Here is a 72089-nt window from a genome sequence, read left to right as displayed (position 1 = left end):
GAAATTCATGCATAAAGTGATATGGGCAGGCAACGCATAGCATGAAATATTAAACGGACAAAAAAAACCTATTTTATCATTTACCTCCAAAGCTTCAACAACATTCTTTTGGCTTCCCTTGAATGCCAGACCCAGTTCTTTCTTCACAGGAGCTATAACCAGTTTCTGCGTATATGAACAATGTGTCAATTTATTTATGACTTCACACAATAGCACTTTAAGGATCTTTTGTTGCATTATAAATCTATAAGTCATGTGATCTTAATATTAGCCTAATATGTGACAATGATAAGGTTAATCAACAAAAATACCTCCACTTCTCTTGGTTCTGAAAACTTCTCAGCAGCCACAAGCGGGACACCACTTTTATCCTGTCATAAACAATAAGATGATGCCGCTTGAGTAAATCCATTTAGTGTACTATATTTGCAATTTTGCATAAAAAAAGAAAGTATAACATTAGTCATCCTTTTTGTGTTTCATCTAGCTTTTGATAGCATGGTTGGGGATTAGATTAATCATAAATATAGCTAATAAGTCGCAACATTAAGATGGATAAAAACCAGATTTGTTTCTATAAAATCAATGTTACCCTCTCCTGTTCCTCACCGAACACATTCTTAACATGGTGCTCCTAAACATAACCAAGATGAATAAAAACTTACCCTCATAAATTATGATATTAAGATAATTTACAAATGAAAACCTCAACAAAGGAAAGAAAGAAAGATGAAGACATAGAACAAGATATTACCGAGTGAGCGCACAAGTCATAAGCAGATCTGTCTGCAATACCAACACATTCAATCCAACCATACGAACATTCAATCTCAGCATCCCAACAATCTGCAGCATAATGGGCCATTTCATTTGCAAGATGCTGCCTGAACCGTAAGCGGTCTTTGTCTATACCAAGGCGAGTTAGGAAGAGATAAACTCTGCCAATAAAGTAGCCAAGGGTTTCATTGTTGACAGTTCCCTGCAAGTAGCACAGTGTCATCACAAAAGGGTAGGAAGAGAGAAGTTAACAGGAGAAGAAGTTAAATGGTCAAGCTTCGGCCAACCTTTGAAACAGCATCACCAAGACGAATTTTCTTTGCGGATTGACCAGACATTTGCTCGTCCCTTGGGAACATCAGGAACTCCAAGTCCACAACTTGAGAGTATTTTGGATGAGATTTGTCTTCAGGATCAACAAAGTGCTCAATTTCAGCTAGGGTGAATTCTCGAACCCTCAAAAGCCCTTGGCGGGGGGATATCTGTACGTATGGAAATTTTATCAATATATTTTATCTCTCTGCCGTTACATGATAAAATGTGCATTAATGAGAACAAGCATCTTAACAGCCAAAAAAGCAATAATCTGAGAAACACCAGCTTGTAACAGGAGACACCCACACCCAACAAAAAGAAAAACTCAACAAGAGACTAATTTGAAACTTTTCCAGATTCAAAGACAGATTTTAAGACCTCATTGCGGAAAGCCTGACCAATTTGCGCAGCAGCAAAGGGAAGCTTGTTCCCGTTGTAATAGTACAAATCTTTAAAATTGACAAATATTCCTTGTGCAGTTTCAGGACGCATATACCTACAGTAGAGAAAAATACACATGATTCTTTAGATATAACTACATTTATGATGAATAATTACAGCAAACAAATAAATTATGGAATCAGCTAACTCTAGCACCAGCAAAATAAGTAAACTACATGCCAAAAACATACTAAATCAAAAGCACTTACCCAGGGCTCAAACCAGATGGACCAATTGATGTTTGGAACATTAAGTTGAATGGATAAGGATCGGAGAGAGGATTCTTTGTATCTGGAGCAGTAATACCATACTCTTTGATCTTTGCACCTAGTGCTTCAGCTGATAGATCATCCAATGTAGCAAGTACATGCTTAAGCTCAGCAGCCTTCTCTGCACTTATGGTGAGGTCTTTTTGAAGCTTCTCGTTGCAGAAATCCTTCAGCAAGTGATCAGCTCGATAGCAGGTTCCAGTTTTCTCATCCTTAACCATAAGGTCAGTAAATTTATCCACATGACCAGATGCCTTAAGGACAACCTCAGGTGTCACACAGGGACAGTCAACCTCCAACATGTTCTCTTCGAGGACAAAATGCTGGGGGAAAAAAAGGCAATTTAAACAAGCTAAATTGAACTGTTTTTAGTTCATTATACAATTCTCTACCATGAACTTCCATCAACACGACTAAGCAAACATATATGTTCAAAGTGGATCTAATTTACTTTCGGATAATCGAAATTGAAACAGCTTCGATTTTAATGAAGTTCTCAATAAACATCTGCATGCGTCCTAATTCTTCAGAATTGCTGTCAAAAGTAAATAAAAATCTGTATAATTGCAAGAGCAAATGGTATGCCATACCTGACGCCAGAAAGCAAGAACGTTGGATTTAACGGCGCAACCGGGCGGCCCATAGTCATAAAGCCCAGCAACGCCACGATAAATCTTGAAAGACGGGATGTAAAACAAACGCCGTTCCAAAGTATTCACAGCAGCTTGACGGAAGGCTTCCCTACTAAGGGCGCCATCACCATCGCTACCACTAACAGCAGCCTGGAGCTGCTTCTCGATCGACGATTTCTCCAACTTCAAGCTGTTCAAGGCTTCGATTGCAGCGTCGATTTCCTGCTTGGTGGCCTTGGCAGCTTTGAGAGCTCTCACGGCGTTCCCATGAGCTTCGACAGCTGACTGCTTTTCGGCCAGAGCTTTCCGGAGAGATTCCTCGGATGCGGCCATCGATGGCGGTTGGTAATTGAAAAAGGGATGTAGGGTTGAGAGTTGGGGTTTGGTTAAGTGGGCGCTTAAGAGGCGTGAAGTGATGCGATAGTGACCAGAGGTAATGGATGAGGAAATGAGAGGTATGAGAAAGCGCATGCGAATCAAGAGACGGCCAGTCAAGAATGCGCCTGTATGCAACTAAAATACCTCTAGGGTTTTAAAAGGTTACGTTAGTTATAGCTTCGATTAATAATGGGTAATATTTTCTATTAATCCCTGCATTATACAAAATTATGGATATAGTCCTTTTATTTTAATTAAATCCTTATACTTTTTAATTTTGGAATTTCAATCTCACCGTTCAAGTTATGCTATTTTTATAGTCTTTATCTAATAACATATTTTTATTATTTTTATTAATTATTTACAGAAGAGACAGTTGATCATTTTAATATTTTTTAATTATGTCAAACTTAAATTTTAAATTTCAAATTTCAAAATGTAATACAAACTAGAAATGATTAAATTAAAAAATATCGACTAAATCTATAAATTTTTACAAATTATACTAATACCATAATTTAATTACTATCTTTTGGTCAAAACTATTATTTTAATATTAAAAAATTATAGATATTCAATTTAAAAAGTAAAAAATTTAAAGATGATAGAATTAAAATATAAATACTAAATTCATATTTTTCACTTAATTTATACTAATAAAAAAATTGGACTTTGGAGAAACAAATTATTCGTTTCAAAATATTTTCTAAAATATTCAATTTTCTTTTTAATTTTAGAAGTATAAAAATATATTTTCAAAATCCGGGGATTTTGCTTTGGGATGAGGATGTAGTAATAATGGTAGTACGCGGTTTCAACCGTCTATTATGCGAGACTTGACCAAGGCATTCTAGGGGTGAGTTCTAAAATACAAAAATTCAGAGTTGATCTCACCCTTCGAATTTCTATAGTTGCTATAACTTCATAAGATGATTGAACGTGTCATCAGGCACATGACTAGAAAGGTAGAAAAAGAAAAAGAAATTCAAAAATTTTTCTGAAAATTTTGATGATATTTATTATTATTGTTAAATAGATGAAATATTTATTTTAGGTATGATATTATAAAGTAAAAAATATGTATTTAAATTTATTTATATTATGGTTAATGAAATTAGAGACTATAGGTAATATCTCAGCTTTGTTTTTTTACAGATGGTTTCAAAAATATTATTACAATATGACATCTATGATTATGGATGAAGAAGTGATTAAAAAGCAAACAAAAAAGTTGTTACGGTAAATCGATAATGATGTTAATAAAATAATATTATATTCAATAAATTTGATATCTCAATCAATTCATCAATTACCATAATTTACTCGCAATTACACAAAATTATTGTCAAACAATAAATTACTATAAAATTAACTTCCCTAAGAAAAGTATTATGAGGATATATCCTAGATACAACTAACTACTATATCAAACATATATTAAATCTACTAACTAATTAACACTGTCATTAAGAAATAGAAATGAACAACTAATTTATTCTAATTAAAATAACTATCAAAATGAAGAAAATATAAAAATAAAAATTAATCTCTACTAGTTAAAAAAACTATCATCCTTGTGTTGTACAAGGTTTTCCAAGATTAAGACTTGATTTACGTGAGAAAAAACCAAATCGGCCTACATTAAAAATGAATGCGCACATAAGGCATTTGGAGAACCCTTCTGTGCAGCAACTCTCTCGGGATGGGTATCGCGACTTGTCACCCTTACACTAGCCAATTTTTTGTTTCTTTACTCCACTTTACAGCATCCATGTATCGGCATTTTGGAGCAACATGAACTTCATAAAAACCATGCAAATACTTATTCAAAAAACTATTTTTTTAAAAAAAGAAGAAGATAAGAAACATAAAATGCAAATATGAAGTTTATGCATCTGAAATGCAAAACTAACTAAAAATTTATGTACAACATAAAATTACTTAAAAAAAAAAAGAAAGCAAGTTGAACGTAAGAAAAATAGGCTTAAAATATGAATTCATGATGAGAATTCGTAAGTGAATAGGGGGAGGTACACTTATTTGCAATGATTGATGTATAACTTGGAAAAGTTTTAGACTTCTTCCATTCCTCCATTACAAGTATGGATTCCAACTTATCGACAACAAGAGAAGAGAGTAGAAATGGTAAAGGGCTGTGTAGACATTTTAACTCTTACGAAGTGGAGGCAATTCGGTACATCTTTATTATACTTAACGATAATGCGCTAGTATAACACTACACCATGGATGGGTAATTCATTGTATAATTAAGAAAATTAGGGAGGTGAATAATTGGAGGGGTAGAAATATAAAGATAGGAAATATATTTTTTCTTTCTATAGTTGTGCTTGATAGAAAAAGTAAGGTAAGTGTTTTGTTTTTCTTGTATCCTTTTTGTTAACAGTGGGTTTGGATGGGCGGTGGGGTGCGATACTGTAACACCCCTAACCCGTATCCGTCACCAGAATAAGGTTACGGAGCATTATCGGTGTTTACATTTCAAAACAAACAAAAAATTTAAAACATTTTAATTCATATCATTAATCATAGCAAAACCAATCAATAACATGCATATTGTCCCTTATACGAGCCCTCGAGGCCCTAAAAACACATTAGAAATAAGTCGGGACTAAGTTGGAAACATATAACATTTTTCAGAAAAAGATGAAAATTTACAAATTGCAGGGGTCACACGGCCGTGTGGCTAGGCCGTGTGGTAGGCCGTGTAACAGTCTAACTTGCAACCCTTTAAAAGCTACAGGGGACACACAGCCGTGTCGCCTAGTGGTGTATCACACACGACTGAGACACACGTCTGTATCTTTTTCTGTGTGGACAAAAATAGGCCATTTCCAAGTCATTTTTCTCACCCAACCTAGCATATACCTACTAGCACTTTTGCACATATTACAAGCCTTCAAAATGCACCAAAACCATGCATAATCAAACCATTCAAATAAGGTATAACAACATATAACCAATATGCCCAATGGCACCTCAAACTCATCATCTAAACATGTACCATTACATATTCAAATTAGCCAAAATATTCCACCAACTTTTGATTAAGCTTGCAACAACAACAAACCATTTACTTTACCTAACAAAACATACCAAATATACCATTCAACAATTTGCACCAAAGATCACATATGTCATTTATAGCAAATGTACCAAATTACCACATTCTTACCAACCACAAGACATTTATAATATGCATACTTAATCATTCTAACTTAAACATTTTTAGCATAATAAGCTATGATATCAACCAATTTAAGGTCATTTATATACATTGCCAAAAACCAAACCTTCGTCAACATTCAAAATACCATAATCACAACCAAGATACCATAACATAAGCCAAACCATATGGCTATTTCAACAACCAAAACACATAGGCCAAACATTAGCCAAAAATGCCTATACATGCCATTATAACCAAAATCAAAACATCCGAAACTACCGATAGAGCCGATGGATAATGTGATGGATCTCTGACTAGCTTTCAACCCGATTGAGCTTCTGATAATCTGTAAAGTAAAGAAAAACAACTACGTAAGCAATGAATGCTTAGTACGCTTGTATAAACTTTAATCATATCAATCCATTTCAAATATGAAATGCATACATATTAAGAGTAATCCAATATCGATACTGTAAGATTTATGAAACCATATTCAACAACTCACAAAGTGAATAAATCTACAACATCACTTATTCATATCATCCTTAGCATAGTAGGATTTTAAATAACTTTAAACCCTTTCATCATTCTACACTTCAGGTATGAACTTACTATTTCAGACGCGGTATCTACTGGTAGTGTAAAAGGTCTACCCTGGGATGTAGAAATTCCAGAATGTGGATATTGCAGGAAGAAACATTTGGGTGCTTGTTGGAAAGTAACTAGAGGCTATTTTCGTGGTGGGTCGACAGAGCATTTTGTTAAAGATTATCCGAAGAATAAAAATGTTACTCCTGCCGCATCACAGAGATCAGTGTCTACTGCTTGAGGTAGAGGTTCGAGCTGAGGTGGTTCGGTATCCAGAGGAGGAGGTGTTCGAAGGAGCAGTGACATTATTACCCAACAGTCTGAGGCCAGAGTACCAGCCAGAGTCTATGTGGTCAGAACTCGTGAAGAAGGCGATGCCCACGACGTAGTAATAGGTATATTTTTATTGTATTCTGGGCCTGTTTAGGCTTTGATTGATCTAAGATCTTCACATTCCTATATAAATTCAAAACTAGTTGAATTGGGGAAATTAAAATCTAAGATGTCTAGAGTGTCTATAGAGGTGTCGAGTCCATTAGGGTAAACAGTGTTAGTAAATCAAGTATGTTCGAGATGCCCGTTGATACAAAACAAAACTTTCCCTGTTGACTTGTTGATTATGCCGTTTGGCGATTTTGATATAATACTGGGGATAGATTGATTATCTGAATATGAAGTGATTTTGGATTGCTATAAAAAGAAATTCAGTATTCAAACAGAAGGTGGAGGTCGGATTAAAGTAAATGGTATCCGTACTAATGGGCCAGCACGTATTATTTCAGTAATAAAGGCTAATAAATTACTTCAACAGGGTTGTTCAGTATATTTGGCATATGTTATTAATTCAGATTTATTGGAAGCCAGTGCAGTAAAATTCTGACAGTTTGCGAGTTTCTTGATGTATTTCCTGAAGAATTACCAAGTTTACCACCTGATAGAGAGGTTGAATTTGCAATAGAGATTTATCCGGGTACAACTTCAATATCCATACCCCTATATCGAATGTCACCTATAGAGTTAAATGAGCTGAAGATACAGTTGAAAGACTTATTAGATCGTGGTTTTCAACTGAGCATATCACTGTGGGAGCTCCAGTATTATTTGTTAAGAAGAAAGATGCCTCAATGCGACTTTGTATTGACTACCAACAGTTGAATAAGGTAACAATTAAGAATAAATATTCATTACCTTGCATTGACGATTTGTTTGATCAGTTGAGAGAAGCTTCTGTATTCTCTAAGATTGACTTAAGGTCAGGTTACTATCAGTTGAAGGTAAAAGAAAGTGATGTACCGAAAACAGCTTTCCGTATTAGGTATGGCCACTATGAGTTCTTAGTAATGCCATTTGGGTTGACAAATGCCCCAGCTGCTTTTATGGATCTCATGAATCGTATCTTTCAGCCATATTTAGACCAGTTTGTAGTAGTTTTTATTGATGATATTTTGGTTTATTCGAAATCAGAGTCAGAGTATGATCAGCATCTCAAGATTGTACTACAGATATTACAGGAGAAGCAGTCGTATGGAAAGCTCAGCAAATATGAGTTTTGGTTATCAAAAGTTGTATTTTTGGGACATGTGGTGTCGATAGATAGAATCAGAGTTGATCCGAAAAAGATTGAAGCAATTGTTCAGTGGAAAGCACCGAAGAATGTATCTGAGGTATGCAATTTTCTTGGTTTAGCTGGGTATTACAGAAGATTTGTAAATGGATTTTCGAAGATAGCTTTGCCGATGACCAAGCTACTACAAAAGAATGTTCCTTTTATTTGGGATAGTCAGTGTCAGAGAAGTTTTAAAATGTTGAAACAAATGTTGACAGAGGCATCAGTTCTGACATTACCAGAGTCAGAGAAAGATTTTAAAATGTACAGTGATGCTTCTTTGAGTAGTCTGGTTTTTGTACTGATGCAGGATGGAAAGGTAATAGCTTATGCATCTCATCAATTGAAACCATACGAGAAGAATTATCTGACTCATGATCTTGAGCTAACAGCTGTGATTTTTGCTTTAAAAATTTAGAGACATCATCTTTATGGTGAAAAATGCTACATCTATACTGATATAAAAGTTTAAAGTATCTTCTTTCTCAGAAAGAATTGAATTTGAGACAAAGACGGTGGATAGAGGTTCTAAAGGATTATGACTATGTTATAGACTACCATCCGGGAAAAGCTAATATTTTAGCTGAAGCACTAAGTAGAAAAATTGTAATTGAATTGAGAGCAATGTTTGAAGGGCTCAGTATCACTAATGATGGAAGTCTTTTGGCCGAGTTGAGAGTAAAGCCGATAATTTTTTATCAGATCAGATCAGCACAGTTGAAAGACGACAAATTGTTGAAGAAAAGAGAGATGATACAGAATGGTACAACAGAGATTCTTAGTGTTGATGATCATGGTTGTTTAAGATATCGTGATCGAATTTGTGTTCCAACTAATTCTGAATTAAAAGATTCGATTCTTCGATAAGCTCACGACAGTCCATTCACTTTGCACCACGAAGGCACGAAGATGTACCAGAATTTACGAGAACTATATTGGTGCTAGGAATGAAAAGAGATATAGTAGAATTTGTGAGTAAATGTTTGACTTGTCAGCGGGTAAAGGCAGAACATCAGGCTCCTACTGGATTACTTCAGCCTATTAATATTTCCTAATGGAAATAGGATCGAATCACGATGGATTTTGTTACGAGATTACCGTTTTCAGCAAGCAAAAAGAATGCTATTTGGGTTATAGTTGATCGGCTTGCCAAATCTGCTTACTTTATAGCAGTCAGGACCGATTGGTCGTTGCAGAAACTTGCCGAGGTGTACATTCGAGAAATTTTTAGATTGCATGGAATTTCGATATCAATAATTTCAGATCGGGATCTTCGATTGGCATCGAGATTTTGGAGGCAGCTATATGAATCATTGGGTACTCGACTTAGTTTCAGTACAGCTTTCCATCCGCAAACTGACGGACAATCTGAACGGGTAATTTAGATATTAGAAGACATGCTTCGAGCTTGCATCATTGATTTTGAATCAGGTTGGGAACGTTATTTTCCATTAGTTGAATTTGTCTACAATAATTAGTTTCCAATCTAGTATTCAAATGGCCCCATATGAAGCTTTCTATGGTCGAAGGTGTAGATCGCCGATATGTTGGACAAAATTGAATGAAAGAAAAGTGATTAGGCCGGAATTAATTTAAGAGATAGAGGAAACGGTTAAAAAGATCAAAGATAGATTTAAGGCAGCTTTTGACAGACAAAAGTCTTATGCTGATTTAAAACGTCGAGACATTGAATATTCAGTCGGGGACAAGGTATTTCTTAAAGTTTCTCCGTGGAAGAAAGTCTTGAGATTTGGTTGGAAATGTAGATTGAGTCCATGTTTTATTGGGCCGTATGAAATAGTGGAAAGAATTGGACCGGTTGCCTACCGATTAGCTTTGCCTTGAGAGTTACAGAAGATTCACGATGTTTTCCATGTTTCGATGCTTCGAAGATATAGATCGAATCCTTACCATGTTATTCCCACTGAAGACATTCAAATTCGATCTGATTTGACTTATGAAGAAGAGCCAGTTCAGATATTAGCACGAGAAGTGAAAAAATTAAGAAATAAAAAGGTTCCTCTAGTGAAAATTTTATGGAGAAATCATAATGTAGAAGAAGCGAATTGGGAATTGGAAGAAACGATGAGAGTACAGTATCCTCATCTTTTCTCAGGTAAATTTCGAAGACGAAATTTATTAAGGGGGAGAAATGTAATGATCCAAAATTCACGGGCATCAGAAAAGTACAATATCGAGCCTCCGTCTTAGTAAACTGAGTTCGTAAATAATTATTAAGAATATTTGTGAGTCTAGTAGTGTGTTTAATTAGGCTTTAATTAAGTGAAATTAGCTCAATTTAGAGAAAATAATAAAAATGACTAAATTGAATAATGGGTAAAAATTGAATTATAGATTAAAAGAAAATATAAAGGACCAAAATGATAAATATGCCATTAAGTAATAGTTGTGGCAGCAAAACAATGAGAAAAATCTAAAGATTTTTAATGCTTTAAGTTATTATTAATTAATATTAGAATATAATAGTATAAATTATTATTTACTTGATATTAAATTATTAAATTAATGAAATATATATAAATTAAAGCCAAATGTGTGGTAATAAAATATACATTTGTAATAAAAATAAGCATACAATTGTAATTTATGGATTTAAATTACTTATTATTTAAGTAAATAGATATTTATTATTTATTATTAAGTAAAAGATATTTATTAATTAAATAATTATATTATAAGATTTTTATGTGATAATAAATTAAAACATGACAAATGTATGATAATATAGTAAATGTGTAAATATAAGTAATATTACACTTGTAATAAATACATTGATTATTAAATAGATATTTATTAAGTTATTATATTATTATTAAACAAATAAAGCACAAAATAAAAGAAAATAAAACAAAGAAGGAAACCAAAACAGATCAGGGGAAGAAGAAGAAAAGAAAGAAAAAAGAAAAATTAGGGTTTGGATGCTTTAAGCTTTAATTGGTAAGTCAATTAAGTCCTTTTTACTTAAATTTGATGTTTTAGAAGCTTTAGAATAAAGTTTTGTTGAAATTAAGTTGAGGTTTTGGAAGTTTTTAGGTTTTTGAACATAGTTCATGTTGAACAAAATAATGAATTAGGGGTTTAGTTAAATGAATTTTAAGTTAGAATTGATTAAAGGATTAAATTGTAAACTAGGCTATAAGTTTTGTGTTGTAGGGATTAAATTGAAAGAAGTTTTAAATTAGGGTTTTATTATGAACATTAGATAGTTAAGTAGAATATGGAAGGAGATTGCATAGAAATAAAGTATGAATTGAGTTAGAAAAGTAAATGAATTAATTGGGATTAAATTGGAATTAGGGTATAAATTGGATAGAAATTCAATTATTATTATTAATTACCGCTGTAATTAGTAGTGTAAATTATTATTTTCGTAGCTAACAAGGAATTCGAGGCATCAGCACACAAAGGAAAGGAGAAAACTATCGAGGACTAAAACGAGAAATTTACGGTTTGTATTACTATAATTCAAACTACTATTTATTAAATGTTATATTTAAATTTATGTGTATGGTAGTAAAATTATAAGGTAAGTATCAATATTGAATTGAATGAAATTGAGATGAAGTATGATTATGTATGAATATTTGATAGTATATTATTGGAAAGTGGAAAATTGTATCGAACTGAATTGTACATTGAAAGTGAAATTGAAATTGAGAAATTATTTGCATACCCTATTAACTAGTCGGGCTGAGTCTGGTATAGTTGGCATGTCATAGGATTGGAAGAGTACAAGATTTATTGACTTTACCGATCAGGAACTTAATGTGTCGTATCAGACACCTCGTGTGTCATTTTAGGCACTTTATGTGTCGTATACTGCTTATGATATATTGATCAGGTACTAAGTACCGTTTTAGGCACAATGTGCCGTATTTGTGTGTTTGGATTGGAATCCGTGTATCTACCAAAGTCTGGGTTTGTTAATAGGGAGAACAATTGAAATGAGAAATTTAAAATAAATTGATTAATTATACTATTGAAAATATTGAAAGAAATGAGAAAGTTGAATTGTGAATTGAAATTGAGATTGGAAGTGAAAGGCATGAACAAAATGTTCATGTAGTGATTGAAATTGAGGCATATGATATGTGAATGAAATTGAAGAATAGCTAAAAAAAAAATTGTATTATTATTGTTCATAAATGAAAGTTTAAGAATGAATTGATATTTGAAAATTTTAATCGTTACATGCTTGATAATTATATTCTATTATTGTTATTCTAATTTGAATTATGGTAATACCACTTAGTATGAAATACTCAGCGTATGGTTGTTTCCATGCACAGGTTGATAGGAGTCCAAAGTCCCGGTCCAGCATCCAGAACGATCTCGACTCCAGCATCAAACTTTGGTGATGTATTCTTCTTTTGGTAAAAGTGGCACGTAATGTTTTATGATTTTAGTTGTAATAAATGATATTTGGTGTTTCGGTACTAAATTAAATGAAATGGTTTAACAAATTTGGTAAGTTTGGTATTAAACTTGGAAAGAAAAATGGAATAAAGCTAGCTAGTAAAATTTTGAAAGATATTATGAATGTTTATTTAATTAAAATATTAAGTTAATGTTTTAAGTATAATTTAGGTGTATTTAAAGGTGAATTGGATTGGTTGTGATTTTTGTTTGGATTGCTCTCTATTTGAGTTTACAGGGACTGTTAGATATTTATAAAGGGATTATATTGAGTTCGCACAAAAATAATAATAATAGTAATAATTTCCGGAGTACCCGAACAAGTCCCGATTCGATTTTAACGTGTGATTTGGACCTCGAGGGCCATTATAGGGACTTTATGATTAAATCAAGATATGTATGTCATTTATTTTGAATTAATTGTAAATTATCCGATAGGTTCGGTAATGCTCCGTAACCCTGTTTCGGCAATGGTTTGGGGTTAAGGGGTGTTACAGATATAGTTAATAGAGTTTAATTTCACTTTCCAAATACAACCAATATTCAATTATCATATTTGGACATATATATTCATTTCAATTCAAATAATCAATATATTCATATATATATATATATCAATTCAATCCATTCAATCAACTTTAATTCAATTCAATGTCAAAATGCCAAATAATCACCTCAACACTTACCATATGCATTAAATAAAAAATAACAATTAATAACTAGTTTCGGATTATAAAAATACAAACCAGAAATTCCAAGCTATTCGACGTCGATTTTATCTTTCCCTTTTTTAGTCTAGGATTCCGGTACAACGATGGCTACGGAATTAAAACAATTAAAATTTATCAATATAACACAATTCAATTTCATATTGAATATTTCGGTTTTTTACTCAATATTTGTCTAAATTTCAATTTAGTCCCTAAATCGAGACTAATTTTTATTCTTCACATTTAATTTTATATTTTCATACAAATTCCACTTTAACTAAATTTAACTCCTTATTTTCACTTAAACCCCTAAATTTTGAATTTTTCATAATTTAGTCCCTATTACTCAAATTTTACAATTTATTCTACAATTTAATCAAACTTTACAATTTATTCTACAATTTAATCCTTTTTCATTTCTAGCTTAAAAATCTATCAATTTAATCCCTAATACTAAAATTATTCAACATTAACAACATTTAAAAACTTAATCAATGCTAAAATTTCAACATGGGTCGGGTAATACTTAACACCGAAATTCTAAAAACATACAAATTACAAGAAAAATGGACTAATTTAACTAATCAATTTAACTTGAAAATTTTTGAAGCCCTTAGTCCGTGCGTCTGCTTCTTTCTCTTTTTCTTTCTTTCTTTTCTTTCTTGTTTTGATTTTGCTTTTATCTTTTTCTTTTACTTATTTTCCTATTGGTTTTTTTATTATAATATATATAATAATAAATTTACAAAGATCTCCCACTAAAGAAATAATGGTAAAATTTCTTCTTTAGTCCCTTTAATTATTTTTCAATTTATAATTCAACTTTCACCCTATATGCAATTTAGTCATTATACCTAATTACTTTTAATTTATGCAAATTCACTTAATTGAAATCTAATTAACTACACAACTAGCTTCGTAAATATTTATAATAAATATTTACAAGTCCGATTTACGGGAACGGAGTCCCGAGAATGCACTTTTTTCTTTCAATTTGGTCCTTTTTAATTAATTAACTATCAAAACGTTCAAATTTTTCAACGAAACTTTAATACCACCTTAATGACATTCCGTAAATACTTTTATAAATATTTACGGTTTAGTTAAAAATAAGGTCCCGATACCTCATTTTCTAAAACCACTTGAACTTAATAAATCACTTATATAACATAAATTATCAAATCAAATACCTTTTTAAAAATCACACTTATCTCGTAAATATTAAATAATAATATTTACGAATTTACTCGTCGGATTTAGTGGCCCCAAAACTACTATTTTCGACACTACTGAAAAACAGATTGCTATATAAAAAAACATAAAAATTATTAAAAATAAGCTAAAATGGACTTACATGCATGGTCTAAAGCTAGGCCGAAGCTTGAAGCTTCTCCATTTCTTTCTTTCCACGCCCATTCGATGTTAAAGAAGATGATGGCTTCTGTTTTAATTTTATTAACCTCTTATAATAATAACATATAAAACATTATAGTAAAAAGAAATTTAAGCATCCAACTGTCCCATTATCTTTAGGATGGATAATTTACTCAATAAAACCATCCAATTTCAAATTTTAATCAATTAACACCTTTAAACTAATAGCAATTGATTTTTTTAACTTTTACGATTTAGTCTTTTTCTCTTAATAACTATCGAAACATTAAAATTTTTCAACGAAAAACGAAAATTTAATACCACCTTAATTACACTCCATAAATGTTTATAAAATATTTACGGCTCGGTTTATAGAAACGAGTTCCCGATACCTTATTTTCTAAAACCACTTGACCTTAGGGTCTTACCACTTGAACTTAATAAATCGCTTATAAAACAAAAATCACTATATCAAAAATCTTTTCAAAGTCACAATTAACTCGTAAATACTAAATATAATATTTATGAACTTACTCGTCAGATTTGGTGGCCTCGAAATCACTGTTTCCAACACCACTGAAAAACGGCTGTTATAGGTATGATAATGCTTTAGAATAACGTATTTTTATGTATTAATCATGTGTTTATTCTGAGCTTGATCCTACTAATTTAAGCTATTTATGTCTTTTTATCTTTTAGGGACTGATTTGGAGGCAAAAGCAAAATTAAAGGACAAAAGTGCGAATTTAGAGACACATTAGGCTGATATGCGACACAAGGAAAAGATTGTGCCAAAAGTGCAAGCATGGGAGATATAAGGACTGAAAACGCAAAAAGACGAGATTTTATTTTATAAGATTCCATTTTATTTATATTAGGATAATTAAATATTAAGATAATTATTAGGATTATTTAAATTTTAGGATTTTATTTTAATTATCTTTATTTATCTTTAATTAAATGTATTTATCTTTTTAGAATTTAAGTTTAATTAGACTATCTTCCTAGCACTATACATAAAATCAAATTCACATATAAAATTCGTATATACAGCGGTGTTGAAAAAAGAAAAGCAAAAAGCAAAAGGCAAAACGTAAGACGCCAATATATTTTTGCATAGAAAAATAAAAATAAAAGCATTATGTACGGAGAGAAATTAATAGAGCCGGGATTGGGCTAAGTTTGCAGGCCTAAGCCCCTAATAAGGAATGGGCTTTGTTATGCTCTTATTTGTCTGATTCTAAAAATACAACAAAACCAAATGTTGAGAGTGGGATTTGAACCCACGCCCTTTCGGACCAGAACCTTAATCTGGCGCCTTAGACCAACTCGGCCATCTCAACCTTTCGCTACTGATTGCGCAATAATTTAATCTATCTATATAATCTAACTGAAAAATTGAGACCAAGTAACCATTTAAGTTATGCAGATTCATCCTTCTAACTAAATATGCATTTATTAATAGTAAAAATTGATGAATCAATGTTAAATAAGGTTAATAACTTGATCCATTGTGAAGGAATTGAATAGTAAATATTTTATAACTCTACATTTGTTGAGTATAGTTAAACACATATTGTCAAAGGTTTTTAGTTTCGGTATATATATAAATATTTTAATTATTTATTTGAAAGTTGTAACTTTGTTCTCGTTTTATTTATAGGAAATGATCTTACTTGTAGCATTATATTAATATATGCATATTTAGAATGATGATGAATCTGCATAACTTAAGTGCTTGGTTCAATAAGCTTTACGATAAGAATAAGTTAGTGTAACAGTAGCATCGAAGTGTTGAGATGGCCGAGTTGGTCTAAGGCGCCAGATTAAGGTTCTGGTCCGAAAGGGCGTGGGTTCAAATCCCACTCTCAACATCTGTATTTTGTGTTTACAGACAGACAAAGTCGGTTTAGAGCCCATTCCCTATGGGGCCTGCAAACTCAGACCACCTCCCTCTCTCTCTCTTTTCAGTATTTCAATTTTACATTTTACATTTACATGTGTGGTTTTACATGTATAACGTGCAACTTTATTTTTTTCTTCTTTAAATTTAAAAATAGTTCCAAAACGCCCATTAACGTCATAACATTACATTCGGTGAACCAAATATTTCATTAGCTATAAATAAATTTTCAAAAATATTAGTATTATGGTTAGAATTAATATAGTATTTTGTACTTAATTTTGATTACAATGTTCCAAAATAGTTTAAAACGGCCCATTACGGGTCGTAACATTTATTCGGTGAACCAAATGCCCCATTAGTTGTAAATAGATTTTCAAAAATGTTAGTATTATGGTTAGATTTAATATAATATTTTGTACTTGATTTTGATTTTAATGTTCAATTTGATTTTGATTTTGATTTTCAAAAATTTGGACATTAAAGACAAACTTAGGTAGTAAATTGGAATAAAAAAGGATTTAGATTTTAATGTTAAACATTAAAATCTAAATCCTTTTTTATTCCAATTTACTACCTAAGTTTGTCTTTAATGTCCAAACTTTTATTAAAAAAATACTATTTTAACAAAAATATATATATTTCAACCTCATATATTTAGTTATTAATAATTTATTTATTAATATATTAATTATGATTATAACTATAAGTATGGTTGGTGTTACAATAATTTTTCTTAAATTATTATAATTATGAATTATAAATTTATTTCAACCACATATATTTACTTATTAATATATAGAGGATAAGTTACACTATTAGTTACTAAACTATAGGTAAGTTTTTATTTTGGTCACTTAACTAAAAAAAGTTACGATTTGGTCACTAAATATTCTGAATTTGTTCTTTTTGGTCACTGACTATTAAGTGGCACTTTTTTATTTAGTATAGTAACATTTTTAGTCCTCTGTTTTTATATTTTTCATCAATTTGACCTTGATTCTATATAAAAAAATACTCAAAATTATTTAAAAAGAGAATCTATTTAAAAATCATAGAAAAATAAAATCTCAAAAATGTTGTTGTTGAAGAACTAATATGTATGAGAAATAAATAAAATTATCATTTAGCAAAATCCAATAACAATTTAGAAGCAGAAAAAAACCAAAAGAAAGTTCGATAATTACATTTTTTGTTAGTATTTCTCAAAACCAAATTAGTAATATCTTCAAGTCAGTTTCGTGCCCCTGAAGAGCATCCAGAACTAATATTACAAGGCTTGTGAATCGATTCCGATGCCTTTTTTTAGTAAATTAAAATATAAAATATATCACAAAATTTTTCCTTTTCAAACTCAATTAAAAACTTCAATTCATTTAAATTATTTTTTAAAATTTTATTTGTAAAAAAAATTATAGTTTAAATTTTTCTTATAACAAAAAAGCTATTATAGTTTGAATTTTTCTTATAACAAAAAAGCTATTTCAAGGATTAGAAGAGGTAAGAAACAAAGAACAAATAATTTTGTTTAATTATTTTCTATGTTTTTTTAAAGAATGGGTATTAAATATTTCTATACAGATAATTCAAAGAGAAATTTTGGAGGGTTTAAAAACAAGTTTCCCTCATTTTTTCTCACTTTATCTATTTTTGATTTTTGTTACTTTTATTTTAATTTTTAGAATTTTCTAAATTTTTAAAAAGAATTTCAATTTCTTATAATTTTATATATAACCAGGATCAATTTGACAATAAGTACGAAAACTTAGGACTAAAATTATTACTGTGCCAACTAAAAAAGTGCCACTTAAAAGTTAGGGGACCAAAAGGAATAATTGTAATGTTAGTGACCAAATTGTAACCTTTTTTAGTTAAGTGACCAAAATGAAAATCTACTCATAGTTTAGTGATTAATGGTTTTACCCATATATAAATTGTAATAAAAAGTAAGAATTGTAAAAAAATTATCATAATTTTATGAAAATTGATACTAAATAAATATTAAAGAAACTAAACTTGGACAACCATACTTCTAGGTTCATCCAGTAAAAAAATTAAAATTTCCTTTTAGTTATTTTATTTTAAAAAGAAATCAATTTTTTTACTGACATGGCAACGTTAGCCTAAGAGCCTATTTGACTAGTTTTGTTAGTTTAGGGGCTTAATTGGGTGCAAAATGGTTGTAGGAGCTTAATTGATTTTTTTCAAAAAAAATTTGAGGATCTTTCAAACCATCAAGCCTTTAAAATATTTGTATTTTAATAATCTCATTGTCAAATTTAATTATTTGAATTCACATAGATCATCCATATCAAATTTTTATTAAATTTAATCTAATAATTTGTGTGATGAAAAAAAATTTCAACCACTAGATAAATATATATTTAAAGAAATAATATTCATGGTTGGTAGAATTTAAATATCGGATCAACTTTGAATTTTACATGTTCGATGAAGACAATTATATTAATAAATCAATCGATTGATTTTTTTTAGCAAGTTTACAAAACAAATTTAGATTTCTACTAGAGAAAATGGATCTCAACTTATGTAACGACATGAAAGTCAATGGTGTCAGAAAAATGCGATTTTGAGATCCTGCTTTCATGAATCGAGCCTGTTAATATTTTTATTAAACATTTGCGGGGATATCATATAAGTGAATTTAATTTTGGATAGATAATTTTGTCGAATTAGTGATTAATTTAATTAGAGGGACTAAATTATAGAGATTCACTACTATGGAATTTTAGTTAGTAAAAGGGTTGGAGGACTTATTTAGTGATTTAACCAATAACCAAAATAGTGATTATATCACCTTAATAATAATGGACGGTGTGAGGAGGCATTAAAATTCCATTTCAACGTTTAATTTTTATTAGTTAAAATTTGTAATAAAATAAAACAAAGTAAAAAATAAAAGAAGAGAGTGGAAAGAAAAAAAAGCTATTCTCATAAGGGGCAAAGCCAAAAAAAAATTTTAGGGGCTGAATAAAATTTTAATTTTTTATAGTTTATATCTTTATAATTTTTAAAGGATTAAATCAAATTTTTATAATTTTAGGGGTCAAAGTGTAATTTTACCTTTTACTAATTTAAAATTTTTAAAATTTTTAAAAGGCCTAAATAATAATTTTTCGTTTTAGGAGGGGTCGGGGCCCCTCCAGCTCCTTAGCTTCGCCTCTGATTCTCATCTTCTCTACAAAACTCATTCTCCATAGCTAAGGAGAAGAAAACTTTGGCCAAAGGGGTTTGTGACTTTGAAGCTTGATTGGTTAGTGTAATTTAGTCCTTTTTTGTAACTTTTATATTTTTGAAATCTCAGGAGCTCAATCTAACTGACCCGTGTGTTAATTTTGAAACTTTTAAAGTGTTAGAAAGTTATCATTGATGGATTCTTGAAGTTTTAAGTATTAAATTGATAGATTTTAAGCTTAGATATGAAAAATGACTAATTTGTGAAGTTAATTTATAGTTTTGTACAATAGGGACTAAAATGCATAAACTATAAAATTTGATGTGGAAATGAGAAATAACTGGTCCCTAATGGACTACAGTGAAAATGGATTGAAATTTGGAGTTCTAATTTAAAAGTTATATTGATTTCGATTTTAGGGACTAAACTGAATAAATTGCAAAATTCATGTGACGTTGCGAATGACTGTGAATTGAGCTGGAATTTAATTTTATGCATTGTTGTATTAATATTTGTAGCTAAAGACGATGCGGGAACCTCAAAAGGAAAGGGGAAGCAAGAACTGACGACAAATAATTTAAGTTTTGATAAGTGTTCCTATGATTTAACATTTATTTAATTTCTATATTTCTATGATATTATACATTGCTCTGAACTACAATAAACTTTTTGTGGTGAGTTGAAAGGATTTGGAATATTTGAAATTGAATAACAAGACAGGTACATAAATGAATAGATTTGTAATTATAAGGTTGAATTATATTTGCTATTGGGTATGAAGTTGTACAGAAGCATTTTGAGTATATTAATTGAGAATAAGACGTATTACTTTTCGCCATACGATAAGATATGGAGGTGATCGATGTGCCAGTGGACTAGACTTGATAAACCATCATTGTCGGGCAATCCAGGATGGTAAGCCATCGTCGTCAGGCAATCCAGGCTAGCTAGTCATTGTTCCCGGGCAATCCAAGATGACAAATTAAAATGAGTTAAAAAGAGTTCATGAGTTTGGAATTCCAGTGGTAGCATAATATAGAATGATGTTCCTAAATATGGAAGTGAATAATTGGTGACAAAAGATTCATGTTGAAACTTAATAGCATGAATTTTAAACATTAATTCAAGTAAATGTGGATTAAGTTAATTTCTCTATACTTTCTTGATTTAAAAAAAAAAGTACATTGAATTACTTTCTCGTCGTGTAATTCAATTTCTGTATGCAGGATAGGTTTATAACTACGTTTGAGTTTTACTTCAGTATCTAACCGAGGTCCCAAAGTCCTTAAAGTTTGTGCTCCTTTTTCTATATAATTTGGCACATACTTAGGGATGTCATTTTGGAATCTATGTTGTCTATGTATGTTTGAATTTGTTAGTATGCGTTTTAGTGAGTGGTAAACATTTAGTTTATGTAGTATTATGTTTAGTTGAAAGAAGTAAATGAAATGCTGAATGTTTAATGTTCATGATATGTGGTTATGGAATTTATGTTTTTACCTTGAGAAATGGAATTGGCTGTGTTTTGTTTGTGAAATGGTGCCACTTTGTGGCATATTGGTTAGCTAATTAGGGGTGTGTTGGATCGCATGTTTTTGGGCAGGATTTCAACTACAAAAAATGCATTTTAGGTTATGTTTAAGGGTTGGATTGTATCATGCATCAAATGACCTATTTTTGCACCACACGAGCTGACAACGATTGTGTGTCACATACAAGCAAGTGATACGACCGTGCGATCACTGTAAATTATGAACCATTCTTACCATGCGGTTTTCGATTGTCACATGGGTTGGCCACACGCTCGTGTGAGTACTGTAGATTTGGTTATTTAGTTTTTCACACGGTTTCAGTTTGTTACATGGCCCATCCACATGGTTGTGTGACTTTTGTTGAATATTTGCAATTTGACCGACACAGTCACAATGAGTTACACGGTCTATACACAGCTGTGTGACTCTAGTTCTACATAGTTACAATTTGCTATGCAGCCCAGTCACATGGGTGTGTGACTTTTATAGAATTTTTGTTCTTTCATTCACACGGATTTAAAGAGTTACACGGTCCAAACACACGACCGTGTGACCCCTATTTTACATGTTTTCTTTTATCTTTTGAAAATGTTACAATTTAATTCTTTTTTGTTCTCAAGTCAACTTAAAAGCTTTCATAAGATCAATTGGGACTCTGATTAGTTTGTAAATCATATTGTGCATGGATTGTGTAATTTTTTTAACTGTTTAATTGAATTTTAAAGCTGGAATTGTATGTAATTCACTCTGTTAATTGTTGTAGCATCCTATAGCTCAGGTCTAACAACCGGATAGGGTGAGGGGTGTTACAACTTATCTATCTTTACTATATTTAAAAGGTTTGCCGAGTTGGTGTCACCCTTCAATTGTGTCCCAACTCAGTTGGGCAATTACTGAAAAATCGTGTTGGGCAGTTTCAAGTTGTGTCAATTAAAACACTACTTAGCTAAGAAACTTGTCATTTTAATCTTAGCAAATTTTGGTAACAAAATCTTTGGGCTTTGATTCTTTTTGATACTTTGGATGGTTGCAAGCCCATGTATGATATCCAAACTATCTATAACAATATATCTTGGAGATTGGTTTGAATTTGGTGAAGGAAATCGACTTCTTAATATTGGTAAGATTGGATTGAATCAAGTAAAACTTGAAAGTGTATCTTGAAGATTCAGGCCTTATCCAGAGCTCATTGAAGATATACTTTATGCTTGTTATCTTTATGGTTTTATGGGAAAATTGATTATAATTGATAAAGTATGTTAGCAAGTCTCAATTCCATCTAAATTAAGGAGACTTGTAAAGGTTATATACTAATTAGAGAGCAGTTAATTCTTATTCATTGAAGAGCATTTCTTGTAAGTGCATTGAATGCAACATCAAGTTTGTTACTTGGTTATTGTCCTAAGTTTTCAGGGGAAATTTAGAGGAGAGTTATCTAGATCTTAGTTACCAAAGTGAGGAGTCTAACCTTTAGTGAATGTTAGAGGTTGTAATCACTTATTATATGAGTTGCTAAGAAATTCTATATTGATATATTATCTTTTTATCTTTTCATTATTATTTTATTATTTTTCTTATAATTAAATAAAAATTAAAATAAATAAATAGTATGAGGTTGTGATCACTTGAACACAAATTTTTTGTCACATTAACTATGAATCAATATTTTTTTATTTTAAAAAAGAAAAATATCATTAAAATTTTAATTAGATTATTTTAATTTAATATATTTATTAAAATATTAATTTAAATTATAATATTAAAAATAAAGGGAAATATTAATTTGAAATATAATATTAGGACATATAATTATGCATTTGAGATTATAATTTGATTGATAGTTTTAGTATGTCTAGTTGAATTAACTGCATATTGAATAAAAAAGAGAGTTTATATTTAATTTTTGGAAATATTTTCTATTTTATTTTTAAAGATAATTTTTATTTTTTGAAAATTGAAAAATACATTTGATAAATGAAATAAATAGTTGTTTTTAATAATAAAAATATGAAAATATGTTTGCACTACAGCAAGACAGGTCAATGGCGTGTCGAGAACTCTAAGGAGTTGCAAAATGACATCGCTATAGAATTTGGTGACACATCCGCATGCGTCACCACTAGGTATGTCTTCTTAGGGTTGGCGATGCAAAAACTCATGCATTTCTATAGCTCAGTCAGTGGAGATGCATCCATTGTGTCTCTACCTTTATTTAGTGGAAACACATATGGGCGACGCTATAGCTCAGTATATGGAGAAACGAGGCGTGCATCTCCATAGGCGTATCAGTGGAGACGCATGGGCGCGATGCTATAACATTGTCAAAGGAGATGCATTATTCGTGTCTTTACTTCTAGTCAACGGAGATGCAGATATGCATCTCTATAATTCAGTCTATAGAGATGCGTTGTTTGCATCTTTATAAACCTTTTAGAGAATACACATTCTTCGTGTCTCTACCTTTAGTTAGTGGAGACACAGTGCACCTTTATAACACGGTTTGCAAAGAGACGTGGTTTGCATTTCTATTGCCTCTAGTACAATGTTTGGTGGGGCTTGAGTCCATATTACTAATCAATGATTAATAATACAAATAAATCACTAAAAAAACTATAAGAACCAAATAACTAAATTAACTTGATATATCAAGTTTCCAAATGTAGCTTTCTTACAAGTCAAGCACCAAAATCTAACATTACATGTCCACAAGATGTCAATCATAATAATAAAAATAACAAACAGAGAGTAGGTGATTGTTTTTTTTAGCTCCATTCCAACTCAAGCATATATAAAAGCACTAGGAAGTTTCTATTGTCCTCACCAACCTATAGTAGTCGTCAAGTGTAACATCTTATCTCCATAGTCTATTCTAATATCATTCGAGCATTGCATCAAAGGATCATCAGATGAGAGAAAATATGTGATCAAGTAGTAGTAATCACATTGAATGTTAGAAATCACATGAATTATGTAAAATTATGTAAAATAGTACTTACTTCTATTAATTCGTTGCATGGAATCAATGATTGAATTAATCTTTGCATCTCGAGCTTAAAGTTTGGCTTGAAGATCAACATATCTCTTGTCATTTTCGGTCTACATATATCCAAATTTGTGTTTTAACTTATCATTTTAGCTCGTATTGCAACTAATTCCTCTACATGCTTTTCCTGCTATTCATTAATCACTTGGCCCCTTGATGTTGTTCCTATCATTTCTGTGTTTTGTGAGTTTTGAAAAATCATTGGGGTTACACCAAGGTCGTATCCTCTTGTCTTCCATACAAGTTAGGACCCATCACATTTTATAAAATTCATTTTCGAGGGCTGTCCTCTTTTCCTGTGTCATGGGTTCCTCTATTTCTGAAACAATTTTCTCTAGTTTAATCAATGCCTCTTGCTATCAAGTAGTATAAACCAACATATTATATCAAATTATTATATCTTTGTAAAAAAAGAGCATAATTCAGACAATGCAAGGTGTCTAGGTCACTTATACATACAAAGAGTTTCTCGGCTTGCTCATTTATGAATGTCCCATCATCCTTGTAGTGTTGATAGTGAAAGTGTTCAAGTTGAGAAAGTTCTCTATGCTTCTCTTCCTCCTAGCAAATCATTACCAAAAAATAATGTATAAATATAAATTTATCGTAAAGAAATATATAATTATTTATTAAGAAGTAAGAAAGACTTACACATATCTGGTTTTGTTCAGCAAAAGAAATTGGCCCCATAGTATGAACAAATTTTAGATGGGTACGTGATGATGCTCCAATCTTCCATAGTCTCTGTCAACATTCAAAGTAGGAAATAATGTATATATATGTATGTATATATGCGTAAGAACACAAATATGCATTTAATGTAAAAACATGTCGCTAACCAGGTAGCTAACATCTTAACAAAATTCAGCCTATCAACATAGCAACTATACTTAATCTCTATCATTTAATCTGTCACATTCAACATATACTTACTGGTCATTCTCATTTAATGCACAAACATTTAGTGAACATCTTAACAAATAACCTTAATCTATTAATTACTTACATCATGTCAACAACCCCTCCACTTCTCACTTAAGCATTTTCATTGATCTTCATAAACACCTTTCAGAAATTTCCTGAATATTTGTTTGAGTTGTTCGTCCTCTATTGGAAAATAGTTGTCACTCTTCAGCTGCAACACCCTTAACCCATATCTGTCACTAGAATAGGGTTTCAGAGCATTACCGAATAAACATAACCCAAATCATTCATTTTAAAACATTTGAATAATCATAACATAACCCAATATTATACAAGCGTATCCTCCCTTATTCGAGCCCTTGAGGTTTTAAAATCACTTTATGAGTGTTTTGGGACTAAATTGGAAACATTTGAAACATTGAGGAAAAATTTAGAAAAATTCAATTGCAGGGGTCACAGGGCTAGGACACACGCCTGTGTCTCAGGCCGTGTAACATTCGAAATAAGGACTGACGGCTGTTTCCCAGCACGTGTTCGTGCTCGTGTAACTCTCTAACTTGAGTCACACAGCTTAGCTACACGCTAGTGTGACAAGTCGTGTAACTCTCGAAACGGCTTAACACGCCCGTGTGCCAGGCCATATGCTAGCTGACTTACTCCCTAAACACTCATCAGGTGACACACAGCCGTGTTTGCCCAACTGCATGTCTCACACGGCCAAGTCACACACCTGTGTGACTTGGCCGCGTGGACCTAAAATGTACCTTAAACAACAAGTTTACCATTTCCTACATGCTTGGGCACTAAGCAATTCAAAAACTAATCATTTAACCTATCCAAAATACAATCAAACAGACTCCAAACATGCCAAAATAATCATCTTAGGTGTTTAATCAATGTACCCTCATTGGTACCACATTTATATCGTCAAAAAATATCAATAATGCATCATTCAAATCAAAGGTTAAAACATGCCAAAATCACTAAATTTAGCCTAGATTATAACTACCTAAAACATCTAGCTTAGTTTGCATACACCTAGCAAACATTGGTTCAAAACAATATGCCAAATTATTGCTCCAATCACAACATATACTTATATACTCAAAACAACAGTTTACTTATAATTTCATTTACAATCCATCCACAAAATAACTATAAACTAAGACATCCTAGGTACATGCCACCACAAAAGGTAAACATCACCACATTTGAGGTCGGGATCATTGTTGGATGCCAATTCAGCGATCAAAAGAGAGGTACCTAGCCTGCGCACAGGAAACAAAACTGTACGTTGAGTAAAACTCAGTGATATTTCTATAATCCGAACATTTAAAGTCACAATAATACATGAATGCTCAAATTAAATTATTCAATTACACTATTAACTAAGCATACCATTACATTATATCATCATTTCAAGTTTATGCATATTAATACATCATTTCATGTTGTACTCAATTTTTCACATGATTTCATGCTTGATTTGGCTTTAAGAAATATCTCAATTCACATCACTTGCTATATAAATAGCTTTCCATATATCAATCAACATTGCATTTATATAATGGTACAACTCATTCCATATTCAATTCATGAGCATATAACTCATATATTTCATTTGTTCACAACATATTTCACATTTCATTTTTCAATCCATTATCTCATTTCCATTTCACATACCATGCCATTTCAATATCAAATATAGAAATTTAATATTTATTTACCCTATTAACACGACTCGAACTCGAACAGATACACGGATCCAACCAACACACCAGTTTGGCACTCAGTGCCTCATCGGATAAATCCGAAGTAATAACTGTGCCCAGCGCTATATAAATTGACACCCAGTGCCTTATCGGTTAAACCAAAGCAAATTGGCACCCAGAGCCTCATTGACTTGAGGTCGAAGAAATCTTTGAACTCTTCCTATCATATGGCAGGGTTTCCTTTCTATAACACCCCTAACCCGTGTCCGTTGCCGGACTAGGGTTAAAGGCATTACCGGACAAATCAGAACATTTTATAAACAATTCAAATACATCATTCACATTTATAGTCAAACATTATCATAAAGTCCCTTATATAGGTCATCGAGACCTTAAGCATGCATTAGAAAGGAGTCGAGACTAAACCAAGCTCATACAAAATTTTTCAAAACTTAAACATTTTTTCAAAGTTATACAGGTCACAAGCCCATGTGAATAGGCCGTGTGCCTCACACGGCATTAGACACGCCCGCGTGTCTAAGCCATGGTAAAACAGGGCATACATACTTACTTATCCACACGCCACAAGACACGCCCGTGTGCCACGTTGAGTGAAAATTAAGGAGGCTACTAACCTGGCCACATGGTTGACCACACGCTCGTGTGTCTAGCCCGTGGTCGAAACTGACTTGGCCACACGGCTTAGCACAATCTCGTGTGTGCGACCGTGTGGCCTGCCCAGGCTCATTTTGAAATGGCCTTCGAGCAACATGGCTAAGACACACGCCCGTGTTTCTACCTGTGTGGGCAAAAATAGACCATTTACAAGGCCAAATTGCCACCCATTAAGGGTCCTCCCTACAAGTATCAAATAGGCACCAATTGCACATCAAATTTCAACCATTTCATAATCAAAACATTCAACATTCATGTCTTATCATTATCAACCAATCTCATGTTCATAACATATACAAACTCATGTTATTCCATATGCCAAAACATACCAAAATATATGGTTTATAACCTTGATACATTCCATTCATTCTCATACCAAATTCTTACCCAATTCTAAAATATGCACATACTAAAACTTACCAAATTGACCATTTCTTTTGGCCAACCAAATGCACAACATAATGACACACTTGCATCACATATCATATATCATAATCAAACCATAAGTTCAAACACAAACTAATCATATCACATGGCATAGTATATACATTACAAAACATATCCTAATACTTCTAGCCTATACATGCCATACTTTTACATTCACAACATCAAAAGGTACCAAAATAATGTTCGATAGTGTGGTGACGATCCTTGACAATCCCTGAGCTCTCGGTAGCTTCGATATCTATAAAACAGTTGAGAAACACACAAAGTAAGCTTTCAAAAGCTTAGTAAGCCATATACAAATAAACTTATTATTCAAAACACGAAAGCATCATCAAATTACATATACTCTATGGCCAAATACTATCTCAAACCACATAGTTCATATACATTTCACATATTCCCAATTCATTTACACATATAACATATTTTCTCATACTTATAACACATAACATCACTTGTACATATACTTACCTTTTATTCTCAAACATAGTATACATTTCGAACGTACCTGAATCAGATACATATCTCATATAATCATTCATTTCTCGGAATGCCTGTTGAACCGTTCAGAATCTTAAGAATACGCGGATAGCTCGGAAAGCTCATACAATGCCAACGTCCCAGATGTCCTCTTACATGTGATCAAATATCGATGCCACTGTCTATGCCACTGTCCCAGACAGTGTCTTACACAAAATCAAATACGATGCCAATGTCCCAGACATGATCTTACATGTAAATCATAAGTCGATGCCAACGTCCTAGACCTAGTCTTACATGAAAACACATATCGGATCCTATATCATGACATATGTATCCTAACTATTCCTATGATTCGTATAGGGCTTTTCGGACATCAGAACTTTGTCGATATTTTCTCGGATATCTTATATTCAAGGCATAAAGCCATTAAACATTTTTCAATAGAATATAAGCATAAATAAACCATTTCAAATACATTTATTTGTATATATACTTACCTCGTACGATTTCGAATGGATGAAATTGACTACTTGACGACTTTCGACTTTCCCCGATCTAATTCTGTTTTCTTTGGTTCTTGATCTAAATCAATTCAAATTTAACTCTTTTATTCACCAAATCATTCAAATCAATCCAAAAAAACAAATTTAGGGCAATTTAAAAACTAACCCTCACATTTTTACATTTTAACACTTTAGTCCTTAATTCACAAAATCACAAAATACACATAATTTCCATATACCCATGTTAAGCCGAATTCTCATAGTATTCATATAATCCCATATGTTTCATTTATTTTACATTTAAGTCCCTAAATTTATGAATTGCTGAATTTAGTCCAAATTACTCAAATTCATCAAAAATTCAAAAACAAAACTTAGTAATCTAATACATAACTTTAATTTACTATCATCAAACTTCATAAAGCTCACATTATCAACAATGGCATAACTCAAAATCATTAATAATTTCAAAAATTCAAACATGGGCTTGATAGAACTCTAGGCAACGATCACAAAAACGTAGACATTATCGAAAACGGATCAAAACACATACCTCAATCAAACAAAACAATGGCTGAACCCTAGAAATATTTTTCCCTTTTCTTTCTTCTTGTATTTTTGGCAATGGATGAAAGAAATAAGCTAAAATTTAGCTTTGTTTTTAATTAATATAACATTAATATGCATTTTACCAATTTAACCATATTATTAATCATAAAATAAACACATATTGGATGGTCATTAATGTCCATTAACCTTATCAATGGTCTATTTGCATCATAAGGACCTCTCATTTAAAAAGATATAGTAATTAGGCACTTTAAAAATAGAAGACTACTTTTACATTTTACGCGATTAGGTGCTTTTCACAAATTAAGCACACAAATGATCATTTTCATACAAAACTTTCACACATGCTAATTCACATATTATAAACACAAAAAATAATATTAAAATATTTTTTTGACTTGAATTTGTGGTCCCGAAACTACTATTCTGACTAGGGTCTAAACCGGACTGTTACAACTCTCTCCCCTTAGGGATTTTCTTCCCCGAAAATCGTACCATTGAACAGATTCAGATATTGCTATCTCATAGCATCTTCAGGCTCCCACGTAGCCTCTTCAACACCATGTCGATGCCACAATACTTTTACTAACAAAATTTTCTTATTTCTTAATTCTTTAATCTCACGAGCTAAGATACGGATCGGTTCTTCTTCATAAGTCATATCGGACTGAATCTCAATCTCAGACGGAGAAATCACATGTGATGGGTTAGATCTATACCATCAAAGCATTGATACGTGAAATACATTATGAATCATTTCTAGCTTTGGTGGTAACAACAATTGATAAGCAACAGGTCCGATACGCTCGATAATCTCATACGACCCAATGAACCTTGGACTCAATTTGCCATTTCTGCAGAATCAGAGTACTCTCTTCCATGGAGATACTTTCAGAAACACTTTATCATCGATCTCAAATTCAATATCTTTTCGTTTCAAATCTGCATATGATTTCTGACGATCAGAAGCAGCTTTCAGACTATCTCGGATTGTTTTTACTTTTTGTTCAGTCTCTTTTATCAAGTTAACTTCATGTTTCTTATTCTCACTGAGCTCAGTCCAATACAAAGGTGTACGACATTTACGACCGTATAAGGCTTCGTACGATGCCATTGTAATGCTCGATTGAAAACTATTGTTATAAGCGAATTCAATCAATGGTAAATATTGTTCCCATGTACCTTCAAACTCAAGAATGCAACATCTTAACATATCCTCAAGTATCTAAACAATCCGCTTGGATTGACCATCTGTTTGCCGGTGAAAAGCAGTACTGAAGTGCAATTTCGTACCTAAAGCATCTTGCAATTTCTTCCAAAATCGTGACGTGAATCTCGGATCTCTGTCTGAAAAAATAGATAATGGTACACCATGCAATCTCAGAATATCGAAAATGTATAACTCAACTAACTTATTAAGCGAGTAATCGGATCGTATCGGAATAAAATGGGTTGATTTCATCAATCTATCAACCACAACCCAGATTACATCTTTCTTTCTCAGAGATAGGGGTAAACTCGAAACAAAATCCTTTGTCACTCTATCCCATTTCCATTTCGGAATCATAATCGGTTGTAACAAACCGGATGACACCTGATGTTCAGCTTTAACTTGTTGACTGATTAAACATTTAGAAACAAAGTCGGAGATATCTCTTTTCATTCCAGACCACAGTAATGATAATTCAAATCACTATACATTTTCGTACTACCCGGATGCATAGATAAACGATTATTGTGAGCTTCGTTTAAAATCATCTGAATCAACTCTGGATTTCTCAAAACACAAATTTGATCTCAGAATCGCAAACAATATCATTATTTACTCGAAATTCAGAATCAGAATTCAAATCACACTAAGCTCATTTTGCTATTATCTCATTATCAATTTTCTGAGCATTAATAATCTGTTGTAAAAACAGCGGTCTCACTTTCAATTCGGCTAAAACCAAACCATCATTAGACAAAGCTAAATGAGTATTCATGGCACGTAATGTAAACAACGATTTTCGACTCAAAGCATCAACTACAACAATAGCCTTTCTCAGATGATAATCAATAACAAGCTCGTAGTCTTTCAGTAACTCTAGCCATCTTCTGTATCGCAGATTCAAATCTTTCTGAGTCATCAGATATTTCCAACACTTATGATCGAAATAAACATGACATTTCTTACAGAACAGATAGTGACGCCAAATTTTCAAAGTAAACATAATTGCAGCTAATTCCATATCGTGCATCGGATAATTCTTTTCGTGCGGCTTTAACTGTCTCGAAGCATGAGCAATGACTTTGCCTTCCTGCATCAAAGCACATCCCGGACTGTTTAATAAAGCATCACTATAGATCACAAATTCTTTACCCGATTCGGGTTGTACTAATACTAGAGCTTCAGTTAATAGGGCTTTCAACTGATCAAAGCTTTTCTGACACTTTTCAGACCGTTCAAATTTCACACCTTTTTGAAGCAGTTTCGTTAATAGAGTTGCAATCATATAAAAGCCTTTTACGAACCGTCTATAATAACCAGCAAGTCCCAGAAAACTACAGACTTCAGAAACATTTCTCGGAGGCTTCCAATCCAAAATAGCTAAAATATTACTTGGATCAACTCGAATACCAGATGTTGACACAATATGGCCCAGAAAACCAACTTCGCGCAACCAGAACTCACATTTTCTAAACTTCGCATACAATTGCTTATCACACAAAGTTTGTAGTATTATTCTCAGATGCTCGGCATGCTCGGATTCATCATGCGAAAAAATGAATATGTCATCAATGAATACGACAACAAATCGATTTAAATACGGTCTGAAAATACTGTTCATCAAATCCATAAAGATAGCAGGTGCATTAGTTATTCCGAAAGGTAACTAAGAACTCATAGTGGTCGTACCTCGTTCTGAATGCAATTTTCAAAACGTCTGAATCTTTTACTCACAACTTATAATAGCTTGATGTCAAATCTATCTTCGAAAACACGGTAACTCCTTTCAACTAATCAAACAAATCATCAATTCGGGGTAGATGGTATTTGTTCTTGATAATTACTTCAACTGACGATAATCAATGCACATTCTCAATGTACCTTCTTTCTTTTTCATAAACAAAACTGGTACACCCCAAGGTGAGAAACTTGATCTTGCAAACCCTTTATCGGTCAACTCTTGTACCTGAGACGTTAATTCTTTTAGTTCGGTCGGAGCCATTCTATATGTAGCTATCGAAATCAGAGTAGTTCTTGGTACTAACTCAATTCCAAATTCTATTTCTCGAATAGGAGGTAATCCCGGAAGTTCTTCAGGAAAAACATCAGGGAATTCGCAGACAACAGACACTGATTCGACTTTCTTTTCTGATACTTTCGAATCAATCACATAAGCAAAATAAGCTTTACAACCCTTTTTCACAATACTCATAGTTTTCATTGAAGATATCACAGCCGGTAATCTATTCAAATCACTAGATTCAATTCGGACTATTTCATCATTCTTGCATATCAAATCAATAGTTTTCCGTTTGCAGTTCACAATAGCATCGTGCAAAGTTAGCCAATCCATACCCAGAATTATATCAAATTCATCAAAGGGTAATAACATCAAATTGGCTGGAAAACAGATGTCTCGAATCATTAACAGACAATTCTTGCAGACTTTATCAACTAAAACACTCCTACCTAGGGGGTTCAATACTTTAATCACAAATTCAATAGACTCTACAGGCAAAGTCTTACTAGATACTAAATTCATGCATATATACTAATGCGTTGACCCAAAATCTATCAAAACAATCATAGAAGTATCGTAAAGAGTAAAAGTACCAGTTATCACATCAGGAGACGAAGCTTACTCACGTGCTCGAATGGCATAAGCTTTGGCAGGTGCTCTAGCCTCGGCTAGAACAGCGGTGTCTTGAGTCCCTCTTTGACTACCACTTATATTTCTCATATTTTTGAGAGGTCTACCACGAGTTGAGGTGTTACTTGATCTCGAATTTTGTGCTATCTCGTGTTCAATAGACTCGAGACAGTCTCGAATAAAGTGATCTAAAGATCCACATTTGAAACAAGCCTAATCATATAGTCTACAATTACCGGGATGTCTTTTAACATAAAGTTTACACTCAGGTCGATCAGATCAGACATTTCCAAAACTAGCAACAGACGTAGCTGCAGCTCTGAAGCTCGAATGTGATCTTGTACGATCTCTACTCGAATGCCCCATATTAACCTTTGAACGGCTAAAATCATCTCAGAATTTCTTTAACACAGACTGAAATGATTTACTTGTAGATCTATTTCTCACATCTCTAGCTTCAGAATCAACTTTTCTTTTCTCTTTCCTGAGCTCTTCAACTTTACACGCTCGTTCAACAAGTACTACAAATTATTTGATCTCAAGAATCTCGACTAACAAACGAATATCTTCATTCAGACCATCTTCAAATCTTTTGCACATTATTGCCTCAGTAGATACACATTCTCGTGCATATTGACTCAGTCTTACAAATTCTCACTCGTATTCTGTAACAGACAAATGGCCTTGTTTAAGCTTAAGAAAATCTTTACGTTTCTGGTTGATAAATCTCTGATTGATGTATTTCTTTCGGAATTTAGCTTGAAAAAATCCCAGTTGACTCGATTCTTAGGAACCACAGATATTAATATTTTCCACCAGTGAGACGCCGTATTTCTCAGAAGCGAAACGACACACTTTAAACCTTCAACGGGAGTCAATGACAATTCATCGAGTACTCGTACTGTATTTTCTAACCAGAACTCGGCTCTCTCAGCATCATTACTAGTGGTAGCTTGGAACTCTTCAGCCCCATATTTCCTAATTTTATCAATCGAAGGCTTACTTGGCTAAATCAGATTAACTTGTGGCATAGCAGGGACTTGCAGAGGATTAGTCGGGGTTGGGGGTTATTGAACAACCGGATTAATTCGAATATAATGGGTGAACCAATCATTCATCATCTGATAGAAGGCTTGTCTCGCCTCCCCATTATGGCTACTCGTAGCCGGTCTAGAGTCGGATTGCGCTGTCCCTTGTATGGGAGTAGGCACATTACTTTCGACATCATCAGCTACGGCTCGTTCGGGATCTATTTTCTATATAAAAACACATTTTCATTGTCAGGATTCATCACACTATCGCAGTTCATAAATATGGCATGTATAGCTTGACTCACATACACTACGTTAGTTCTAGAATCGACTAAACTGTAGTTTGATACCAACCAAATGTAACACCCCTAACCTGTATCCGTCGCCGGACTAGGGTTAAAGGCGTTACCAGAAAAATCAAAACATTTTATAAACAATTCAAATACATCATCCATATTCATAGTCAAACATTATCATAGAGTCCTTTATATAGGTCATCGAGACCTTAAGCGTGCATTTGAAAGGGGTCAGGACTAAATCGAGCTCATACAAAATTTTTTAAAACTTAAACATTTTTTTCAAAGTTGTACAGGTCACACGTCTGTGTGAATAGGCTGTGTGCCTCACATGACATTAGACAAGCCCGTGTGTCTAGGTCGTGGTAAAACAGAGCATACATACTGACTTGTCCACACGGCCACAAGACACGCTCGTGTGCCCAGGCCGTGCAAAAATTAGAGAGGCTACTGACCTGGCCACACAGCTGACCACACTCCCATTTGTCTAGCCCGTGGTCGAAACTAACTTGACCATGTAATCTGCCCAGGCTCATTTCGAAATGGCCCTCAAGCAACATGGTTGAAACACATGCCCATGTCTCTTCCCGTGTGGGCAAAAATAGGCCATTTGCAAGGATAAATTGCCACCCATTAAGGGTCCTCCCTACAAGCATCAAATAGGCACCAATTGCACATCAAATTTCAACAATTTCATAATCAAAACATTCAACATTCATGTCTTATCATTATCAACCAATCTCATGTTCATAACACATACCAATTCATGTCATTCCATATGCCAAAAACCTACCAAAACATATGGTTTATAACCTTGACACATTCCATTCATTCTCTTACCAAATTCTTACCCAATTATAAAATATACACATACCAAAACTTACCAAATTGACCATTTCTTTTGGCCAACCAAATGCACAACATAATGACACACTTGCATCACATATCATATATCATAATCAAACCATAAGTTCAAACATAAACTAATCATATCACATGACATGGTATATACATTACAAAACATATCCTAATACTTCTAGCCTATACATGTCATACTTTTATATTCACAATATCAAAAGGTACCAAAATAAGGTTCAATAGTGTGGTGACGATCCTCGACGATCCCTGAGCTCCCAGTAGCTTAGATATCTATAAAACAGTTGAAAAACACACAGAGTAAGCCTTCAAAAGCTTAGTATAAGTGTTAGGATATACATGCCTAAGGCAACGCTTAAATAAGAGTCGGCTTATTACACCGGTGTAAGTTTGTCTTGATAAGGGACAAATGTTGTGCAAGTATTGATAAGGGACTAAATGAATATCAACAGTGAATTTATGTTGGAGTTTGAATCGAGTTAAACATCAAATAATCTATTTAAATCAACAACAATAAATTAATTCAAAGAAACAAACAATCGATTTAAAAAAACAATAATGAATCAATTCAAAGAAGCAAAAATCGATTCAAGAAGAAAAAAATCGATTTAAAACAATAAACAATCGATTCAAAACAACAAACAATTGATTCAAAGAAGTAAAGAATAAAAGGAAATGAGTATATATTTCACAACAAACAATCAATTTATACGGTGTATTTACGTATTTTTCCTTAACAAAATATTGAGGAAACCTTCCTTTGCTTGGCACGTTCAACAGGATGCTTGAGAAAGAAAGAACTTACTTTCACCGGTGTAAGTCAGTCTTGATAAGGGACAAATGTTGTGCAAGTATAAGGGACCAAATGAATATCAACAGTGAATTTATATTGGAGTTTGAATTGAGTTAAATAACAAAGAATCAATTTAAAAAATAATGAATCGATTTAAAACAACAAAGAATCTATTACAATATACCCTTTTACACATAATTAGAAGTTGAATATAAAGCATGTCAGCTTTCATCATATATCATATGTATAAGAATTATCATCTTCATTATCTGTAATTTTTGTTGAAATTGATTCATATAGGTTTCTTGGCTTGGTTAATATTGCATGAAACCATCCCTTGCTCTTTTATCATCTTCATTATCTGTAATTTTTGTTGAAATTGATTCATATAGGTTTCTTGGCTTGGTTAATATTGCATGAAACCATCCCTTGCTCTTCCCTTCTTAGATATAAAAAGCTTTTGTTGCTTAAGAAAGAAATATGAATGGGTTATCCGTTAGCAACACTCCTGTGTAGATCAACTTGGAGAAGTTCAGCAAATTGAATCCATTCTCATCTTGTATAAGACCCTTTGAAGAATGTACATAAACTCAATCACATTCTATGAGAGTTACTTTAAAACATCTTTAATAATCAGAATCAAACATGCGAGTTGCAACTCCATAGTAACTTCGGCCATTTGCTACAACCATGATGGCACTATTTTGAGCAGTGTAAAATTTTTCACGTTTAGCCGTGTGGAACTAAAACCCATTAACAATATATCTATCGAAACACTCAATTTTGTCACTAGGGCCACAGGCAAGAGCAATTACTTTTGAAGGTGCATTATCATTCACCAACTATGGAATCTACAGAACATCAATGGCAAATAAGAGACATTTTACTAAATTCTATATTAATATGATTAACAACCAACTTGCTTATTTCTTAACTATCGATTTATACTCTAAATTTTGAGTGGTTCTAGTGCCACGATAATTGCTCTTCATGAAAGCCAAGAAGTCATTGCATCATAAGTACACTCCATTTAAATAAGAAATAACTAATAATCAAATGGAAAAATTATCATTTAAGTAGAAAATCTTACCTCTTGTAGGCGGATAATATATCACTATGAAGCAACAACAGTGGTGTACTTGAGCAAGTGACATCATTCCTAGGTATTAAGTTTGGAGATCCCCAATACTCAACCTCTTGACGAGAAAAGATGAGTTTTTCTTCATAATCAGATAATTTAACTTAAATAATATAAAAAAATTAAAAAAATTGAAAACAGTATACCAACTTACTTATTTACAAAAATGGTATACCAAGGGTGGTGGAGGGTGATGCATAGACAGCACCACCCCTATTTTTTGACACCCATCACTTTCAACTAAAAAAATTTTAAAAAATAAATTTTTAATGGTGCAGCCTTCTTGATAAGTGACACCAAAGTATTATTACCCAACCCGAATACAACCAACCCCCAACTCGAATACTACCAAAGTGGAACCCTAGGAGGCTAGCTAACAAGTAGGGCTGGTTAAGGGTACCCCATAGGCAGCACGGGCCTGGTGCTTTTCTGTGCGATGGGACGTGGGATTGGTGAATGGCACCCCATAGGCGGTATTGGGCAACTACTTCTGTCTCTTTTGATTCTCTGTGCACGATGGGACGAAACCTTTTAAGGGTCTCGTGAAAAATAATTTTTGGGGACCTTATAATGGTTCCCTAATATGAAAAACAAAATAAAACAAAACAGAAGAATAAGAAGAAGAAGAACAAGAAGAAGAAGAAGAAGAAGAAGAAGAAGAGAACGGGAAGGGAAAAAAGAAATAAAAAGATACTAGTATAATATAGAATATAGAATATAGAAGAGAAGAGAAGGAAAAAGGGAAAAAAAATAATAGAAGAGAAAGAAATAAAAGAAGTAGAATGGGGTAAAAAAGAATAGAAGAGAAGGAAAGAAGAAAGGGAAAAATATTTGGGGTTTAAGGAGTTAAGTTTAGGATTTAGTTTGGGGTTTGAAAAAAAGACTAGTGGTTTTGTTTAAGGTTTGGAAAAAAAGAGATTAAAGGGTTTTGTTTGGGGGTTATAAGGGTTTAGGGTTTAAAAAATTCAAAAGAGGTATTTTTTTAGTATTTATATATTATTTGTTAGTTTAGTGAATTTTTTTATTTATGGGTTAGAAATGTTATTTTTTTGTTTAACCATGTTATTTTAGAAATGTTTTTGATTCATTTAGATTTTGATTAAATTATTTATTTATTTATTTATTATTGTAAGGTATTATTTTGGTAAGAAAGGAAGGTTTTTAATAGATATTATTTTGATAAGGTATGTTTCTGTTTTATTTTTTTATTTGTATTTTTTATGTTGTTTATTAGATTCAAATAACAAAACTAGTCCTATTAAGTTTATTATGTTGAGATAATTTTTATTATTTTAACATAAACTTTTTTGTTTTTCTTTTTGTAGGTAAAAGATAAGACCATTGAGTTAGAATTTATGGAATTTTTTTTTAGTTCTTTATTAACTTATGTAGTATAAAAACGTTTATTATATACTAAAATAGAATGGCAAAAAATGTGATGTGCACCAAACTCTTTAGTATTTTTGTAATTATATTATTAGTGTACTATATTTATTGTATAATATTAATGTGTTTTGATAATTATTTAAAATGTGATAATTATTTTTTGATAGGGTATCTCATTTTTGTATTTTAATATTTCTTCTCTTATTATTGGGATAAAAAGGCCTAAATAGAAGTTAATTACATATTGAAATGTGTTTTTTGCAAAAAACTAATTGAACTCAATTTTTTTATATTGCAAATATTAAAATGGGTTCTTTGATTAAAGATGATAATCACATATCAAAAAAAGTTAATATGATGGTAATAAAATTGTTATTTCTTACCTTATAAAAAGTTCCCCATTATTTACGGATTTAAACTAGGTTATATTAACTATTTCTGTAATTTAATAATGTCAAGACCCGTATCGCGTATTGAGGGGTCGGGTGAATGGTTTATGATATCTGCCAGATCAACGACTAATGTCATACTTGGAGTTATCTGGATTTGGGTCAGCAAAATTGATCCGGAATTTTGATTTGCGGTATGACTCAAAATCCACTTTGGTCGAGCGATTGAACCCAGAGACCTACACTTTTCATTTGCAGTGTGGGGAGTGCACTATCACTTTGGATGATGTTGCACTGCAACTCGGTCTCCCAATCGACGAAAGTGTAGTAACGGGCGTAAGTGCGATTTCTGAGCCGGTCACCCTTTGCTATAACCTACTAGGAGTCTCACCCGGTGATGTTGAGTCAACATTTTTGAGTTTGAGATTTTATTTCCTGAAGGCCAATTTCGAGCATTTATTGATTAATGCCACCAAGCAAGAGGTGATGCGTGTCCTCGAGCGTACACTATGCACATTATAAGGGTGTACTCATGCCTGATGCAAACAACAATAAGGTCCATTTGATGTACTTGGCCCTGTTAACTGATTTGCATAACGTCTTTCATATAGTTGGGGTGCCGCAGTACTAGTTATGTTGTATCATGAGCTTTGTTGGATGAAAAATCCTTCTGTTATGGACGAATCAATGGTCTCTGTCGAAACCATTTTTTTAAAGAGGTTTGAAAAACGGGGTTCGACTTTTTGAAAAATGAAAATGGGAATTGCCACTAACCTTTTTAGGTGTGATTGGATCACCTTTATAAAACATTTTGGTCTACAAAATTCAAGAAAATAGGTTCGGGAGTCGGTTATACACAAGGAAGGATTAGCACCCTCGTAACGCCTAAAATTGGTACCGAATTGATTATTTATTGTCCTAATGTCGAAAATTTGAAAAGATTTTAAAACTTGAACAAATTAAAGTTGAAACTTGAGATTCCTTTGTTCCGAAAGTATACAAACATTACATCCAGCATGTTAGGACATGATGTTTTAAATCCTCGTAACTAAAATTATCTCATGATTTTGAAAATTTATTAAAAGGATATTTGGCTATTTAGTCAAACGAAAAATCGCAACCCAGCATGTTAGGGCACTATTTCCTGAATTTCTAAACACCAAACATTGCCTTATTTAAGAAAAACTTTTTCAATTAAATGAAATATATTTTTTAAAACAATGAATAATATAGAATTTAATAAAAAATAGTTTGATATAATACTAAAATTATTAAAAAAATAAAATATAAAAGAGAATTAAAAATCAAGGAAATAGGGATTAAATCAAAATAAAAAAGGTTGAAAACGAAAATGAACAAAGAATAAATAAGAACAAACCGTAGAAAATAAGAACGCAAGAGGGAGAGAAATTCGAGTGAATGCTCTTAAGAATTCTTATTGCTTCCCAAAACTCAAGTGATTTACAATGAAGGGAGAGGCCTCTATTTATAGTTGAGCCTTCCCAAATCCAACGGTATACATCAATTACATCAACGGTTAAGATTAAAGGATATCTACAAATTAAATCTCTAAGATTACAAGATCATATCTTCAAGATTGCATATCATATCTAAGACTGCATATCATATCTAAGATTGTATCATATCTAAGATTGCATATCATATCTAAGATTGCATATCCTTAAAGATTATATTTCCATATGAGTCAAGCTTATAGATGGACCTTAAATCTTTTCAAGTAATGGGCCATTCCGATTGGGCCAAATTATATGTTTGTAATTTTGGACTGAACTTAGACTTCATTTTTTTGGGGTTTATTATTTTTATTTTTGGACTTATTTCTAGGCCCGGGCAAAATTGAGTGTCTATAGTCTCCATAACTCGAAACATTTCAAGCTGTCATGAATATATTTCTACATTCATCGGTCTTGCCCTCTGACGGTTCACATCCATTGCATCCCTGACATCTTTGACAAATACGTGTCCCGCATTAATCTGATTGACTTGTTTCAGCCCTATTCTTGACATCAATGTAGCTAGCCTGTAGAACATAGCCGAGAACATAAATGAAATCGAAAGATGTTGTGTGCTTCTCAACAAGGAGTTAACTGCCTCTACCATGTTGGTGGTTATATGACCATATCGAAACTCGTCATCGAAAGCTGGAGCCCATTGCCACGACTTCATGGTACCCAACCAATGTTGTAAAAGAGTGTTCGTTTAACCTTGTATGTCACCTTCAAGTTTGGTCATCCTTTGCTGGAAAATGTATGACTTTAACTCGTACGTTGTGTATGTATTAAGAAAAGACAAGTTACAGTATCAAATTAATTTTTTCTTCCATTGATAATATTAAAACATATATTGAAACTAAATTTTACCTATTTTCACAACTTGTCTCCTCTAGTTTGCAATAGTCTCAGTGAAAATTAGCCACAATGTGCCAGATACAATAAACGGATCTCCATGGTACACTGGAACGCCTAATGGCGGCAATTATTATCTTCCCTTTATCGGAAATGATGCAAATGTTATTGTCACTGATAACATATCTTTGTATGTTCATGAGGAAGAATTCTCATTATTTCTTTTTCTTGTCCACAATGACAAATGCTACCAGGAGCATGTTCTTGTTCCTATCTTGAGCAACCGCAATAAGTAGAATTTGCGTATATTTCTTGCATAGCCAGATCTCATATACCTGCACAAGCGGCTTGTAGTGGGGAAATGCCTCCAGCATGGATCAAACATCTAGAACATTAGGTGGAAAATTATTTTTTCCGATTTTAGTTGGTTATCCGGGCCATAATAAGGTCATGTATCGACCTCAAATGACAATCCCCGGTATATACTCCCGCATAGTGGCTACCCATCCATATAGCTTATCGTACGACACATCTTAATCTCTATACAACTACTCCATTGCTATTTGTTTAGCTATCCATGCTTTTCAGTACGATACTCGATACTAAAATTTTGCTTGCATTTCGACAATAAATACCGAAACTTTAATGGTCGGCATGTCCTTCACCAATGGCATGAAGCATTTACAGATAGTTTTGGTATCAAGTTTCCGGTGACCTGTCATACATGTTGAAGTGAATGTCTGAGGCCCAATAGATTTTTGTATCTCCCACATCTGTAACTTTTGGATAAATACGGCTCGTACCCGCTAATTGCAGTCGACCTCCAACACTCCCCAATATACAATATCGGTTTAAACATGATGGCTTTATAGTCCACCGACATATTGATGCTATACTATTTAATGATAAATATGCACCCTTCCTTGGTTTCAAATTTTTGGCCCAAGAACAACTCCTCAGGTTCAGAATCTACGGCCAACCAATGAGCAAGTAGTATATCAGGGTACTTTGGGAACTCGACTACATGCGTCGTATCGAGGTTTATTAGCGACATGTGTGCCAAGGGTCATTGCGTATCACAATGCATCGAACTGAATTCCTGATTGAAGATGCGTTAACATTTCTATCGTCATTTGCACCTTCATCATTGATATCATCCAGGACCTCGTCCAAATCGAGATCACTATCACCATCATGCTCGTGATCAGAAGGATCACTACTATCATATCCATCATCAGCATCCACATCAATCTCAGGTGGAACATTAAGATCGATGTCGAACCTGCGTACAGTCTATTGATTATCAACGTATGATATCAGAACCACCATACAAGGATCTTGAACTCCATGTTCTTTACGTAATGGAGTGGGATCTTCAGCTAGCTCCATATTAGTTAACTCAACAAATAATTGAATTGGTGCATTTTGGTGGCTTTGATTCCCACAATAAAGAGTGACCATTGTCTCAACGTCTTCATCATCTACAAGTTCTATCTCGGTGAATTTGATGGGGACGTCAAAATTGAAAACTTGTAAAAAAGTTTCGAGATCCTTCTTCTACAATGTCTAACAATTTTTGCATTAGTCTTTTCTTTCATATCATCAACCGAGACATTTCTATTAAATCTCATTACTATTTTTTGAAGAAATTCAAATATACACCCAAGTGTTGTTATCAAAATTACTCCATCGAAATAAACACATATGAAAAATTAATTATCCATATTCAATACTAGATATGTTAAAAAAGAAATAAAAATTCTCAACATAATTTCAAGCAAAATAATTACTATAATGTAAAAAATGACTTTCATATCTACTAAACTTGTGAATTCTTCTTTGTTTGTTTACCCTTCTTCTACATATTTTTTTTTGTTGTTATCTGAATTCTCAAATTTGTTTTCCCAAACACTACTTAAATAATGGCTGGGAACTGGTGTTGCCTACAAGATTGGAACCACTTGTGCCGCCTAAAACATCGACACCAATCCTTTGATGCCACATTTCCCGTGGGCACCACCGCCCAAACACATCCCAAACCCATATTTAACCCATGTATTGAAATTGTATGGGAAAAATACTTTGGTGTCACTTATCAAGAAGGTTGCACCATTAAAAAAGTGTTTTTTTTTATTTTTTAGTTGAAAGTGATAGGTATCAAAAAATGGAGGTGGTGTCGCCCATGCACTACCCTTCACCACCCTTGGTATACCATTTTCATAAATAACTAAGTTGGTATACCACTTTCAAATTTTTAATTTTTTTAATATTATTTAAGTAAAAAAGCTTTATAATCACCACTTCGTTCTTGCAGGGTCGCGAAAAAATTATTTCCATGTTCGAGAAATAACGTGAGCATAATGTGAGGCACTCAGCTGCTAAATATCATTCAACAATTGATCCTTCTAGGTATGCTTTATTATACACAAGTGATTTAAGTCAAACCAAAAACCTGGAAAAATAAGAAAACAAATGTTATGTGCAGTTTAGTTTTAACTTAACATGTACATGCAAAAACTAAATAGAATATATAAAAAAACAACTTATAATCTCTTATGTATTTACCTTTCAATTGCTTCTTCAGGAAAATGAATTAATAAGTAGACCATGATGGTGAAAAAGCTCGGCAAAAATATTTCCTCAAGTTGGCAAAGTGCCAATGTAGCATGTACCTGCAAGTGATCAAGCTCAATTGTATTGAGCACTTTAGAACATAGCTTCTTGAAAAAGCTAGAAAGATTAGATATAAAAGAAGTAATTCTTTGTCTACCACATTTCTCAAACATATTAGAAGTAAATCCTATATCAGAATGTGCCCATCATAGCTCTTCATGTTAGACAACTTATTCTCTTTTAGGTTCACGCACCTTGAAATATTTGACAAATAACCATCGGGCACTTCAACAACTTCAAGGTTGAAGGAAAATGTCTTTCTCTTTTGTTGTCGGATTGTAACATGCTAGTGATATAAGAATCTTGCCATTAACTTCTTGTGGATGAAGTTCACTTCTTATGCCAATATCGTATAGGTCAATGCGAACTTTCAAATTATCTCTACCCTTCCAATCCATATTGAGCAAAGTGCCAATCACGCTGTCACACACATTTTTCTCTATATGTATAATATTTAAATTATGACGTAATGGATTGTACTACCAATATGGAATTGGAAAAAAACACTTTTTTTCTTCCATAATGTCAAAGATGAGTTTGACAGATTCGGTTGATTTTCATCTTCACTATCCAATTTAATGTCACTCAATTCTCTCAAATTATAATCAGCTTCGTAATAATCTTTCTGTTTCCTATCCTTGGGTGCCTTCCCGTAAGAAAATACAATACCGTCAATTCCTGTATGACGATACTCTTTCATTTTATCAAACTGATTATTTTGATGCATGAATGGATGATTTGAGGGAAGCCATCAACGATAACCCATGTAGCAAAACTTCCTCCCATTATGTAGCCAACGAGAACTGACTGACTATACACATACTGGACATGCGACATGCCCCTTGGTACTCTAGCCTGATAGGTTTGCATATGCTAAAAAATCATTAAGGGTCCACATGAGACACACACGTAAATTGAATGTCTCATTCTTAGAGACATCAAATGCACTTACACCATTCTAAATTTGTTCCAATTTGTACACGTCCATGGTTCTATGTTGTGCGAGATCAACACCATCGGTGACATACTTTGTATGGTGCTCATTGTTCGAAAAGAATTGATACCGTCACTTGCGAATCCTAAATGAACATTGTGAAGGTCAAAGGCGAAGTTAGAAAACCTCTCATTAAAAGTGTTCCAAGCTTCAACATCAGCGGGATGTCGGAGAAGTTCATATTTGACATGAGAATGATCATGCCAAGTCATAGAAGCCATAGTTTCGGATGACTTGAACAATCTTTTTAGTCTCGGGATCAAAGGAAAGCACTTGAGGAATTTTGAAGGCTTTTGATGAGAAGGGGTTGTTGTTTCTTCACTAGTTAAATATTCAGTTCCTTTAGCTGCACTTGTATTCCATCTCAAGAGCCCATATTTTTTACATGATGTAGCATTTGCATTGGGACCCCAATATAATGTACAATCATTTGAACATGCATGAATCTTGATATAACTAAGATTAAACTTCTTGAGAGTTTTCTTTGATTCATAAATGTTACAAGGAGTGAAGTGTGAAAATTATCATTTAATAAATCCAGTAATTCGGTAACTAATTTTGCTGACCACCCATTGAAGGCCTTTATATGAAAGAGTCGCAAGAGGAATGATATGGTAGAGCATTTCTAAAGCGAGATAAAGAGGTACCTCACAATCATCCATAAGATTGTTAGCTTCATCGGTGGTTCGTCTAACATCCTTAGAAGAAAGCAAAGTGGAATCAAAATCACCTCTACCGTTAACATGACCACCATGACTAAATTCATCTCTGCCATGTACTGACACATTTAATCCAATAACTTCTCTTATCAAGTCCCTAGTTCCTAAATCAACATCAGTATCATTCAAACTTCTCGTATGACTTACAATATTAGGGGAATTCGGTGGCAAAATTGACGCGAAAGTTTCATCATGAAAAATTCATCTCTTATACCCATTTACAAAACCATATAGATGAAGATGATCATGTACAACTTAAGGACAAAGAAAAACTCTATGTTAGTACAAATCTTCAAATAATATTATTTAAATAGTTATAATTATTTTTCAAAATAATCAAATAATATAATCTTTTGATTAATTACACCCATTCAGTTATAGTTATTGGAACACTATAAATATTTGAAAATGTTCCAATACTCTATTAGAGCACTTTTTGCACGAACAATATATGGTATTGTTGTTTGTGCAGTTCTTGGTGGCATATTCAATGAACAAAGCTATTCCATTCATGTAGACCATGCTTAATCTGAGAGCATCAATCCAACTTTTGTCCAATGTCTACATCATAAATAATAAAATGACTTAGTCATTTCAGGAAATATATAAAGTGCATGTTCAGTAACAAACTTATTCATTATTTGCATACGTACAAATGAAATACTTTATCACAAATTCATTCATGTAATGGATATTTGGGATAATATACATAAAAGTAAACAAAAAGAAACCCTTATTGAACTTGATATGTAACAGCCTGATTTTAGCTAAGTCAGAATTGTGGTTTTGAAACCACAAATTTGATGTCAAAAAATTATTTTAATATTATTTTATGTGTTTACAGCATGATAGTATGTATGTGTGAAAGTTTCGTGATTTAATTTTATCGTTTGAATAGTCAATTTGAGAAAAAGGACTAAATCGCATAAAATGTAAAAGTTGCATTCTACTTGTTAAAGGTGTCAGTTGGCCTTGGCTTTTAAATATGATGACCTTAAATGGTAATAAAACCATTTAAAATGATAGTGGACTTTTATGGACAATATGTATGTGTTTTTGAATGTTATAAATTAAGGATAAATTTGGTATTTGATAAATAAGGTAATTATTAATAAAACAAAACAAAAATTTGGCTTTATTATCATCTTATTGAACCAAAATTAGAGAATAAGAGAACCAAAATATTAGGTTTTCCATTCGGCACATTCATAGCTTGATTAAGGTATGTTCTTTGCTCGGTTTTTGATGATTTCTACGTTTTTGAGATCGTTGCTTCGTATTCTAGCTAGCTCGTACCTTAATTTTTGAATTTTTTCATGATTTTTTGAAGTTTCATTGATGAATACTTAATATTTTGAATGTTTGATGATGAAAAATGAATATTTTTTGATAGTTACACAAGTTTTGTTAAGTGATTTTAGCTAAAAATACATTTTAGGGATTTAATTGTGAAAAGCGTAAATTGGGTGGTTGAAATGTGAAATAAATGAAAATTTTGGATTACTAGGGACCTATATGAAATTCAGCTAGGCTTGGGTTTAATGAAATTTCATGAATTTTGTGTATTTGTGAAATAGGGACTAAATTGTAAAAATGTAGAACTTTAGGGGCTACAGTGAAAAAAGCCTAAATATGTGTTTGTGGACTGAATTGAATGATTTGATGAATAAATGAGTTAATTTTGAATGTATATAGATCAAGAACGAAAGAAATTGGATTTAGATCGGGGAAAATCAAAGGTTATTGAATAGTCGATCCAGTCCGTTTATTCCGAATTTCAAGGTAAGTTCATATGAAAATAAATGTCTTTAAATTGAATTATATATGTTTAATTGTCATTCAACTGCTATGAATGTTGAATGATTAAATACGAGCAAAAATCGACAAGGTTACAATATCCAAAAGTCCCGAAGAACCTTAGATTAGGATTAACGAGATGTGATTATGTGTAAGACCATGTCTGGGACATTGGCATCATTATGTGATTACGTGTAAGACCATATTTGGGACATTGGCATCGTTATTTGATTTCGTGTAAGACCATAGCTGGGCTATCGGCATTGATATGTGATAACATGTAAGACCATATTTGGGATATGGCATTGTACGAGCTATATGTGATTTTCGAGTATCCTTAACAATTCCAAAAGGTTCAACGGACAAAATCAAGTTGAGAAAGAATGTGCGAATGAGTTAAGTGACTCAAGTACGTACGTGATTCATACAAGTATTGAAAAGAGAAGTATTTGATGAATTCACTCATGATATTGAATATGTATACATTGGGAAAGGTTTGTGAGCTTATATGTGCTTACTCATAGTTTGTCTATTGATGGAAATGATGTTGATTCATGTGGTAATTTTATTTGTATATGGCTTACTAAGCTTTTAAAGCTCACTTTGTGTGTTCTTTCCCTGTTTTATAGATAACTGAAGCTAGCTCGGACTCGGGGATCATTAGGAACACCATTACACTATCGATCAACTTGTTGGTATTTTTGGTGCTTTGAAAATATAGTATATGGCATGTATAGGCTAGTAATATGATGATGTGTTTTGAGATATGATATTAGCCATGAGATTTGGCTCATAAATGATGTAAATGTTGGTGTGTATTTGGCCATTTGGATTGGCTTATTTTATGAGTTTGGTAAGTGAAATATGATGTATATAAATGGCCTAGTGTTTTGGCATGTTTGTCATGGATGTTGTGATGATTAAGTGGTATGATTTGAGGTTTAAAATAGATGATAAGATGATGAGAAAATGCACAGAGAAGATTGGTGAAATTATTGGTAATGGCATATTATTTTGGTATTTTTCGGATTATGATTTGAGTGGTGAAATGGATGGATTTTAAATGGCATGATTTGTATGTGAAATAGCATGTTTTGATTTCCTATAAATGTATTGAAATGGTATGAAATGTTGTGGTTTTGGTTTGCTTGAAGAGGGTGAGAAATGTGGCTTAAACCAAGCCTAATTTTGCCCCACACGGTTGAGCACACGGGCATATGACTCGACCGTGTGTCTGTTGTAACTTAGTTAAACAAGTTAGTGAGTTACACGGCTTAGACACATGGGCATGTCTACTGGCCGTGTGTGACACATAGGCTGGCACATGGGCATGTGACCGGCTGTGTGACCCAAGTCAGTATACCCTCTAAACTTCACACGGCCATGGCACACGGGCGTGAGACACGCCCGTGTGATGCAAGTCAGTATGTATGCCCTGTTTCCACACGGCTTGTGACACGGGCGTGTCTGGTGACCGTGTGAGGCACACGGCCTGTTCACAAGGGCGTGTGATCCCTATATGCATGAGAAATTTTATAAGTTTCCCAAAGTTTTTAAATGTTATCGGTTTAGTACCAGACCTCTTTCAAGCATGTTGAAAGGTCTCATAGAGCCTTATAAGGGATAATGTAATTATGTTTGGTCGATATTTAAGTGATAATGGATTTATGTTTAAGAAATGTATGTCGCATGTTGTGATTTAATCGTTAATGCCTCGTAACCCTATTCCGACGACTGATACGGGTTAGGGGTGTTACATGATATAAGTGAATTTGAAATCATATGGATGGATAAATTTTCAAGATAGTGAAGATGGACATAACACTATCTCTACTCCAATATCGTGAATTTGCAAGGAAGTGAAAATTAGGGAGAATGAGAGATTGGCGTCGGAAGAAAGAAAGCAAGATTTAAGAGACCTACAGAGAAAGCAAGAACAAAACATTTTGGATGATGACTGATGTCTCTACAATCGACAGCTTAGGAGACGCGAGAAAGCTCTTCCTTAAGTTAGGCCTAAGGAGACGCGTCGTGGTGATGTCTCTTTAGTGCCTACCTAAAGAGGCGCTACTCATGTGCATCTTTACATATTGATGCGGGTCAATTTAAGAAGACGTAATCCCGGTGCGTTTCAAGTCATTTGTCACTTTTGACATATTTTGTTGTAATGTTGGTAACTATTTTTTTATTATAAAGACATGAAAAATAGAATTAAGAAAAAACTACATTTATTGCCGATTGAGTCTTAACTCGATTGCCATAGACATTATTATCAATGCAAAAGGATGGACGGGGGTTTGAGTGTGCTAAAGCGCATTATCCTCCTATTTATGGATTGGGGAGGGGATATGTGTAATTCTAGAGTATCAAAAAGAGTAGATATAATCAAAACTTATAATAAGATTGTTTAAAAAAAATGCTATATTTATATGATCATAACAAATATTTTGTGGTATAACGAAGGTATCCTTCATGTTTGTTTTTCGAAAATATGTGGTTACCTTTTCTAACAATATTTTCTTCTTAAAAATATAGTATACCTTACTGTTACACGCAACATTTATTCATGCATGACATTTTTTTAATTAATATGCAGCACACTTGACCTAAGCATTCCCTTCTTCTTTTTTCTTTTTTCTTTTTTCTTTTTGCTTACACATGCATGTCCATTTCAATCGTCTTCCTATCATTTTCTGTTTGACTATTTTCCTACTTTTTCCTTTCTCTAAACACGATGAGCAGATTAAATTAATATATTCACTTTTGCAGGAAGAATTAAAAGAAAGTAAAATAATGTGAGGGAGCAGAAAAGCGCGTTGGCCGTCGGTAGAGCTTTCATGTGGATGCCGGCAGAGCCTAACATTTTCAAAAAGAACACCTTCAGTTTCAATTCAAAGAGATAATGAAAGATCATATTTTCAACTTTGTTTGATACGAGTGAGAATAAAAGAGCAATGCCGCAAAATTTGACGTGGGAAACCCAAAGCATTCGTCTGCATCCACAAAATGGGTGGTCCCGTCCCCTTCCAAAAGCCCTTTTTCATGCCATTTCCATTTTTCACGCACCTTATTAGAGTAAATGGGTGGATTAAGTGATAAATTTTTCGATATTTCTCTAACTAATTGATTTAGGATTCCATCTCTCTCAATTCCCAAAACTTTATTTGTTGATGTCAAATATCATATGAACTCCATATTCTTTGTTTTAGTAATTCAAACACTCCTTACCATTGTTAATTTTGAAGAAACCCTCTCCAAATATCAATTCTATCACCTCTATTAATTTTAAAATTATATTTGATTTGATTTGATTTGATTTCATTGTACATATTTAAAAAATAAATAAATTTATTTTTATAAAGATAAATATAATTATTTGTATATGTAATATTTAAATGTAAAATGATGTTATATTAATAATGACGTTAGTCAAGGTGAAGTCAGTAATTTTTTTGAGGAGGTTGGTATATTTTTATGATAGTAAAAATAGAATTTCACTTATATCTTTATAATTTTTAGAAGATCAAATCAAATTTTTATTATTTTTAGGGATCAAAGTATAATTTTATTATTACTAATTTAAAGTTTATAAATTATAAAAAGCCTAAATAGAAAATTTTCATTTTAGGAGAGTCGGGCCTTGCTAGGCCCCTAGTCCACCCCTAACATTAGTAGTTTTTGAATATTGAATTAAATCAAAATTTTATTGTATAAAATTATAAAAAATCAAAATTTATGTATAATATTATACATTAAATCAAAACTTATATGTAACTTTTAGATTTATTCCTTTTAAAAAATGTCTTTGTATTTTCAACATACTCTAATATAACTATGGGTTAGGTGAGATAAAATAATCTCTTTTACCTTAATTAATAGTTGAGAGTTCGATCTTCATCTTAAGTATGAAATAACTTTAAAACTTGTGATCATTATCTATCTCTTAATAAGCCTGCAAAATACAAAAGATTATTCATTAAATTTTCTCCGATGGATACATTCGGAAACAAATAAATATGAAGTTGTGATATATTTTTGTCGGTTAGTGAATAGCAACTTGGCAAAGGCAAAGGCCCACTGGAGTTACTGCATGCGTTTTGCCTAAAGGCCATCCGTCATCATCAATAGTCGAGAGCCGCATCATCTTTTTTCTAACAGAAAAATAATACTCATAATTGGTCCCACCTCCCAATGCATGCAATGAACTCATAATTTTTCACATCTTTTGATTGATATCTAAATACAATTATTATAGATTTTTTAGTTATAATTTTGAATTCTTTTATTATGATAAAAAAACTTTTTTGCATTTAATATATTCGTTTTATACAACATATGGATATATCATATAAATATTTCCTATACAACTAAAGATTTTTTTTTTGAATTTAATAATCGAATGTAAATAAAACTTTTAATTTGCATATATAAAAATCTTAAGCACTTAAGCATTATCAAATTTTAAAATTAGGCTTCGTTTATTTACTTGTAAAAGTTTTTCAAGAAAATATTTTCAACCTTTTCCACCGTTTGTTTGGTGAAAAATAAATTCCCAAAAGTTTTTTCAAAACACGAGAAAATGATGCCTTTTTTTGGGAAAATGTGGTACACTTTTTTTTCGGCAAGACATTTTCTAATCGATTTTCCCTTCACATCCCAACACTCTGCTAAATCTTCTCCTCTTTCCTCTTTCCTCTTCCCCTTCCCCTTGGGTTGCAAATCAATGCCATTGCCAGGTACCCTCCTTTATATTCTCTCTAGTCTACCCATTTTTATCTCTTCGATGATTCTGATTTTGTTATCCATCTTTCTTTCTTTTTTTCAATCTCTTAGCAAATTTGCGTGATCGATCCAAGAATTATTTGTCCTGTTTAAGCAGTACAACTAGTGCAGTAGGAATTTACAGATTGCCCCTATTATCACCCCTATTGATATGCACTTCTTTTGAGTTGATCTCCGTTCTCGTTTTTGATTTAATCTTTTAATTCTTTTTCTCGTTGTTCTCGTTTTACTGTAGTTGATTTGGGTAAATATTATGGTTAGGCCTGAGTGGTGTAATCCCTACCCAGAAATCAACATTTCCTGTAGTTCTCATATAATTGAGGAGCAGAAAGGAACGAGCAGAGAATCCTTGGTTTTAGTCTTGCAGATTCTTATCAAATGCACATTGACACACTGGTATCCATGACCCAAAGTATGAGAGCAAGTAGGACTTCCTTTAGCTCTAGCAATGGGCATTAAGAAGTTCCTTTTCACAGTATTGCTTCTATTTCAAATGGGGACGATTACGATATGTGAGCAAATAAACCTATGATATTTTCTAACCAATTGTGATTGTATAAAATTTTCATGTGTGTTTTCTCATGCACTAATCGGCTTGTAAGATTGGTTTATATGATGCAAAGTAATTGAACCTTTATCTGTTCAGTTGAAGTATAATCTTTCACAGAAGTGATGTGTACAAGATGGCTGATTAGGTTGTGAAAAGTTATATCGACTTTGTTCACTTGTAATCTTGGTTTACAGGTTCATAGGTTGGAGAATTTGTATTATGAAACATAGGGTTTTGTTGTAATTTTGTTGCAGGTTTTATTAATATAGATGTACTGTAATTCAGCTGATGCCAAAGAAGATGGTTCAAATTTGAACTGGTTTTGCATCTTCATTTTGATTTTATTAATATAGATGTAATGTAATTCAGCTGATGCCAAAGAAGATGGTTCAAATATGAACTAGTTTTGCATCTTCATTTTGATTTTGTTGGCAATAATAGATGGTCCTATTTACCTCCTTTTAAATAGAATGGAAGGCTAGTTAACCCTTTTTCAACAAAATTTTATTTGTTCTCTAATTGACATGGAATCTTTTACGGTGTGTTTTTAGAATGAAGAACAAGCAGAGCCATTACCGAAGAAGCATGGGAGATACTAGGGCCATTGAAGTTTGGATTTTAAGTACGCCATCTTTCATTGGTCACTTACAGCAAGATGATGATGCTAATATGGGAATGCTCCTTTGCTTGTGGACACAACTTGTGTATTAATGGATTTTTGTAATTTTTTTCCCTTTCCTTGTGCAAGTGCCTTGTGTAACATGGTTATATTTATGTATGTATATGTACATGTAAAAAAATTGTGAATTCAGTCATAATGTTGTAGTTTGATTTACACAATTTGTTTAGTGAATTTAGCTAAACAATTAAATGAAAAGAAAAAGTCAAATATATGTTTGTTTCATTTAAAATAGCTTTTTTAAAATAGTTTTTTTTTTTTGAAATATTTTCAAGAAAGTGAATTTAGCTAAACAATTAAAAGACGAGAAAATGTCAAATATATGTTTGTTTCGTTTAAAACAGCTTTTTTGAAATATTTTCAAGGAATCTACCAACAACATAAAATATTTTACACAGATTCAACCAAACACTAGAAAATATTAACTTTTCCAGAAAAGTAAATCACTTTCCAGAAATCATTTTCCGGAAGTCATTTTCAGTCAAACATAGCCTTATTGAATTTTGCTTTCTCAATATTTTGGAACCCTTAACCACTTTATAAAAATAAAACGTCCTTCTTTTAAACTATAATTAATATTATTACTTTATATTTTTATATCTTCTTTAAATAAAAAATTAAAATTATTACTTTATTACCATTCTATTTATATTTAATTTTAAAATAAAATTTTCTTTCACTGTCATAAATGTAATATTCCTTCATATGGCTTTTCGGATCATGAACATTGACTATTAGCTTTAATAAAACTATAAAACAAAAATTTTCGAAAGTATAATTTGCATACTTTGAATTTCAAACTTCTCAAAATATTTATTTTAAAGTTTGATCAAATACAATATTTTAAAAATTAAGTTTGTTTGACTGACAAAAATTAATAAGAGAACTAAAATGGAGAGAGTGTATATTATAATACAATATCAACTCATATTTATTCACAAATGTTACATTATATTTTCAAAGAAAAACATAGATTCAAATATTAGAAAGAATATTACTGAGAAAGACGATAATGAATTTCAAACATAAACAGTAAAATCAACATAAGAAAACTCACATTTGATTATTATGATAATGATGTCATTTTATTAAAAAATTAAAACTACTACAAAGTATTTTATTATTAATAAATAACTAAGTAGCATCATCTAATTTAAGATAGTGCCAGGAATGGTAAATGTTGGAGAACCGTGTGTCGTGTTGCCCCACTCTGGTAAGGACTAAGGAGGAACAAACAAGAGATCGGACAAAAACTAGACATGGAAGAGTTTAAAACTCAGTATTCAAGGTTGCAAAATCACATGGAAAGTTACGAAAGAAAGCCGTATAGCTTTTTTCTCTTCTATTTTTTAAAGACGGGTTAAAATCTAAAACTAAGAATTTTACAGTTTAGTTCATGCATGACGTTGATGCTAATCACGGAATATTAATATTTGTCTTCTCATGACCCCAGTTTTGGTTGAAAGTAGTGCTCCTCCTAATCTTCTTCCGTTTTGAAAATAGACATTTATATATATATATATATGAGACCAAGAATTTTTTGAAAATAGACATATACATTTAGTCCATTATTTGGTTTATGGAGATAAAATTATATCATGGTAGGATTTGCTTATTGTTTACTGCATAAAGGTTGAAGCAACTAGCACTTCTTTTTCAATCAAAGTGATTAAAAATGTTATTTGTTGTCATATATGGGAAAATTTAATCAAAATGATAAAATAAGGATGGTGAAATTGCTATAAAAGATTCCTTAGTTTTCATTATTATTTCATAATGCTTCAAGTAAAATGAATAATAAAATCATTAAAATTGGAGTGAAATTATTAAAAATATCACATTATTAAGGGAATGTAAGATTACCTACTGAAGGTGTTAATGGCTATTAAATTAAAGTTAATAAATTTTATACATATTCAATTTATAACTTGTAAGTTTATTTCTATAAATAAAAAGAACACGAATTATTTTTTAAAAAAATTCATTTTAGATTATATATAGTTGCAATTATTATGCTTCAGATGAATTTGTGCAAAATGGAAGAGAAGAATTAATGATGGTGATAGAATTTAAAACCAAACTCCTCTTACCCTATTTACGTCATTCAAATTCGATCAAAACAACATCAACTGAACTAACATGCTCGATTGGTGATCCAACTTTCCATTGAAGGTAGAAAATGAAGAACCCCTAATCGCCATGTCCAATAGGGATCATGTGATGGGAAAGTTATAAAATACATAAAAGAGTGGGCGTTGCAAGTATGAAATGGGAGTGCTTACGGTATTATCCTATTTCCCGGCCTAATCAAATGTGTAGTTGTAGTAAAGTAGATTTATCAAATTCTCTTGAGTTAGAACTTGAAGAAAAAGGCTACTAATATTTTCTTACTGGCTTCTGTTACTTGGATCAAAGTCCTTTCCATATTGCCCCTGATAGTCAGAGCTCTGGTACTCGGTTGAAAATCTTGTGAGGTCTTGCTGGTAGTGCTGTGATGATGCAGACATCGAAGGAAACTGTGGAGATAAAGGTTGCTGTTCATTGAAGAGATTTGAAGTATAATAGGAGATGTCAGCATCGTTACTGCTCGAAAGGAGTTGTGCATATTGAAGCAAGTGGGGATATGAATCCTGAGACCATGATGAAGGTGGGGCTAGTGGTGTAGGGTTTTGTTCAGGTCGCATGGTGCTTGAATCTCCTGGACTCGGCGCTTCCATATTCCATTGAGCTCGTTCGGGAAAATTTAGTTTGGCCTTGGTACCTTTGAACTTGAGAGCTGCTTTATCATATGCAAGAGCTGCATCCTCAGCTGTGTCGAACGTGCCGAGCCAGACTCGGGCTGCTTTCTTTGGGTCACGAATTTCAGCCGCCCATTTGCCCCATGGCCTTTGCCTCACTCCTCTGTAATGTCTCTTTCTTGTATTTTCTTCACATGCGTAAAGCCAATGCATTAGGACATGACATGATATATATAATTTTATGATATAAACATTTTATGTATTTTATATATGCAAATTAACGTGTTTGTCTGTTTTTGCATGCAATCATGATACAAAGGGAAGCAAGAAGTGGTGAAGGCCTTAGGTTGTGCTTTTTCTTTTTTTTCTTCCCAAGCCAAATATAAGGTTACAAATCAAGTAACAAGCAAAAACTCATAACACCCAATACTGAACTGAAGTATCAGTGAAAGTAGTTTTGTGTAATTAATAGCATAATCTATATGAAAGTAATTTTATGTCCAAAATTGATTACCAAAGTTTATTTCCTTTTTATTGCGTAGTTGGATTAAAGTTAAGGAAGGCCTTACGAAAAAAAATAGTTTTAAACAATTTCATAATTTTTATTATAATTAATAGTTTTAAACAATTCAACATGTAAAATTTTAAATCAATCTGTTATCGATAAAAAAATATTTTTTCTATATAAAAAAACTTTCAACCATTAAATATATATTAACAAAGATATCATTTTGGATCAATATAATAGAAATATCAGATCAATTCAAAAAGTAACATGCATCAATTATATTGATGAATTCAACAATTATATTATTAAAATATTAATCATATAAAAATTATGTGAGTGAATAAAACTACAATATATATTTCTATAACATTTTGTATTAGTCATATTTGAACAATTCAACAATTATACTTTATGTTGGACTCATGTAGATCATGTATCTCAAATTTTGAGTAAATAAAAGATGACTAGCTCTTCATATAAAAAAAAACTTTCAAAATAAAGACAATAATCTTAATCAATACAATGAGATTGAATAGATTAAAAAATTTACATGATAAATTCAACAATTGAAATTTAAAATACTAATTCCAATATATATATATAAATGTGTAAAAATACTAAAATTTAAAAGCATGTGGATCCCTTCTCATATATAGTTAGGTGAAATTGCACTTAAGAACGATGGTTTAACACCATACATTTGGCAAATGCATTGGAAAAGGAAGAAAAAGATGCATGCAATTATGAGGGTTCAATGTATTTTATTTCCCTACTTTTCTTCTTCCACTTAACAAGTTCTATAAGCTAAAACATGTCAACTCAAGCCTAAAAAATAGATAGCAGTAATGTCCATCTCATTAGTAATCATTTTCAATGTTAGGCACAATTTAAAAGCAAGGAATGTAAGTTTGAGAAACTTAAAAAAGAAAAGTTTCTTGGTCAAGGACGAAAATGAAAAAAGGAATGAATGTATCCCAATCCACGTAATAGATCCCGGCACGTTAGGTTGATAATAAAAAAAGACAGCTTCATCCACTAGAATATATATATGTACATGTAAGAACAAGCTAACTAGCTTGCTATACGATCAAGACACTTGGAATTATGATGACCATAATACTCCTATATATAAATATATATGTATTTGTTTTGTGAAAGCATGAAAATGTCAGGTGTAAACACAGTTGACAATAAAGTGCAAAATTTTAATTTATTTATAGAGGCAAAAGGATAGGAAGAGAGAGACTTCATTAAGGAAAGTAGCTAAGGTTTAGGCGTAGATACATTGAACTTTGACCAACCCTACGTTACAGACTTTTAGTATTTCCATTTTGAGTCACTTGAAGAGCCATTTATTACACACTGAAAAGGAAAGGTAAAACCAAGACAAGGTAGATCAACACGTAACTTAAAAAGGAACAAACCCTAGTTGTTTGCCTTTGCAACCTTATTACCAATCAAATTTCAATAAACAGATAACTTTTTTTGGTTATAGTAAAAAAAAGATAAGAATAAATTATATGCACCTTGATCTTGAACTGCGAGTTGAGGAGGGCCAGGGTGTGGCTGTGCTGAGGAGGGCGCCGATGATTGTGGGAAACCAATGAGCTGCTGATCATCGCTGCCTATCACTTGAGTAAGAGCCGTAACGATGGCTGACGTATCAGCTGATTCAGGCCAAGAAGCTGTTCCGAACTCATCGGGTCCTTGTCTTTTCTCCGCCGATGTTTCGGGTGGGAGTGGCCGTTTCCCATGCCTTCGATGATCCACCTTATTTTTCACAAAGATTTTGAATGAGTGGTATAGGCTAAGTAGTTGGGAGATACATAAAATACTTTGGTAGATAGCTAGGTGCCACGGGTAATCAATATGAAGGGAGAGATATGGGGGATGGATCGGATCGAGTTTGGGATTGGGAAGATGTTTGTTGGGATAAAATATATAATTGGGGGATGTGGGAGGAAACATGAGGAGGAAAATAGGGTTGTAAGTTGGGATAATATATAGAGAGAGAGAGAGAGGGAAGTGTGATGAAATTAGAAGAGGAAAATTAGATTTGGACCATCCTTAAATATTTTACTCGACGGATTAAATTTGTTCCGATTCGATTAAAAAATTTTGTGTTTTTTTAATGCGTGATAATTTAATTTATTTTTTAATATTAATTTTAGGTTTTTAACTTTATTTTAATAAATTGAGCTTTATCCTATGATTTTTTTAGCATTATTTGATAATGTTTTAAAGTTTTTCCTTAAATAATTTTAAAATAATTATTTTTTCAAATAAATAAAAATATCAATAACTCTTTTATATTTTTTTTAAAAATAATATTTTATATAGTATTTTATGTTGTTCTTATTTTTTATTGATAAGTGTTAAAAGTAACATATTTTAACCTTATTCTTAACGTGTTTTGGGTGATTATCCGATGCTAATTGTGAATTTATACTCTTAATCCTTTAAATTTACGTTTTAATGCTTAATAGAGCACTTGAGAATAAAGTGAGTGAAAATTAGAGTGTTAGAGCAAGCAAAATGAGCCACATGGAGCGTGTGGTAGGCCATGTTGATTTCACAGGATTGAGCACTGAGCAACGGAAAACAACTCAAAAATGACACTAAAGAGAATACTCAAGAAAACGTGATTTTTAAACGAAAATCAAATGTGAATATTCAAATAATCATGCATTGGAAATTTAAACGAAAACGACACTAAAGAACACAAGCAATCCAAGCAAAGCTTTTTGAGGCATAAAACATAGGCGTCTCCCCTATCTCAACAATTACCTAAAATTCAAAGTAAACAAGAGTTGACACCCTCACGAAGGTCACTCAAAGCACTTAAGGTGTTTAAGGTCCAAATAATGTGCACTCAATAGTTAAATAAGAAATGTTATTACCATAGGCTTGCTTGAAAATCAAATCTCCACCATTATAGAACGAGATGACACACCAATCAAAAGATCTTTACAATGTTGTAACAGGGCTTAGGTAGAGGGTACGGAAAAGTACTGAACTAATTTATTTGATAAATTATTTTGATATAAAAAAAACAAAAATATATTTAAATAAAACTTTGTTTTTGAACAAAGAATTCAAAGCATAAATAATATTTCAAACCTTCCAAACATCTTAGAAAATATTTTGAAAATGAATTTAAACTCTTGAACTTAATTAATACAGTTTCAAATCAATTGTAAAACTGTTCCCTACAAGTAGTATTGATATTTTCCAAGATGTATCGATACTTGTACAATTTTTATTGGTACCTTATCTTTTATTGATATCAAAACTGCTCTCTATTTTGAATGAAAAAATTGAACATAAACAATAAGTGTCGATACGTTTAAAATTTTATCGTTAACAAAACTTTATATCGATACCAATTTTGCATTCTGTTTTTCATGAACTTTCAAAAATTATAACAAGTATCGATACCCATCAAAATATATCGATACCTTTTACTAGGTAAGTTAATATTCAATTTTGTATACTTTGGCATCTACGAAAGGGCATCAACAAAATGTAAGTTAATATCCAATTTTATTTCAAAAGTTCAAGAAATTTACCATATTGTTCATTCATGCGGTATTTCTTCAACTTTGCCTGATATGGAATTGGTAGTTTGTATTCTCCAACTACCGGCTTATGCTTTTCTTGCATTCCGCAACCTCATCTTTTTTCTCAACAGCTTCTAAATTCCACTTTTTTTCAGGCTTCGCTAACACTTTTTCACTTCGTATAGTGATTGCGTGGACATGGCTCTTTTGGGTTGGTTCCAGTGTTACAAGGTAAACAGCCTTGTTCTCTCTCTGAAAACAATTTAACAAGCAGACTAATTTGATTCTCGAGACCCTGAATACATGCCTGCTACTTCCTCAAAGCTATTTCAGTGCTCTAGAATCTAGTTTCTAACAGTGAAATAAATTTAGTTAACATCTCTTCCAAACTCGACTTCTTTTCTTATTGATAAGGTGGTTGGAAACCCAGAGGGGGTTGTGACCTTTTATTTTCTTAACCACCCCAAAAAAAATTCGAATGATTTTATTCATCCTAGAATATAATTGTTGTTGTAAGAGTTATTCTGAGGTCTAGAATTATTATCCATAAATTCGACTTGCTCATGCTCCATGTTAGACTTGAAGGGCAAACATTTCGGATTGATAATCCCCGCTTCAGTTGCATCACATTGCATTTTCGGATTCACCTGTTTATTGCAACTCAAACCATCAATCTTTTTACTTAACACTTTCACTTGAGTTGCCAACATAGCAATTGCATCTATATTAAAAACATCGACTGCCTTAGTAAGCTTTGTTCTCATACCTTATCATTGATAGTTATTCAGTGTCATCTCCTTAATAAATTCTTGAGTTGCTTCAGGTGTTTCATTATTCTATGTTTCGTCAGTTGCTGCATTAATTATTTGCCTAGTCAAAGGATTCAAACCATTGTAAAAAGTTTGAACTTGAAGCCACAAAAGTAATTTATGATAAGGACACCATCTCAAAATATCCTTAAATCTCTCCCATGCATCATACAATGTCTCAAGCTCAAATTAAGCAAAAGAAGAGATGAGATTCCTCAACCTAGCTGTTTTTGTAGGTGGAAATTACTTCAACATAAAATTTTCAGTCATCTAAGCCTAAGTGGTGATGAAACCCTGTGGAAGTGAATTTAACCACTGTTTTGCCTAGTTCCTCAAAGAGAATGGGAACAAATTTAAGTATATGGCATCATCAGTAATGTCATTGATCTAAATATGTTGCATATATTTAGAAAGTTAGCTAAATGGGCATCCGGCTCTTCATCTTTCAACCCATCAAACTGAACATATTGTTGTACCATCTGAATTGTTTTCAACTTAATCTCAAAATTGTTTGCAGCAATAGTTGAGCTAACAATACTCGATCCAACCCCAATTAGAGTGGGCTTAACATATTCATACATAGTTCGAAGAGTAGGGCATACAGGAAATTGTTGATTACTAGGATTATTATCCATCTGTACAGGAATGTCCTTTTTCTTTTGATCATTTATTAAAATCTATTAACATTGTCTTGCTTCTCTAACTACTCTCCTATTTCTACGAGCATTTTTTTCAATTTCACTATAAAACACTAATGGTTCCAACCGGTTGTCTCTAGTCTTAAACCAAAAGATCCTTTAATAATCAAACAAAAGAAAAATTAGAATGTAACAATTAAATTAAAAACAAAAATATTAAAATAAAAATAAAAAATGGATAAATTAATAGAAATAAAATTTTTCTAATATTCTAGTCCCTGACAAGGTTTCGAAAAACTTGATGTGTCATGAAACTAACTAAAAATTTTACTAAGGCAAGTGTACATATCAATTAATAGTATAGCTATAGTGAGTAAAGATATCGTTCCCGCGAGGACTACAAGTACTAGTAATTGTCGTCTTTATATTATTTAACTGAATAAATCAAGTGATTGGTTAAAACTAAATTAGCTAACAAGCACATCAAAGAACAAATCAGAAAAATAATCGTTTAACAACCAAGAAGCAAAACAATACCTAGGAAAGAATCCGCCTAGATTTCATTTGTAACTATCAATCTAAATTATGCAATTTATTTACTTAGTATCTTGATCCGTAGAAATCCCTAAATTATGTTAATATCTCTTTTGAACATAATAACAATTGACTCTAAGTTGGTTAATTGAAATTTCTTTCTAATTAAAACCCCTATTATCACATTAACTCGTACTATGGATTCTCTTATTATATTTGACTCTAATCTGGTAGATTTATGTAGTCATATTTCTTAGATTGCATGCAACACTACTCAATTACTCAGGATATACTCTTAAATAGGATCTATTTAACCACTGATTTGAACACATTGAACATGGATCAATAATCTAGAAATATTAAATAAGAACTAAGCATAGATAATGGACAATAAGAAATTAACGATTTATTGCGTAAAATAAAAATCAAATGATAGAATCCATCATAGGATTCATCTCCTTTTGGCATTTAGAAAATTAGTTCATGCTTGAAAATAAAAACGCTCAAGAGATAGTATAATCGGAAGAAATAAATAAAACTCATGATAACTTCCTAAGAAATCAACTGCGAATCTTCAATCTTGATAGAAATCTGCTTCAAAGTCGGCTTCAATGGAGTTTTTCAAATTTTTTTCTTGAGTATTCTCTAACGGCTTGCTCCTATCTTCTTATTTGTGTCATATATGTAACACCCCATCCTGTCCAATTGTTAGACTCGAGTAACAGGATGCTACAACAACTATTGAAACTAATACACATACAAACTACTGCAATTAACATTTAAAGATGAGTTCATGACTAATTAAACATTTAATCGACAATAGAAATAGATTTATCCGTAATAATGACTAGTTTTGAAATTTTTGAAAAACAACAAAAGTATTCATACTAAACAAGTAGGTAGCAATATTTTGGTCTCGAGTATCGATACTTTTACCCAAAATACTAAAATTTAATAAGTTAAAACGATTTTCAAGCTCAAAACATATTCCTATTCAACATACAATTAATGTCTAATTTAACTGAACCTACTAACATCCTTTAACCATTTGTCATGCCATACCAATACATTTTCATCGAGAATACCTAACATGCATGATCAATCTCAATCTCAAACATCAAAATGTTCATAAGCTAAGTCCAAAAGCAACATCAACATTCCATAAGTCCAATCCCAAAATAGTAATAATAAAATAATGATAATAACTAAAACTATAACTCTAACCCACATTGACTTTATTCAAAGTGTCTAAAAAATTATAAAACCACTTAATTGATGGTTATTGCCTTGCTTAGATCACTTCCTTGGCCGTTCCACTCACACCGAAAAAGCTACTTATTTGGAAGATTTTAATGTGGAGTGTGTGAGCTTAAATAAGCTCAGTGAATGTTTGAAATTACCACAAAGTATACAAAACATCGTAAGTTAAGGAAGAGCATACTAAGACACATTCTCAACCATATTTTCATCAAGTCAAAATAACATATTCATACTTCATTATCTCACAAGTTTAGCTTATATACTCACATGCATTTACACACAACATATATCATATATATATAATTCAAAAAATGATAATTTGGCAGCTTGAGATTATGAAACGTAAAAAGTGGACTCTATCACCACACATTGGATAAACGGTTCTCCATCCCACCGATGACTCAAAGAGTCTAACATGTCTCATAAGTGTAGCATAAAGCTAAACACTCTCCAACACACCAACATGTCTCAATGAATGAAGTTTAACTTGACATTTCAATATCTCTCCAACCTGTCCTGGGGCCTCAATGCCCAAATCACAAAACACAAAGGTGAGTACTCACAATCCTATGGCATGTCAACTATATCCAAGTATTTCAAGATATCACAAGCCCAAAATATCAAAAATCACACATATGTAATTACTATTTTAATGCACATAATCTCTGTTCATATTCATTAATTAGCATCACAAGCTCATACACAATGCATGCTTATCAGATTTACATTTCATTTCACTTTAAGTGCCACAAGAATACTCATTGAGCCATTATATATCAGAATACATATGTGAGCATTAAAGTTTGTTTATCACATGTCATATACAAGTAATCACCCACATTACTTGCCATAATAGCCTCACAATCCACAACTCGACATACATTAAGCATAATTTCACAACAACGCAAAAAAGTATTAAAAAGGCTTACACTCAGAACTTAGGATATGGGTTTAGGATATTCCTAAGCTCCTAACTGACACTACGAACCACACATACTAGCAGCAACTTTGAACACTCACTATTCACACTTCTGCTTACTAGCCGAAAGCTCAAACAAGCTTTTCCTTGCCTTTAGACTTACTTGTAGTGGCTCCCGATTGATCCAAAACTTTACACACATAACAAAAACATTACAAACTTATCAAAAACAACATTGAACACAACCAAACAAAAAGGAAAACACAATTCAAGCCTCTCTTTTCTCACTACCGAAAACTAGTTAGTTTTGTAGAAATTAAAGTTTAGATATTCAATTCTCGTTTTTAATCCTCAATTTCGATTTCAAACATATTAAATGTCATTTAATTTCATATCTAAACCATTAATTATATCTAAATCCGTGGTTCTAAAATTTTCAAAAATTCAAGCTTTCAAGAACATGTGAAAAGGAAAAATATTTTTCTTAAAAATTCAGTTATAAATTATTAAATTGAAGTGAAGTACCTTCAAATTAGGTCAGAATGAATCAAAAATCACTTTGAAAATTCGGGTTTACTCAAGATTACGAGATTTTCCATTTTTGAATCCAAGCTTACTTTAAAAACATCAAATCTAAATAAATCTCAATAAAATCGTTTAAAACTTAAATTTATTTAACAACACTCTTTGTTTAACCCTAAAAAGTTAGAATATTACCTTAATGATAATACTCTAAAATGATATATTTTTATGTATTAATTACATATTTATTTTGAGTATGATCCTAATAATTTGAGTTATTTATGGTTTTTTTGTCTTGTAGGGACTAAATTGAAGGCAAAAAGAAATTTGGAGGCAAAAAGAGTGAATTTAAAGATAAAATGGGCCAGCATGCGAAGTAGGAAGGAGGTAGTGCCGAAAATGCAAAGAGTGGAAGAACTTGGGGGCAAAAGTGCAAAGAAGAGATTTTATAAACACAAGACTCTATTTAATTTTTAATTATATTAGGATAATTGTTAAAGATTATTATTTAAATTTAATTTTAGCTTTTACCTTCATTTATCTTTAACTATCTATATTTATTTATATTTATCTTTTAGAATTTAATTAGAAATAGATTAAGTTTTCTAGTACTACAAATAGAGGATAGAGTGATACAAATTTAACTCATCTTTTCTGTAAACATTTCTTCTCCCAAAAAGCTTAGCATTATTTCCTTTCATATTATTTAATAAAAATTTCATTTTCATTACGTTTATTTCTTTTTCCTCAAAAAGTATGAACCTCTAAATTTATCTAGCCAAAGCTTGTCGAAATTCCCCAAAAAGGGTTCATGAGGTTTAGAATCTGCGCTTAACCTTCTCAACAAGTATTCATCGCTTCTCCGGACTATTGACTGACGCTTCCGTCCATATCCCTTCAAAAGTAATCTTTTCAACTTGTGCAAAGGCGGCCGCTTTGTATGTTTTAAGAAGGTTGCACAGTCGATTCGTTAGCTTACTGCGCCAGTGGTTGTTGAGCCCAAGAGACAAAATGGCGTGGCATTCGCCATTGAGAAGTGATGATCTAGTGTAAGATGGTCCCACAAAAGCGATGGTTGGCTAGAGTCAGGTTCCTCTAAATCGTAAGTCTAAAAATCTAAGTGGAGCTGGTGGTCGTAGGCATCCTCTTCCACTATAACTAGCTTATTCTGTTCGAGAAGGATCACCTAAAAGTTGATGATAGAACCCAAGGCGGATCGAGACAACAGGAGGCTGAAATCTCTCCATAAAAACTCTTTTCTCAACTTTGTCTTTCATTACAATTTTAATTTTAATTTTCATAATTTCAATTCAATCCAACTTTAAATTCTGATTTTATTTTTATTTTTTTCCCAAGTACGCAGGTTTTCTCTGGCACGACTTTGTTCGGGATTTCGAGGAACAGGAACTTGTGCAAATTCGGTCCCTGAGGATTTGACCCTACTTTCCTTATATTATTATTTTTATTATTTTATAGGGATAAGATATTTTTGGTGTTTTCAACGACTGTATCAAATTTTGGCGTCATTGCCGGGGACTGGAAACGTAGTAATCTTGTTTCTCTGTTTCTTATTACTAGATCTGCTCCAAGTATTCTTGCATTTGGTTCAGAGATAGAGAAGACTGTGAGAGCCAATCGCAAGGAGACAAAGTTACGGAAAAAACAGTCAAGGGTGGTTAGGACTCAGAGTCACCCACCGCCAGAAATTGAACTCGAGAACGAAGTTGAATCTAGAGTTAACGAAAACCCTACTCAAACACTTGAAAGTGAAAAAGTAGAAGTCGATTCACCAAAAGAAGTGCCTAATACTAAGGTTAACGAAAACCTAAATCTAGCACATCCACCATGGCTCAAACGATTCGGCAATTGGCCGAAGCTCCTGTAGAACAACCACCATTGTGCATTGCGTATCCTACTATGGATACTGATTTTGAACTGAAGTTAGGTTTAATCCAGTTATTGCCAACTTTTTGTGGGTTGCAAAACGAAAATCCTCACAAACATCTGAAAGAGTTTCATATGGTTTGTCTTAGCATGAAACCTTAAGGCGTAACTGAGGATCAAATCAAATTGCGTGCTTTCCCTTTTTTCCTAACAGATTCTGATACAGAAATAATTATTATATCGTTCTTGTGAGGTCTATGTTTAGCATGCTTATGTGAAAGTTTTGTGAAGAAATTTTGGCTCCGTTTATTTGCTAGTACAATATTTTCCGGAAAATGATTTCTGGAAAATGATTTGCTTTTCTGGTGTTTGGATGAATCTGTGTAAAATATTTTCTGTTGTTTGGCATATTTCCTGAAAATATTTTTCGAAAAATCTGTTTTTAAATATATTAATAAATTATATATATTAATTAATTTATATTTTAAATTGTTTTTACATATATTGCAATAATTTATTTATAAATAAATAAATCAAATTAAATATATAATAATACTCAATTATTAAGCTAGAATATTAACCGTCATAAATTGAAAACAACCAAAGTCAAAAAAATTATTTGTAATTGTGTTATAAAAAATAAAAAAACAAGGATTGAATAATTATAAATTAGCTTCCAAACCACAATTAATACTAGAAATTAATAATATTATCCAAATACATAATTAGTAGTACACCACATAATAACAACAACATTGTCCAAGTGCATAACTAATATTACACACATTAAATGTATCAATATCTTCAACCTTGAGAAAATTTTTGAAGCCAAGTTTTTCTATACTTCTTACTTTTAACTAAAAAAGCTTTGGCCTCGGATTCATGACTCACTAGATAATCAAATACAGAACACAGGAAGTCATCATCAAATCCTTCTACCTCCATCGACATCACTTTTTCGTAAAGATGTGGTGTCTTATTCGCAGTAAATTGTTCCAAAGCATTAGCAATTTTGCCAAGTTGTTCTCCCAGAAATTTAATTTGTTCATCAACGACACTTTCTTGAGCATTTTTTTCTTTTACATTTGGATGTGCCAGATGAAGATACTTTTGTTCTTACCTCTTCAATCTCTTTATTATCGCAGTCTATAGGCACTGAATCTTGGTTATCATCGTCAAAATCTATGTCAGCAAATGTTCTGGCAAAACTCCCTGTTGCGATATCTTTGCCAACAACCAAAGCCATTTCATCATAATGATCAATGCTTTTATTCAAAAATGGTTCATACTTCTTGTGTGCTTGTTGGATATTATACACAATTAGAATAACAAGTAAAAAAGCAATTGAAATATACTTAACATATATATACATATATTACCATCGTTGCTGCATCATATGTCACTCTATCATATGTGATCATTTTCATGTTATCATCCCATCCAAAACCACTTCTACCTCGAATTGTGCATATAATCTGCCACTGGTTTTTTATGGTCCTCAAATGATTTTTCACATGCTTCGCATCGCATTGAACTTGAAATCATTCTAAAATAGCTTCGGCAACTCGATTAATAGAAACTGCTTTGAAAGAGTTAGAAGGCTTATTTCCTTTCTGGGCCTCCTTTGCTAGAATTTCAAGAAAAAGATGTTCCATCGGTTTTGTCCACCTGAATTGCTTGGAGGTCCCTTCTTTGTTGCCCTTACCCATTCTACATTAATAATTGTCATTTTCAATCATTTCAATATCCAACAAGCTTAAAACATAATAAATTCAATATGCAACAAATTCAAGACATAATAATTTCAAAATCCAACAAACTAAAATTTCAATATCATTATCCAACCAACATTAACAAAAAAAAATAATTTTAATACTAAAACATACATAACATAGAAACAATAACCCTAAGCCCTAAACCTATCTAATATTTCTAGCCATATAATCAGTCCACATAGTTTGTACAATTTCTCTTTTTTCTGGACCATTGTTTGCTTCTTCTCTTTTTTCTCGCTCCGTAAGAGCTGGTATTATCAAATTAGACTCAGGCTCCTCATATAATCCTTGGTTAAGTAAATTACTAGGATCAAATCCCATTATATGATTATGAATGATACAACAAGCCAAAACTATATCTACTTGAGTTTGAAGATTCCAAAATGGTTCAGCATCTAATACACGAAACCGTTTCTTCAAAATCCCAAAAACACGTTCAATAGTGATTCGCAATGATAAATGATGAAGATTAAAGAGTTCCTTTGTATTTTCAGGCCCCTGAGCACTAAAGTCTTTTAAATGGTATCAGACACCACGATATGGGGTAATATATCCATTTCGAATGCCATATCCAGCATCAGCAAGATAATATTTACCTACAATTTGACAAAACATAATTATTACTAATAAATTATGAGCTTACTAGAACTATTTGGTATTTAATGTTTTATAATTCTTGCCTTCTGGAATTCTTAATTCTCTTGGGCGTGAAAGTGAATCACTTAAAATAAGAGAATCATGTGCAGTACCTTCCCAACCAGCTAAAACATAGGAGAATTTCAAATCAAATGTAATGGCAACCAATACATTTTGTGTTGTCCCCCCTTTACGACTACGAAATCTTCCTTGAATGCTAAGTGGAACAGATGCACGAACATGAGTTCCATCTAATGCTTCAATACAATCTTTAAAATAAGGATAAAACCTTGGATTGTTTCTGATTTCACTAGGAGTTGACTCATCAGGTAATCTAATAACTAGCTTATACAATTTCAAAATAGCTATCAATACAACCCTAAAGTAATGGTGAATTGTCCCGATTGATCTATAATATCTAGATCCAATCACTCGAAACCTTACATTATGACCAGTTATATGTAAAAATATAACTACTTGCTCCCTAATATTCACCGATTTAGTTGACTGTAACAAATTATTCCTACTAAGAATATCACACAAATTAAAAAAGGTTATTGGTCTCATCCTTATCACATCAATACAATGCTAGTCACCACTATATAAAATACTATTAATATAATTTTCTCTTTCATAATCTCTATTCACACGAGGGTGAGAAGCAACTTCCTTTCTAATTTTTAATTTTTTAATCCAGAGAGCCCCAAAAGCTAAAACTGAAGCCACGACTCCGACAATTACATTTTGATCTTGATTACGATCCATCTACACAAAATAATGCCACAAAAATATTACTAAAGTTACCATGACTAAAGTGCACACATACATATATGAAAGTTTCTCAAGCAATTACTAAAGTTACCATGACTAAAGGGAATGAAATTAACTAACCAACCCCAACTTAAATAATAACAAAAAAAGGCATAATTCAAAACATATTCATCACAAACTGTAGTACCCAATAGAACAAATTTTGCATCCTACACATATTTCTGATTATTGGCTAATCATAATAGCTGCAAAATTCGTGTTAGAATTAAGTGATACGAATCCTTTTTTAAATAAAATACAGTGATCAAATAAAATAAAAGAAGAATCCATATAGAATTACACTTCTTTTATTTTATTTTAGAATAAGGTTTTTTAAACCTTATTAAATTCTATCTATTTGATATTGATTAGAATAAGGTGTTTCAATCTTACTAGAATATGGCTTTACAAGCCTATAAATAGACATAGTCTATTCCTCTTGTAAAAAAATTCGAATTCGACATAGTGAATTTTCTTCTCCTCTGCCCGTTGTTTTTTCCCGAAAGGGTTTTCACGTAAAATCTCTATGTTCTTTATCTTATTTTATTTTTTTTCCCACAATTCGTATGCTAATCATAATAGCTGTGAAATTCGTATGCTAGAAATTGTCATATATATTTAAAAAAAAAAGAGAAAAATATGCTAAGTTCATGAATTTGAACATAAAAGGTATAAAATTTAATCAACATATACAATTACTACAATGCAACACGTGGCAGGAAAAATATATTTTAAAATAAAATTTTTATTCAAATTTTTTTTTAAAAAAAGGCATTTATACTACAAAATTCAAGCATTTGCAATTTTATTTTCTATTCCTAAATAAAGAAAAGGAAAAAGAATTTTTTTTCAATGTTGCTAACTAAACATGTTACGTTGATCCTTTTTCTTTTCTTTTTTTCTTTCAAATATGTAAACTAATATACTGTTTTATTTACCAATAATAAATTAAAAAAATAACATTTTCAATATAGCATTATTATAATTTTTTTATAATAAAATTGGTTGAGGAGATTATTGTTATCTAACCTTTTCAACATAAATAAAACGTCATCGGGAGCTAAAATGAACAGTTTGGGAGGTTTAATCTTGGTCAAGAAATTAAAATCTATCTCCAATTCTTCTACTATTAATATAAAAGGCTATAGTAGTAATATCACAACAAACATTGACTTTTGATTAGAATTAGAACAAACGTGACAATTGGATTATTTGTATAATCACAAAATGTATCCTCATAGCCGGTAATGGAGTGGTCAGTTTTCATACAAATTGAGATGTGTTTAATAAATATTAATCTATGAAAGCTGTCTATTTTAGTTGGATGATATCAACATGTTTGATCCATTTCCTTTGTAGGAAAAAGACTTTGCAACATTTTAGGTGGCTATTATTATTGATGTTGCTTCCTTGCTTCTACCTACCGTTCCCGACTATTTTCATGCAAAGGAAAAATTGCTTTTGA

General features: G+C 32.1%; 2 protein-coding genes, 1 long non-coding RNA gene and 3 other non-coding genes across 8 annotated transcripts in view; 3 read left to right on the top strand and 3 right to left on the bottom strand.

Moving 5' to 3' along the window:
• The window catches only part of LOC121228203 (glycine--tRNA ligase, mitochondrial 1), a 4091-nt gene extending 1027 nt beyond the window's left edge, over positions 1-3064 (bottom strand). The window contains exons 1-7 of the mRNA XM_041111481.1: positions 2393-3064; positions 1743-2125; positions 1471-1588; positions 1065-1259; positions 755-979; positions 312-371; positions 85-165 (exon numbers count right to left, since the gene is read on the bottom strand). Of these exons, the coding sequence (XP_040967415.1) occupies positions 85-165; positions 312-371; positions 755-979; positions 1065-1259; positions 1471-1588; positions 1743-2125; positions 2393-2905 (1575 nt within the window). The 5' untranslated portion in view covers positions 2906-3064. The remainder of the gene's footprint in view (positions 1-84; positions 166-311; positions 372-754; positions 980-1064; positions 1260-1470; positions 1589-1742; positions 2126-2392) is intronic.
• Positions 3065-15976: 12912 nt separating this feature from the next.
• Positions 15977-16057, bottom strand: TRNAL-AAG (transfer RNA leucine (anticodon AAG)). Its single transcript has one exon. It is a non-coding gene; the product is annotated as a tRNA-Leu (tRNA).
• A 450-nt stretch (positions 16058-16507) lies between these two features.
• TRNAL-AAG (transfer RNA leucine (anticodon AAG)) lies at positions 16508-16588 on the top strand. The gene has a single exon. It is a non-coding gene; the product is annotated as a tRNA-Leu (tRNA).
• Positions 16589-52583: 35995 nt separating this feature from the next.
• Positions 52584-54243, top strand: LOC121228202 (uncharacterized). 3 transcript variants are annotated; one of them, XR_005925757.1, is made up of 3 exons: positions 52605-52756; positions 53064-53314; positions 53904-54243. It is a non-coding gene; the product is annotated as an uncharacterized lncRNA (long non-coding RNA). The 3 variants fall into 3 exon arrangements; XR_005925756.1 differs by having other exon boundaries at positions 52609-52756; positions 53038-53314; XR_005925755.1 differs by lacking the exon at positions 53064-53314 and having other exon boundaries at positions 52584-52756.
• A 1918-nt stretch (positions 54244-56161) lies between these two features.
• Positions 56162-59290, bottom strand: LOC121228201 (ethylene-responsive transcription factor ERF113). Its single transcript, XM_041111480.1, has 2 exons — positions 58804-59290; positions 56162-56957 (listed from the first exon to the last, which is right to left on the bottom strand). Exons 1-2 carry the CDS (start codon positions 59243-59245, stop codon positions 56419-56421), a joined length of 981 nt encoding a protein of 326 aa, XP_040967414.1. The 5' UTR covers positions 59246-59290; the 3' UTR covers positions 56162-56418.
• Positions 59291-61761: 2471 nt separating this feature from the next.
• Positions 61762-61868, top strand: LOC121228511 (small nucleolar RNA R71). The gene has a single exon (XR_005926087.1). It is a non-coding gene; the product is annotated as a small nucleolar RNA R71 (small nucleolar RNA).
• The last annotated feature ends 10221 nt before the right edge of the window (positions 61869-72089 follow it).

The sequence above is a fragment of the Gossypium hirsutum genome, chromosome A04 (genome assembly GCF_007990345.1).
Source record: "Gossypium hirsutum isolate 1008001.06 chromosome A04, Gossypium_hirsutum_v2.1, whole genome shotgun sequence".
In the NCBI taxonomy this organism is placed as follows: domain Eukaryota; kingdom Viridiplantae; phylum Streptophyta; class Magnoliopsida; order Malvales; family Malvaceae; genus Gossypium; species Gossypium hirsutum.
The sequence above is the reverse complement of the archived record's forward strand: the minus strand, read 5'-3'. Positions and strand labels throughout refer to the sequence as shown.

Bases quoted from the DNA above. Each gene is read 5' to 3' on its own strand.
- LOC121228201 (XM_041111480.1), bottom strand. From the start codon at position 59,245: ATGTTTCCTCCCACATCCCCCAATTATATATTTTATCCCAACAAACAT. The intron at 56,958-58,803 runs GTGCATATAATT...ACGCATGTGAAG, and splicing joins ACTCGCAGTTCAAGATCAAG to AAAATACAAGAAAGAGACAT.